This window comes from Gavia stellata, chromosome 25, assembly GCF_030936135.1.
Source record: "Gavia stellata isolate bGavSte3 chromosome 25, bGavSte3.hap2, whole genome shotgun sequence".
Taxonomy (NCBI): domain Eukaryota; kingdom Metazoa; phylum Chordata; class Aves; order Gaviiformes; family Gaviidae; genus Gavia; species Gavia stellata.
Genome location: NC_082618.1, coordinates 12,984,591 through 13,056,679, shown reverse-complemented (window position 1 = coordinate 13,056,679; position 72,089 = coordinate 12,984,591).

The window sequence follows — 72,089 nt, the reverse complement described above, 5'->3', positions numbered from 1 at the left end:
ACCTCAGGCATACTGCTGCTTGTAAAAGTGTGTTTAATGCCAGGTGTTATCCAAAAGCTGCTGAGGAGGGGTCCATGCCTGGGAGTGTTTGAGTTCCTCTGCTTTGAGCATAGCCAGGGCAAAGCCTCAGTGCTGTGGGGACCTGGTGACAGTGCAGGGCCATCAGCACTCACTGCTCAGTGCTGTGTGCCTCACTTGCTTCTGATCTTGTCCTTTTAGCTACGAAAGGACCCTGTTGTGCCATCACTTGCTCAGGTGTTTCAGGAGTCAGCTCCCAGTAAAGGTCAGAGCTGGCAACAGTTACAGTGACTAAAGTACAGGCTAAAGCTATTAAACTCAACCCTTTAAGCTTAGAAGGAGCTTTACCATCCTTATCAGTGCTAGAGCGGAGGTGTTGTGTGTGCAGGTGTCCCTGCTGCTTGTGCTGAGTGGTTTTTTATGTTAGAATGTCATAAAACTCTATCTGTAAATGGCTATTTTTTATTTATCTGATTTTAATTGCACTATGCTAATGTGAGGCTGGGAAAGACAAAGATGGCTATTTTTTATTTATCTGATTTTAATTGCACTATGCTAATGTGAGGCTGGGAAAAACAAAGATTGAGGAAAAATGGGATTCTAATTTATTAGAGGTGTGTGGGGGAGAAAATATAATTTGTTTCTCAGTGGAGAGGGAAATCTGGATTTTCCTGTGCCCCTTGAGTAGTGGGACACTTCTTGTGTACTCTGCAATCTAAATAGAAAACATTGTAATTTCAGTAAGGCCATGTGTCATCCTTGTTCTTTCTACTGGGCCTTTCCAAAGCTTGAAAACAGCTCTTTGGGAAGATGTGGTAAAAACATGAAAAACTACATCAGCTACTTTTAGGATGCCATCGTGTAAATAAAAACATGCCTCAGTACACCACTACTCAGATCAGGAGTGAAATTACAAGGGATAAATATTTGCAGGTTAGGTACCACCACATGTGCTTTGTTTAACAAGTCTCTTTCCTTCCTATCTTGCTAAATCTGTCTATTTTGGACTTGACTTGCTAGGAAGCAGTAGCAATTTAAATAAAAAATGGCACAGATTAGGGGTTGGTGCCTTGGAACTTTAACATGTGTTTGACAGAGCATCACTGAGAGAGTAAGAAAAATATAAAGCCAGAGGAGAATTGATCAGCTTCCCTGGGATGGTAGGAAATGCATAGCTGCATTTGAACAAGGGTCTTCAGTTTTGGTTCCCTTCTGACCTGCATTCTAAAAATACCAAGTGAAGTCTTGAAAGGCATCTTGAAGCTATAAAAAGTTGTTTGGCTGACTGCAAACGGTATAAGGTAAGGATTTATTTTCTTGATCAAGCATTATGTCTCAATACATGTCTTTCAGGAATAAAAAGTTATATTAGAAAACTTCTTAGTTATTTTCTAGTACCTTGGGGGAACAGGGAAGGTGTATGACAGAAGGTCTCTGAAAAATAAAATGCAAGGACTCTTGACATAGAAGACTAAAGGGCTTTTGCCTTGCACTACATAAAAGGCATCACGTCTGATTGTACCTCCTTGAAAGCATCCTCTTGGGAGAAGCTGTAGCTCCATAAATATATCTATATACATATAACACTGCTTCAGACACAGACCTCATCATGATGGGATTGGACTCCTCTGGCAACATGAACTTTTAAAACTTTTGAATGGAAATGGAATTGAAAAGCTTTGCTGAGAAAATGGAATGCAATGTATTTGCTGCGTAATGGAGGAAAATGTCTGGTTTTATGCTGAATGGCTGCCATGCAACTCTTGTGCTAGATGTCTTAAAATACTGCATCAGAGGGGGAGCTGTTAGATGGCAGGATTTACAGGAAATCTGTGATCCAAGGAGAGCTGCAGCCGAGCGTTGCTGTGTGTGTTGTCTGCACGATGGCTGGCAGAGCTGCATGAGTTTGATCCCAAACCCATGGGAGCAAGCCTTCCCTGTGGGATCTCGGGCTGTCGAGCAGAAGCACATGCCCAACCCAAGGCGGGCGCAGGACCTGGCACTGGCTCTGCAGCCATCTGCCAGCTTGGGCTGGTGTGACGAGGGGCTCAGCCTTACCCCTTACTTTGTCTTCTCTGAGTTTGTAACTCATTAACTTGCTTGTCCAAGGTGACCATGGAAGTGAGATGGAACCCTGAGTGTGAGCTGCCGCCATGAGCCTGACCCCACTGTGGGCAAGGAGCCCCTGGGGAAATGAAACCAAACCCCAAATCAGCCTCGAAGTAATGTCTGTTCACCACCAAAGGCGCTCCCATGTGAATACAGCTCTAAAATGTTTTCTGTTGTAAAGGCTCATGACTAAGAGCTGGTAGCGCCACCTGAAGTATTATAGGGAGTTATGGGCTGCTCAGGAGTGATAGTATGGACCACAAAACATGGAAGTGACTTGAGAAAACTGTATTATAAACTTGAACCAGGAATATGATGATCAAATTTTCAAATGCTTGTAATTCACCTCAGTGTAATTTGGGGAAGGATTTATTGTAAGTTTTGTGTATGTACAACTTTCTCCTTGAATTTCAGTGTGTTCAGGCTTGTGTTCATTTTTACTAGTAGAGAATATTTCACCTTCTGGCTCCAGTTTAGAGCCAAGAGGGTAAAATAAAAACTTCACTTTGTACATTAGAGTAGAAATTTGACAGTACTTTTTTTCTGGCTGCTACAATGATGTTTACTTCTGGTGCGCCCTCCCCCCTCCCCAGGCCATTTCAGTGCATTTCATTTCCTATTTCCTATTTTTTAACCCAAATATGACAATAGAAATAACAAGATGCCCTGTGTGAATATTTTCCTGAATTCAGCCAGACACATACCTGATTTCATAGCCTATTAAACTCAGTGGGATTAATCACATTACATTTAAATATATGGTTAGCATATCTTGGTAAGACATCATCCTTAATGAAAGTAGGTGATGCAAAAAACCACCATTTGCTAAATTCATGGACAGATGTAGTACAAATCATTCAAAATAGGACTTAATATTGGGTAAGTGCATTATATACAGGATGAACTTGAATTTGATGAAAGAAATTTTCCTGTGTTGTCACTGATTACATAGGAGTCAGACCACCGCTGTCAGTGCAGATGAGATGTAAACCCAGCCTCCTTGGAGGCTGCACATGTGTTTCTGACTGTCCAGTATCAGGAAAAATATTATGAGCAAAAGAGCAAGCATTCCAAGTAAGCTTACTATATGAAGATGTTTGCCAGATTGTGATATCTGAAGTTATATATGTTATATGTTTGAAAATATTCTGTAGCCCATATTTTGATAGCCCATTGCAAGCTTTAAAATACTGTGCAGAAGGCATACTATCTTATTTTTTTAGTGCCTGGTAATGAGAATTAAGTCTTATTAAGAAATGATTTTTGGTGCTATGGAAGGGCACTGTAAATGTTATTTTGCAATGTAATTGGTTTTAATTTCCGTGTTGATTCTCATGTGAATTTCAGGCACTTAATTATAGCCTAAAGCTTTTTAAACTCATTGACCTACAAATTCTTGATTAACACAAATATCATCCTGAATAATATATGTAAAGAATTTTCTGTGGAGGTGTTGCCTTTGCTGACCATCTTGTGGTAAAACGTAAACTCTTTTGCAAATGAAGCCGGGGTAAAGTTTGGCTCAGAGTCCTACCTGGAGGCAGCAGGGTGGTTTGTTCTAGGCAGCAGTTATCTGCCTGGCTGTATGTCTGTCTTCAAGGGCCTCCCAGCAGGCCAGTTTATGACAGGTGAAATATCCTGGAACACCTAAATATCTTTCTCCTGCTGCCTCTCCTACTCTTCTGAGTCTGTGTGCATTTGCACCAACCTTTTATACACCTCTTGCTGCTTTTGGGCAGTGGCCAGCTTCTGTATGGTAGGGGAGCAAGGAAAGGGGCAAAGCCTTTCTGCTCTGCGGGGCGAGGTGGCCGAGCGTGGGATGGCACCTGGGGTTGCTCTGCTGCGGTAGGGTAACCCACAGCACCCAGGGGGGCCGTGCGTGGGCTCCCCCTGCGTCTGCGTTGATCTGCCGGGCGGGAGAGCGGTGGGGTGGTGTGCTCCCTCGGTGGGAGTGGGGTTCGGACCCACTGGTGACGGTGCTTGCTGTGCAAGGGCGGCTCTTTCCCCGTTGAGCAAGGCTGTGAAAATCCACTGGAGATGGGGGAATCTGAGCTCAGCAAAATAAGTACAGGTCTGAGCGATTATCCAGATGTTTAAAGCATTCAGTGTCGATATTAGCATTTATCTAGAACATAATTATCTGACTTCTCTTTGACTACAGGCCACTGAAAGTCCAATAATACAATGGATAAAACATAAGTCAGAAAACAATTTAAAAAGGAGTCAAATCCAAATAACAAGTGAAATTGTAATAAAAACCAGTGTGATAATGGTAAGATGTGTCCCACTATGCTCCCCACAAGCAAACTGTGTAACAATATTACACAGTTACTTTTAATTCCATTTTGTTGAAGAGCTGTGGCATAATGATTCATCAATGAGGTGCTAAATGAATTTCCATTCTGATTAAGTCTGCCACAGGGAAGCATTGCTGACTGCATGTGTTTTAGAGGAAGTATTGTTCAGCAGGGCTTAATTCACTTTTGTGTAAAGGTCCAACAGTTATTAAAATACATGCTAATTAGCTGTGGTTAAAAATTTCAGTCAAAATTGTGTATTCACTGATTCTTCTCAGCTCCTACGAAGTCTTTGAATTTTATGGAAACATCCCCCCCTCCCCCTTGCCTTTTTCTTCTGGTAAAGCTTAGCTCTGTTGAAGGTGTTTCGCTTCAGGATGGACACACTTCCCACTGCAGAGCCTTACCAGCACTGGTTCCCAATGCTGGAGAGACCCTGGGAGGGAGGTGCTCTGTGTTTCGCTGGTGCTGGTAACAACCTGCTCCAGCCGGGCTGGCACCAGTGCTGCTGACGCAAGGGGGACTTGAGCACATGCTGACTCTTGATTCCCCTCTGGGACATGATAGGTTTGGCCCGGAGAGGCATTTCACATCTCCTTTCACCAGCTCTGGTGAACCTGGACCAAAGTCTTGAAGTGTTATGTAACATGTGTGTTCTGCTAAATTTTTAAAGAGAAGGTTTTAATTCAAAGTGCCCGTGTAGGCAAACTGGGAAATAATATTTAGCTGTAACAATAATATAAAATATTAACAAGAGCAATCCTCCTATTTGCTGCATCAAAGCCTTCTGCCTCTTTATAAATTAAGTAATTTGTTTTTTCACTTGGCCAAATAACACAGTAACTGGTGTGACTGTCTTCCAGGAGTAGCAGGCAGAGAAGCACCGCAGCTGGGTCCAGAACAGCTGTGACTGTGCTCCGTCTGCTTTGGGTGGTGGCTTTCTGCTGGGACGGGGGAGAAAACTGGGTTTTAGTGGTTTTTGTGGCTGATGTGCAGCCTCGGGATGATGCCACCCATGCGGTGCTTTTTGTGCTTGGCGCAGGGCTTGCCCAGGGCAGGTGGCAGGGGATGGGACAGCGGCGCGAGGCAGCAGCTGCTCATTCCTCCTTTGCTCACCTAGCTGAGGCTGGATGGAACTGCTGCAGATGTGTGCTGCCTTCTGACCCTGAGCTCAGGGGGCAGAGGATGGCTTGGGGAAACAGCATCGAAACAAACTCTTCAGTTGTGTTCTGCTAGGCTGGTTTCAGCTCGGCTAGATAACCATGTACACAGTGCTGCAGTGGGGCTCTGAGTCCTTCCAGCAGCCGCCTCGCCCAGAGGGACATGGAGGCAGTGCAGTGCTGCACTTTTGACTGTGTTGGGTCTCACTTAGCTAGGTGCATTTACTATCTTATCTTAAAACCAACCAAACAACAAAAACCCACAAAACTAAAAACCTAAGCCAGCTGGATTGGCGATGCCATACTTGAGTTTTGCTTCAGAGGCAGAATGATCTCTGTGGAAAGAACAGTTTTGGAAGAGTTAAATGAATGGCTGGATCATAGCGATAGCAAATTACAGCCTTACTTACGGTTTTGAAGAATTGTTGGATGAATGCTTTATGACAGGATCATGTGTTTTCCTTCCAGTGGAGTTAATGTACCTTGAGGCTGTTTATTTACATTGCTTACCTCGCCATGAAGACTGTAGGGAGAAAACAAAGTTCAGCATAAAAGCCTGTGAAATCAATCAATCATTATCTCACCGTAGTGGAAGTAAGGTCATCCTATGGCCATGCAAGGCTCTTTTGATGTTAGTAGCCAACAGCTCTGTTCTCTATTGAGTTGTTGAAAATTGTCATTCTCACTAATCCTTTATATAACTTTTCTCTTTTCTCACTGAAGTGAGCAAGACCTCTGTTACAGGGAGAGCGAGCTGAATGGGCAGACTCTTGGCTTAGGGGGAAACTGGTTCAGATGTCTCTCAGAGCTGGTGCAGATCTTGCTTCTGTCAGACATCATTGTATATGAAGACAGCACACTTACCTGCAGCCTGACATTTGCCTTGGGCAGAAAGCACAGCAAACGTAACCTGTTTGTGTTTGTTAAATTGCTGTTGGTCTCCTCAACAGTGATCTGTGTTTAATTGCCCCTTTGGAGTACAGCGTGCTCCTGCAATGACTCCAGGACACTGCAGAGCTGAGAGCATGTGTCCCTGTGGTGCTTGGCACAGTGGCACCTCCTGATGAAGACGGTGATCCTGTCTCAGAGGAAGAGGGGGGTGTTTGCTCTGTGCTGCACAGCGTGGTGGGCAGCACGGAGCAGCAGGACCAGTGGCGACAAGAGAATGTAGCGTAGAGGAATGGTTCTGGGACAGTCCAGCTCCCCTCTGTTCACAGCCTGGAGGTGGGGGCTGTGGACATGGTGGCTGTAGGACTGCCTTAGTGAGGCTGGGAGGGTGTGAACTTGGTACCTTGTGGCAGCCCTGCGTTTGTACATGGAAATGCACTTTGTTTTCCATGCTTTTCTTGGAAATGATATGACAATAGACGTGCTGAGAATTGGATTTTACATGCTAATGAGGATTTTGAGCTGAGGTGTGAGAGAAGCATATCTGTGGCTGGTGTAGGCAAGGGTGGCTGCACTGGCCAGCTGCAGAGGTTTGGTCAGAAGTGTGGTTTTAGGGTCTGTCGAGTTCTGATGTTGATCAGCAGAGATAGCTGGGATCAAAATGTGTCCTTTCTGAGTGGTTATGGCATGGGACATCCTGTACTCCTAGAAACATGTTTTCCTGGTTTTGTGCAGTAATGGCCTGTTGTGAAGGGGCACCGCTGTTTAACTCTGCACAGGCTTCACTGGAGTGAGCAGATGCGCAGGGAGCACCTCCTGCTGCTTCTACACATGCATAGCTTAGCTCACCAAAGTTGATGAAAAGGCTGGAGCAGCTACCCAGTTCACCTCTTCCCCTAAACTAATGGTTTTTATAGGACCTGATGATAATGTGTTGTGTGTTCTTGCCACACCAAAATGAACATATAAAATGCTTGTTTCCCTCTGAAAGCACTTTGGTAGTCCTCAGATGAGACATGGCCAAGGACTAGCAGTTGGCTGCAGTGTGGAAGAGATTTGTTTTAAACTTCATTATAACCAGAATGTGCTTAAGCAAACCAGTACCACAGTTCCTCTTGTACCTGCAGGGATCAAGAGACTCTGCTGCTCACTGCAGGCTGTGTCTCCACCTCTCTCATCTCTCTTAGGCGTTCCCTTGCATTTTCAGTTTGATCTTGATGCCTTGGTGACCACCTGGGTAAAGTACTCTGATTTCACATTAAATTGATTTTGAATCTCTCTTTAGGTTCCTTTTGTTGCTCTTTGTCTTTAATACCTAGTGCTGTTTTACTCAGGAGCAGGCTTGTACCTGGGTGAAGGGTTTTAATAATCCATGAGGGATGCACTTTTCATACACAAGACATTCATGGTGACTAAAAGAAAGTCAAGCCGCATTGGTGCTGGCTGACAATTTCTCCTTTTCCCTTCCTCTTTTTCTTGTTCCTAAGTGGTAATCTCAAAGCTTTAAAAGTGCCTAGTGTTTTATTAAAACAGCTTTGCTAAAAGCCAGTCATTGTCAAGTGCAAATGCATCTTCCTTGAAAGTCAGATGAAATATAAATATGGGTGATTCATAAACCTTCCAGGATGCAAAGGCTGGAGAGTTTTGGAGCAAAAGGCTCTGGTCTCTCCAGGGATGCAGAGTGGGTGCAGCTGGGGTCCTTTGCCCAGTTTTCCCAGCTCTGAGGCTGCTCCCACAGGGTCTGGGTGGGAGGAAAAAGGTTCTCAGTGTTGGCTTTCTCCATCCATTCAGGGTTGCCAGAAAGCTCTTGTCACAGGAATTGCCACCTTGGTTGTCAGCCTTCTGATCTGTGATTTCTTCCCCTTACAGTCCCACAGAAGATGCTGACACAGATATTTGCTATTAGTGGTGATGCATTTTACTTGGATTTTTAACTGATGGCTCAGCTGTTGTGCATAAGCAGTGCTAATAGGGCTGGCTAATTTTGCTGCTCGGTTGCATTATCTCCTCTGTCAGTTACTCCCTCCTTTTGTTCTGAAGTTTTATTTTATCTGATTTCTTTCTCCTCTTCCCTGATAGTGTGTTTTATCCTGACTGTTTTCAACAGCTTGTTCTGAGCATTTAGTGATCCTTCATGGAAGGATCCTTGACAAGTGGAAATTTCTGGTTTTGTATTATTTGCATGGATCAACTAATTAAAATCAATGTAAATTGAATGTAAAATTAATGGCTTTCTGTGAATCTTACTTTTGAGCTTGGAGACCTGTGGAAAGTAGTGGATTGCAGCAATGCTAATTTTGAACACAAAGATAGAAATCCAAGTCAAGACACTCCGTGATGTGAGTAGGCAGCAGGACTGTCTCTTTTTGTGTGCTCGCACTGTGTGCATGCTGTCATTGCTTTAGTGAGGGGGGATTGTGCTGCCCTGGGGCAATTGCCACTGTTGGGTTTATTCGCAGTTGTGAACCAGCACATGATGGATGTCTGTCACACTGCTTGATAAAGTACCTGAAGGGTGCAGACAATAGGATAATGATTCTCTAGCAATAAAGGTCTCCTTTGAGACCTGATATAATAAAGAAACAGTGTTGTTAAACTTTAAACTTGGTGCATTTTTGAACAGAATCTGTTTGGTAAATAGCATGAACACTAATTTGCTGTAGATTACAACGTATTACAACAATGGCAGTTCAGATGTAGACTTATCTTCAACTTTCTAGTGCTTTTCCACCATAGAGGTGATTATGTTTTGTGGGTTTCTGAATTGGTTGTGAAGTCCTCTGACACCCCTCCTAGCTGGGAAGGAGCTGTCATGTACAGGGACTTAGACTCCTGGGTGTCATAAATCAGCGGGGTGCTATAGGCTTTACAGCAGCTGGCGATGTGGCTTATTTACTACAAATCAGCATCTAGATGTGTGAAAATACCAACTAACTTGTGGAGGACATGTGGGGTCCAGTGCTTCCCATTTTCTGTTTGTTGGGTGATCTGATGCTGTGCTCGCTTGGTAACGCTGCCTTGTAGCCTCACTTCACGTTAATCCCCAACCCAGAGTACTGCCAAAGCTTTCTGCAAGTGTGACAGCAGCGTGTCTATGCTCTTGCCTGCTCCGTCAGCAGCAGTTCCATGAGCCAGTGTGTGGCAGGGATGCGCTCAGCAGCGGTGACAGGCGGTCTCAGCACTGACGTGCTCTCCCGTTGTCCTGCCAGCAGCCATGGTGCTGATGGGAGTCTTTTTGCCCGTCAGTCAGGATGGGGCAGAGAGGTCTCTGGCCTGTCCAGACTTGCCCTGTGCCGGGGGTGGCAGGCCTGCACCTCCACGCTGCCAGAAGTGTCTCCCTGGCCAGGGAGCTAGGCAGGGGGGCTCTGGGATGGCAACCGGGCCGAGGAGCAGCCGACAGGGCTGGTGCGGAGCAAACCGTGACAAGCCAACCTGGCTCCCTTGTGCGGCCAGAAGCAGCTGTTAGCAGGCAGCGCCGTGCCCCCGGCTGCCTGGGCCCAGGCTTTCGCAGCACCTTGCTGTGCACTTGTGGGGAGGGAAAGGAGCAGCCCAGCTGAAGATTACTCTTGAGGGTTTTTCTGGGTCAGAAGGATGCAGAAACGGATGGAGAGTTGGAAGGAAATCTCCCTGGGTACCAGAGATTCCCCTTTCAGTTATGCAAGCTCAGCACATGGGCCTAGCACGCCATTTCTGCTCTTCAATGTGTATCAGAAACATCTAAAATGCTTTCACTGCTGTTAGTGAATCAAGTAAGGCAGATAAAACACCTTGTAAGGTAGCGAGTATGGGCGAGCTCAAATTTAACTCCTCCATATGCGGGTAGTGTGAGACAGGGAGGACTGTAGTGTGGCTGTATGAGAACAAACAGACCAGACGTCATCTTTGAGAGCTTCAGAGTCAGCACATGGCAACTAACCTGTCATGTGTGAAGATTTTCAGTTAGTTGCTGAGCTGGGGAATCATCAGGATGGTACCAAAACAGGTTGTACCCTCAGCTACTGGAAGCCAAGGGAAGTTTACTGCACATTTGTGGCTGAGAATGTCGTCTGATGTTAACACATCATCTCACATGCCCCTGGCCAGGATGCTGCTGGGCAGCTGCAAATCCCACTGCAATTAGTGGATGCTGAGGATCAGCACCCTTTAAACTCAGACTGTCATCCTTTCAAGGTCAGAGGCATCTAAGGGTTTGGGGACATGCTTTCAGCATATTAGTCCAAAATGCTTTGCAGGCAGAGATATGATAGAGCATCACTGACTTCAGGAAGTAGCTTAAAAAGTTTGTCCAAGGAAACAGGATTCTTCTGTCACTACGCAGCCTGTGAATGGGAGATATCAGGGCTTCATGCATCCTTTACCACTGAAAGACTACCTTGCCCCATTTATCATCAGGCCCTGCATTCATGACAGCTCAGCCCCACAGGAACAGGATGCTGAGACCTGGCTGTGGGTATAAACTGTCCTGTCTCTGCACTGGAGGAGGGGAGCTGTTGCCAGCTCTTGCAGGCATGCAGTGGCTGCCGAGGAAAAATACTTGAAGCCTGTGCATGGAGCTGCCTCCCCTGCCCTTGAGCTGGCAGAACTGGGTTACTAATATTTCACCATGCTTTCAAACAGCCCTTCCACAGCCTCCAAGGGGTCTTAACCCGTGATCTGATAAATGCCGTGTTTATCTTCAGGGCCTGATAAAATGCACAATTAAGTTTGGAGTTGATGAGCATCTTCCTTTGTGTGCTGCATTGTGCCCTTGTGCGATTTGCTGGGGTGGGATTTGTTCTGTTTTTCTTTTCCTACTGCCTCTCCAGTCACCTTCTGCTCCAGGTTAACAGGCACATATTGGACACCAGGGATGTGTATGTCTATGGGAAGAACATTGTGTTGCCGGACTTGTACAGATCACTACTTCGGGAAAGGTCACTGTTTGATATCCGTAAATCTCTTCTTGAAGATCATCATCAATATTAATCAACCTACAAGTCACAGGCACTATCTCACAGTTGGCAGGCTGCTGGCAAGGGAACCTGCAGAGAGCCCTTCAGGACAATAGACCCTGTAGACTAACACAGCAGGAAACCCAGTGAGAAAGTAGATTTGGCCAGTATGTTTACTTCTACTGACTTGCATTGAGAGTTTCCGGAAAATAGCTCAGTGCAAGGGGCTATGGCACTGATGTAAAGACCTTGGTTGCAGTTGTTCTTGAATAGCCCAGTGGAAAGGCATGGTTTGGAGTGGGCTGGCTGTAATAAGGGACTTATTTGTGTGTAATGTGTGTTAAAACTGAAGAATATTTTTACACTGGTGTGCAAGTTGTCATGGATTTAACTAAGAAATAAATCGGTGGGGGACGATCTGTTTTGGTGCATTGGGTAGGAGCTGTCACCATCCCTTTGACTCCCATGGCTGCTGTTTATCCCTGTTAAAGACATGTCAAACATAGTCCTGACTTTTCTGGCTTATGTTTTGGTGAATGTGCTCTCAGCTGTCATGTGTTTACTTCATTTTGGTTTTAACGATTTTCAAGGGTACTTCAAGCAAAACTGGAGAGAAAATAACTGACTCTACCTTTGTGTTCTGTTAAACTGTAGTAACATAGTGGTACAGGACCACCATTCTGCCTTGTTTCACCTCATCTTATTTTGATTAAATATAATAGTAATAATAAACAGTTGCTAAGAATGTTTTCTCCTCTGAATTATAATTTTAGATTTCCTTCTGCTTCCCTTAGCTTCATCAAGTCAGTGCATAACATTCAAGAAAAGTCACTGATAAAAGAATCGAATTCACTTGATCAATCTTTAGGATCAGGCTGAGTCATTTGCAGAATAAATTTTAGTTGTTGCCCTCTTCTGAAAGTGCAGTTTCTTTTTTTACGTTTATTTGTGGGCAAAGCAATGCCAGAGCTCAGCAACCATCATCTTTCAGACTGGATACCTGAGCCTGGAGGAATTTAGCTAGCTCCTTTTAATTCTCATGTGTATCCCTCTGCTAACAGAAGTGACATATGTGTACACATAAAAGCAAGCATTATCACATTATCTCTGAGCTGGCTGAAAGCTATTAAGAATGACAGCTTCACTTATCTGTGGGCTCAGACTTGGAAAAATACGACTTGGTGGGAAAACTTTCATAACGTGTGTTGCCCTTGAAGGCACCCTGCCAGGAGACTGGAGGTGCAAAAGAACACCACGATGACTGTCGTGCGTCCAGGTCCCAACCTGAAAGAAAAAAACAACCCTTCTGATACTCATAAAATTACAAAGATGGCTTTGGATCCACCCCATCTAATTTTACTTTTTCTTTAGTCAGCAGAGGTAGACAGATGCCTCTGGGGGGTGACTTGGCCCTCCCCTCTGATACCCCTCATGACCCATTCATTGCAGAGGGAGCCTGGGGCAGCTCGTTCAGCTTATTCAGGTAGCCTGAATTTAGATGCCTTGCGACTCTCATCAGCTTGCCGTGAACATCCCAGAACTTCTTGAAACTCTGCTCTGAAGCATGTGATTACAGAAGAATATCAAGTTTGGCTTTGTTGAAAGCATCCTTCTTTTTCACACATTGTAGAGAAACTTTGATTCAAGTTACAATCTCAGGCTTGGACCCCGGGACAAATAGAAAGAAACATAAATGTGTCTTTGTGATTTTTTTTTTTTTTTTGGCTCGCTGTCTCCAAGCCTTCCCCTGAGCTCTGACTTGCAGAATAGTGATGGCACATTCCAACTTCAACTCAGTGTATGGGGCTTGGGAGGGTTTTCCCTACAACTTCAGTGGGAGCAAGCCTGGCAATAGTGTTTCTCCTGCTTAGATCTAGGAGATACTAGAAGATTGGTTTTGTACATCAGGCAAAGAAAGAGACAGCCTAAATATTTTGCCTTGCCTTGTTTGGCATAAATGATCATCTTTCTCACTGTCCTTTTCCAGAAGTCATCCACGGAGCAAGGGCAGCTGAGCAATTTGCATTTTCTTCTATCTTATTTTCTCTTTTTCTAATTTCCCCCGTTTTTTTTTTGTGTAAAAAGTCTGCAAGTACTTCTCCTGGCATATTTATCAAGTCTGTCTTACTAAGATTTGTCTGTCAGCTTGCCAGACAGCCCAGTTAGAGATACAGAAGCAATTTAAGGATGAATATTTCAGTTTAAGAATAGCACCAAGGAAAGAGCATGCCTGGTTTCTACTGTCCTGACAAGTACTATTAACTGGACATGCTCCTTTCACATCAGGGCTCACAGCAAGGCATAACTGAAGCCCAGGACCTGTGTTCAGAGATCTGGACAGGTAACCTCACAATCAATAGCTGAATTTAAGGTATTCCAGAAAGATAGTTGATTTGAAGCACTTCACTTACCGAAATATTTGCTGCGCCTTTTGGCAGTCCGACCTTCTAGTTGAAGATTAAAGCTGTAGAGTTTTCTGATGGGATATTTTTTCTTTGGGAATTGTTACTGTCATTAACACTGAAAATGAGAGTATATTGATATCAAGGAAATAGTCAGGAACAACAAAACACATGGTCAAAATATACCTTTTCAAGAGTGAATTAATGTATCTTCATATTTCATACCAAAGTTTGCTTGCAGTTTGTACTGTAATGAACTCAAATGATATAAAATGTCTTGGCATTGCAAGAAGGAAATTTCAGAGTTGTAATATGCTTTTTTCCCATTCTGACTTGGAATTAGCTGTAGTTTGAAACTGCACAACATTCTGAGAAATGGGAATTCTGATCCCTGCACAGCTTTATTTTTACAGCTTAGGTTCTGTTTCCAGGGTTTTTAATCATAATTGTTTCACCTACTGAATCCTGTTGTATTGCTCTGTGAACTACTCAGATGTCCTTTTTTGTCAAATATGTGCTGCCTTAGGCAGGTTGAGCTCATGAATAAATTACACACACCAACCCCCCCCCCACTTAACAGTTGAAGTTGGGAACAAAAATCCCACTTGCTTTTCTTTGAGTGTTAACACCACTGACATGATTAAAACCATTTCTCGTGTAAGTTGCTTGTAGCTCTAGAGTGCACAAAGTAAGGAGAATCTGTTGCTGTTTAAATCACGGGTGGGAATGGCATGACTATGTGGTAATGTGGGTGTTAGATGGCTGTGGAGCTGGGATGGACCCAGCTATGCAATCTGGATAACTTAGATTGGTTTAGAAAGAGGGGAAGAAAACATATCTATCTCAGCTCTAACTCCACTCCCTTCTCTGCAATTTTGGATGTAGGAAGGGCCATAGGAAGCAATGAAGGAATGTAAATACATTCAGACTGTTATTTAAAAAAGCCCACCTCTTAAATCTTTCTTCTCCTTTCCCTTACTATAAGGGCAGCCTCTACATAATGCACTCATTCAGGCATTCCCAACATAAAGAGTAAATGCATGCTAAGATCATGATGATACTTTTGGAAGCCTCACAGGAAAGAAATAAGACTTGCAGAAGGGAATGATTTTTAGGTAAGACCTTGCTCCATGTTTTGCCAGCACTTGCTTCTCTTCTATTCATTTTGGTTCTGTTCATAGTCATCAGGCTTTCCTCTTGAATTCGGTTGCCGCAATCCAAGGGCTTAGTCCTGCATTTAATTCTCTGCCTGTAATACTAGCCAGACTACATAGGGCATAGAAATAGGAGTATGCTTAAACATCAGGCTGAACTACAGCAAGAGAAAAGTAGGAACGAGATGTGATCTAGAGATACTGTGAGAGATCCAAGGTATTTAGTTATCAAAGGGGAGCAGGCTGCCAAATGTGATTTATGTTGGACTGAATGTTTTTTTTCAAAGCTTTTCAAATATTTAGATTTAGGGAGCAGGTGCTTCCTTAATCAAAACAAAGATATGACAAATATTAGTGGAATGATATTTGGGAAATGGTGAAGTGAGAGATACCAGCCAGATAATGATTTCAATTTTGAGTGAGTTCATGTGGTACCTGTAATTAGCCCTTTGTTTCTTGCATGCTGAGCACTGCTCTCCCTCAGCATATCTGGGTGATTGGTTCTGCATCCCAAATTCATGCCTATGGCACAAGATATAAAAATGGCTCCACTTGTAATTCTGTCTGCAGTTCTTTAGATGATCAGTGTACTAAGATCCTATTTAAACACAGTTAAGAGAATATTTGTGTAGCATTCATTGTGTCAAAGGAATAATTTTCCAAGGCATCAAACTGTTTTAACCTGCTAAAAGAGTCCTTTCTCCTTCCCCCTTATTTACAGTAAAAAAACACCAGAAAAGGTCAGGAGAATGGAGCTGGATGAGAGATCAGAAAATGGAAAGAAATACATTTCTTTGAAGAAGCAAGGCACATCTCTTGGTATATGAAGGACATGCACACCAGACCCCATATGCTCATACACGCACTTGCGTGAATGTGTTCAGAACGAAATAATGAGAACAAGGACTGTTTCTCTTGATTTTTGTTTTTAAAACATTACAGAGAATGAATCACTTGCGTTGAGAGGATGGGCAATGTCCCACACAGGCAGGGTGGGAGCAGCCAGCGAGCCAGGTTCACTGGGGAAGGGATGCCTCACTTGGCTGACTCCCCAGCACTGTGCTGTCCTGGGTGGGAAGAAACAAAGTGTTTGAGCAGAAAGTTCCTGAGTATATATTAAAAACAGGACAGAACTGAGGGAAGCTGGGATCCATCTGGCACAGAGGATAGATCGACTTCCAAGCTGAAGACGGGCATCCATCTTCTGATGTGATCAGTCTTCTCAGAGACATCTGTTTGTTCTCTGCCCTGCAAGCAGGTGTGCTAGGTTCAATGTCCACCATTTTGGCCAAACCTCAGGACATCTTCCTTACGGAATAGCTGTAGGATGATTCAGTAGGTTGGTGACAAGATAGACTAGAAAATTATTACTGCTACTGTAAAATACCAATTATTAGACTACAGGCTCTATTCTTTCTCTCAAGAATAGCTATTCAGAAAAGCATGTGACTCATGGATAAGGCTTCCACTGGACAAGAACCAGAAATTCTCATGTTCTCTCAATTACCTGTAACTATTGCTATGAATTTCCCTGTCCTTTAAACAGTTACTGACACTAGTTATCCTTTATGTTGATGTTTATTTGCAACTGTAAAGGAAAAGCAGTTTACAGCAACTTTTCTGTATTTCTGTTTTTATAGATTGTGTTTGAGGATAGATGATTGGAATTTGTGTCAAAGAGGACTTCCGTAAACTATGCTGTTGCACCTCTTGTAGACTTTCAGTACGATGCAATCCGTTTGCTTTCTATTACTACTAGACTTAATATCAAACAGTATTTAATTCCTACCTTATTAGGGGTATGAATTTGACAGTTAGTTGAAATGGGTCCATTGTTTTTGCCATGAATCTACAGTGGAGGTGCACCACTGCTAATGCTAATTTCAGTTTTTTTCGGTCTTGCTGAAGGAAACTGAAGTCCTAGAAGCAAACTGCAAGTATGACGAGATAAGACACAATTTTGTATTCTAGTCATAACCCTGCAGAAGTTACAGCTGTCAGAATTCATCACTGCAATTCTAACATAATTATTATAAATGTAATCTATTTAGTGCCCCAGGACGTTTGTCCTGATAGGTGGTGAAATGGCCCCATGGACATGCTAGAGACTTTTTTGTGCCACTCTTCTTCAGATATTTTTCTACAAAATCAAGATGCCTGTCATTCAAAGCTGTGCTTCTGGGAAGGTGCTAAGGGTGTAACTTCTCTAAATTAAACTGCAGCATTTGTAACCATTAACGGGAAAAAACAATATCTCTTTGTGTATCATCTCAAATGGATGTGTGCCACCATGTTGGCTACATGGAGAAGTTTCTGTGTAAAGCTGTGATCATGATGATACATTTCCTAGCAGGTTTTTATGAACAGACTGTGATCAGTTTTCAGACAGCACATGATAGTGTTTTTAATTATAGCCAAACAATGAAGTGCTTGAGATTATATTGGAGAAAGCATCACACAGGCGATAACAAGAAAACTTTGAGCTATAGTCCATATTTAGTTGAAGTATTATTGGTACCATTGATTTTCAATTAATATTCAGTATTGACCATTACTATAAAGAAGACAGCAACATACTGTAGCAGATTTATGGATTTTTTTTTTTACAAACCATTGATTTTTTTTCTTACTATGCAGCTGTTTCCATTAATAAGGCACACATGGAAATATTCTTTAAGAATTTGTTTCTCCCCAGTTCAAGGAGACAGCATGTGAGAATCTGTTTTCTCTGGAGATGTCCTCTGCAATGCAAGGCTATTTGTCATAATACATATTTTTCATAATGGTGAAACAGTTGGGCTTTCCAGTCTGAGGTGCTTTCAGGCTGCTGGGGATGTCTGTGTATAGTGAGAACTTGGGCTTCCTTTTGGCCACTGCCTTTCTCTTCATAGTCCTGAGAAGTTTCTCTGCCTGGAGTAAATCCTCATTACTAATGTGGGAAATTAACAAAAGGCATATTGTCAGAGGTCAATCTACAGCTGGCAGATTTAGATAATTTGAAGTAAGGAAACTTCATGTGCTGCTGGAATAAGAAATGGCTCCTGAGTAAGTCATGTAAGGTTCTGTTTTGTAGAAGAAAACAGAACATTTGAGATATATGAATATTCCCAAATGCTTTTAATTCAGTAACAGGAAAAAAACCCCAACCTAAACAATTGCAATATCAAAGGTTTAACATGGAGTCAGGAGGGAAGGCATCTTTGATTCCTTGCTCAGACTGAACTATCTGTTCTAAAAAGTATGGTGAAGTGAAGTTGTACAGCTGACATTTTTGGATGTCTTTGTTCCATAGCAGGTAGAGCTGCTTTCCACAGGACCAAGTAACCCATCACAGGGGGGAACTAGAACTGTTATGCTGGGAAAAAAGGCTAGGTCATGACCTGGTACAGTCAGGTCGAGTTCTTAAATCCATAATTAACCACCAGGACCATCCTGTTTCACCATGTCCTGAGGTGCTGCACATTCTGTAGGAAACTTCCTAAGATTCAAATTGTGAAGGAAGAACATTTTCTGGAGAACCCATAAAATTGCAGTCTACCTATTTTTCTCCCAAGACTGTGATTTCTTCTACTGGTTTAGGTTATTAGTAGGTATTTGTCATTCCATTTTCAGCAGCTGACAAGCTAGATAAAATTGGAGTAACCCTATATACATGTATCTGCCGATAGTCACTTTTAAATATGGGTAAAGCTGTCAGGGAACATCAGATGTTCCTCCTGAATAGAAGAACAAAGCTAACCATGCAAGCTAATGACAAGCATTGATTTGAAAAATGAATACATCTCAAAGAGGCTTAGTCAGGATACCCTGCAATAGGCAGAAATCAGGCCCTATGTCTTAATTGCATTTCAAGGTATTGGGTTATTCCATCCTTTTATTACAGAAAAGACTGGTGAAAGTAATATGAAGTATCAGCTTCAGCTATCCCTGGTATGCCAGTGTTGTGGTGGGTGTAAGCTTTTCCCTCCCTCGCCAGCCCATGCTGCTGCCTGGCGCTGCCCACCCCGGTACTGGCATGTGTTTGAGCCAAAGCCCATGACTTACGGAGATGGTGGAAGAGGCTCCCTGACCCTCTCGGTCAGCTCTTCCACCTTCCCAGAGCAGCAATGCCAGCCACGGGTGCCTTGGATGCTGATGCTTGTCTTTGCTAACGCCCTGGTGAGGGTCTCTCCTGGGCAGCCGCGCTCTAGGGAGTTTGTCTTACCCAGCACTGCTAAAGAGAAAGATCTTGCTTTTCCCTCTCCAGAGGTGGAAGTTACGAAGAATTGGTAGGCAACCGAGGACATCTTGTAGTGTCGTTCTCTGAACACTTGGAAGACACCTGCAAGGTGACTAGAAGTGAGAATGAGCAAATGTTCAGGTTGTCCTCAATGTTATGCTGCTGACACATGAAGAAGCCAGCTAGGTTTCTTCTAAGATCATACAAATCTTACATACAAATCAATGTATAGTGAAGAAAAGTCTTTACTGAATTATGGTAATTTAAATGTTATTACGGGAAGAGCTCTGGCACTGGCAAATCAGCACTTATGGTTTATTGCTAAATGCTGTAGGTCTCAGTGCTATGTTATAAAAATTATGTTATATTAAATGTATTGCAGTGTGTGCAATACATTTGGTTTTTACAAAGCCCAAGAGTAATTCTTGGAAAAGCAGGTTTGTTCTGTCCCTATAGAGATCACAATTTATGACACTAGAACTGCAATTTTGTAGTGAGGGGGAACAAGCTCACTGTTTATCTTCATCATTTTTGGTTGTTCTATAGCATTCAGGCTGAGAAAGCAACAGAGTAAGAAATCAGCAATGTAAAATCATAGCCACTCCTGTACTTCTCATTATAGATCTGCTCTAATTATTGCAACTCAGTTACCCAGGCTGCGGCAGCAAGAAGCTCAGAAGGCTTTTGTTTTCATGTACAGCCTTTCTGAAGGGCTGAAATATCTATCCTCCTGCAAGCTTGTGCTTTCTGTTTGCTCACAAGTGACTGGTTCTTTATTTCTGTGCTTCCCCACTCTTGAAAATGGTCTGCAGGAATTAATCATCAATGGTGGACTTTGCATGACATTGCTCCACTGATGTCAGTAGATTCGCTTTGATTTACTCTAGCTTAGGATCTGGTTTTGTTTTGGGTTTTTTCTATCCTGAAGGCATTGTTCTTTTCATTCACCACTGTCCTCGCTGTCGAATTCTACAACTAAATTTTAAAAAGGCTGTAACTTGCTACTGTATTATATAGGTATTTACAGTAATTTCTATGTCCATTGATTTCAAGTTCTCACAGCTAGAACTTCAAAAATATTTTTGATCTGGAAAATATCTTGCTCAAAACTCTAGCTGGTTCTGTGCAGATGACTAACAGAAGCCATGCAAATGGTTGTGGATATAAAGAACAAGTTCTGTCTGGTTTTGTGTTTTTTCACCATACGATTGCCTTGTTTCATCCCTGTCACACCATGGACTCATTTTCTGTGTTGACACCTGGATTAGTTGTTTAATTACACAAATGAACCTTTTGGAATTTTTTTTGGCTTGTCCATCTTACTGAGTGTTTCTGTAACAGGCAGGTATAATCTGCTTGGTGGGGGGACTCAGCATGACATTTTCATCCAGCCAAATCATTGCATTACTTTTGCCTCAATGCAAAAGTTCCAGACTAAACCTATCTTCTGTTTTCTAGCTGTCTGGCATTAAAGACTACGGGTTTGCTTTCCATTACCCAGAGTGGTGTAAGACTTGCACAGCACCCAGATGACATAATACCAGATATTAAGTACTCATCCTTAATTTCATGCTAGGGCTGCATACCCAGGTGGCTGCTTCTTATGTCTAACGTATAGTAGAGAGCAGTTCAGCAGCCAGCCCTTTCAGATATCCACCAAATACAGCTAAATAACCATTTGAGCCGAAGCCCACTGGTGTTAATAGGGAACTGTTTTCAGGACCATGCTGTAATTCACTGAAAGGGATTAGTATCCAGAGTCTGCTTCATACTGCTACTTGCTCTGCTGTGAAGGGAATTCACAAGGTGACACAATATTGGCAGAAAAGTTCATTTATTTTCCCTGATAAAACTACATGGGAAGGTTTAGACCGTATTTGCTTCCTTTAATGGATGCCCAGCATGGAATAGTGCATCGAAATGTTTTTGTGCACTACCTTTTAAAAAGCAGATCAAACATTTAAGCTGACAACAGTAATGGGCTAGGAATGATCTATGTGGCCTGTGCAGTGAGATGACAAGCTAATGGCTACATTCCCAGTCTTCCTCTCCGGTGTTACTGTCTTAAGTGCGTGTACTTCTTACGTTAAAAGAAGCAGTGATATTACAGGAGAAATGAATTTACCACCGTTTCATTTCCTTTTGGAAACACAGTACTTCATCTGGCTCTGAAGCCTTTGGCCCTATTCTGCTGGCCTTTGGAAACATTTTGCAAAAATTTCCTTTTCTGTAATCTTAAGTGTATGCTTAAGCAGTTTAGCAGTTGTACTCAGTGTTAATACTGATAGGGGCTAGCCTTTACTGGGGTCAGTAAAGCCTAGCACTTGATCATACTCACCCAAAGCCAATCACCCCAGGAAAGGAGTGCTTGCTAAGGGCAGAACTGTATCTTCAAAATTAAGCAGGTGCGTATTACTGAGACTGCACCTCAGGTTCTTCTCCATGATATGAGGCTGTTAATATATTTTAAGAGATTTCCTATTAATGTTGCAATAAATCATATATCTTACCACATTACCGTAGCATTAACTGTTCCTAAAATGCTGGTAGTAATTTTCTTATTTTTATTAACTAAAGAAATAGAGAAATTCCTTCAACAGACTATGTGAGTGTTGCTGCTGTGCATTGTATTCATTGGATAAACTGTTTACTGAGATGAAAACATGCTAAATTAAATGCAGAAGAGTAATTTCTCTTCTTGTAAATGGCAGAAATAATGCAATTCTAAAGTTCTCCACATAATCTGCACATGGGATTCTGGTGCCCTTATAGTTTTGGCGATTTACTGAACTGAGACCAACAAAGAAACCAAGGTGAAAAAACCTCACAGCATATTATACTACAGTAGCTTTATTTTAGCCCTTCAGCCGTGGAAGCCTGCATGCCCTGCATAAGCAATTCAGTGTCACAATCATAAAACACTGGTGACAAATGGAAATGTTTGGCATTGGTAAACAGACAAGCTCGTGATCAGGGGAAGTCTGAGACTGTAGAAACGGAGTCCTGCCATTTGCAGCCTCACTTTTGCATGGGGAAAAAAAAATCTCAACAGCATCTTTCTATACATGTGGGACTGATCATTCTCTTCAGAGATGTATGTTTGAGTCTGGAGGACTTGCAGTGTGATGGCCATCACTGGGTAACAGACCCAGCTGGGAGAAGGGGAGATGTCTCAGGGGTCCCATCAAAAGCTGAGAGCTCAGCCTGAGGAGGCTGTATAAAGGATGCAGATGGTCATAGTGGGTTTTGGAACAGGAGATGCTAGGTTTTTGTAGGGTGTATACAACAGGAAAAAGAAGCAGATGCTTTCTAGGGATAACTTAATGCAAAAAAAGAATAATTGCTTCGATAGGGAAGTCAGAGAAAGACTGAGGGTTGCTCAAAGCTGTTTAAAATGTAGTGAGACTACAATTAACAACTGTAAGGGAAGTTCTTGTGTGCTGGTCACCAGATGGAGGATGGTCCTCTCCTGCTCTCAGGCTGGGCTCCCTTGGCATGCTCTCATCCTCCAAACAAAGCACATGGTGGGCTTGCATCATTTGCCCTTGCAACACCTCCATTAGTCAGACTGAAATAACCAATTCTGCTAGAAACTTAATAAAAAGTTTAGACTGTGTTTTGGGAAACATCCAAGCTTTTTTATTCCTAAGTGATAAAGTTGAGGCAGAAATATAATGTGCTTTGTCCTGTTTAAATTTAGCAGGCAATAATGACTGAGAAAAATGGTATATGGTCTCTAACTACATTGTCAGCCCTATTCGTTCTGATTCTTATTGTCTGTGTGCAGTAGGAACCTAGGCTCTGGTGAAAGGCACCTGCAGCTCGTCTGCTGTTTCCAAAGGCTGGGAGCCAGCAGGCAGTGCCTGTTGTCCCAGGGCAGGGATGTTCAGCCTTGCTGTAGCTAAGGCTGCTCTGTCTTCCCCTGGCTCTGCAAGCATCTGGGAGGCTCTGTAGGGTGCCGTAACCCCTCTGTGTTCCCTGTTCTCCGTCACTCTGTAGGAAGCACTGGCAAGCACAAGGCGTATGCTTAATGAGCTGGACACACACTGTGGGCCTTGGGAACAACTGCCAGGAGAGGACAAAACTTAAGGATGGTGGAAAAGGCAGCATGGGATTGTGCTCTTTGAGGGCACGTGTGTGAAGGCTTTTTATTTTTCCCTTTTTGTGGATGGAAAAAGACCCTTTATGAAAAGACATTTCTGCTTAATTTATAGCTAACAATAATTTGATAAATACCTTTGCCTGCTCATTGAGAACAGGAAGCTTTTTCAGGCACTGCCTGTCATTTACAATGTTTGCCCAGCACCAAGCACCAACTAAACCATCAGGATGCCTTAGCCCTTGCTCCCTCCCCACTAGATGTAATAGATGGGAGCACATTCCCTGTGTGCTCAGAGAAACCCATCCCAGACGTGGTGGGCCTGGACAAGAGCGAGGAAGGATGGGGCAGGCAGGGCAGTTTTAGTAGGAAGAATAAGAACATCTCGGCTCTGGCGTGTGGTTCCAGACTGGTGCAAGGCACTTGCCCAAGCAGCGCTGGAGGGGCTGGCAGCTCTCCAGTGCTCATACAAAATGGAAGCAGCAGCTTATAGGGGTGTCTTTTCTCACCTGAAATTCCCTGTGTTTCAAAGCGAGCCCTGTCATCAGCAGCCATGCTGCAATGTCAACAGGAAATATAATTATGATGTCTAAGGTGACCCTTCCCTTGCAGTCTTAACTCTGGATCACAGACAAATTGGCAGATTGGTGTGGTGAAAAAGCTTTGATTAACCCTCTGCACAGGTTGTCCTCAGGCATACTAACCCTGGGGTTGTGAAAAGCACTGCAGCTCATTGAAAAAAATCATCACAATGAAGGAAGCTTAAACCACTTAAAGTTGAAGATGACTGTTATTAGACTATTTTCCTACTAGAGTAGGTCGATTTTGAGGGTCAAAGTCTCCCACCATTGTTTCTGTGGAGCAGCCGTTCGATGCCAGCTTTTGCATTCAGTGAATCAGTTGTCAGTTACAGGTGCTAGGACCTCGCCTGTGCGTTACCAGTTTGTAGGCTGAAACATATCTCATCTTTGGAGGGAGCTTAGCAGTCCTGCAGCTCTTGGAAGTTTGGCACTTGATGTTATGAATTATATGATGTTTGTACCTCTCACAATTACATTTGATTTCTTTATGCTATTTGATAGCTCTGTGCTACGATGATAGTGTTCTTTCCCCTTCCTTGATGATTGTATCTCCTGTTCCCTCAGCTCTAACACATACAATGCCTGACCTCAAATTGAGCTGGAGTCTTCCAGGCGATGTGTATTTGTGTCAGTCAGGAGGGTACAGGAGCTCAGCTCACACATTTATGCTCCATTACTCACCCCTGCATTGTAGGAAGGAGAGTTGCTTCCTTCCGTGCTTTTCTCTGGGCAATTGTAATTCTACAGCTCGATAGCTCTGAATTTATTCAGCCTAGCTGGATATTATCAGTTTATTTTTGTGTGGAGAGACAGAGCCAAGGAGAGAAAGGGGGAGGAAAAAACCCTATTGCTTTTGTAGGGCTTACAGTAGGATTTACACTGAAGCATGAAATTCTTCATACAAATATTCTAGGACTCTTATCTCTGCAGAGATTAATCTTGGAAATACTCCCAGAGGAAACAAGGGCAGCTTGTTCTCAGCCTCTTCCTTGCCTCCCCTTTTTGCATCAAGGGATGCAGGGGGTTCCCATGGCTCTGGCTGCATCTCTGGAGGCTTTCACCCCCCCATGCAGAGGGGGGCTGAGCATGGACTGGGGCCAAATCCAGCTTACAGGAGCTGGCCAGGCTGGAGGTCTTGGCTAGGCAGGAAGAGATGGTGGGTTGCTGTGCAGAGGTTCCCAGTCCGTGGCTCGGCTCGAGTCAGTAGTGACCGTGGTGTCGGGCTTCTGCCAGCACACGCTTGGCCATGGGGTTTCCAGGTATGTGCTGAGCTTCAAGGTGCATCCACCCTGGCCAGCTAGGACAAAGCCCCTGCCCGTGGGCCTTGGAGATGCTCTGTGGTTCAAGGTCCTGCTAGTCTGGCTGGCACAGCTGTGGCAGAGCCTGCTCTTGATGGAGGGCACAGTGCTGCAGTCAGCTTGGCCCAACTTTCAGCAAGAGATCAAACGCAGTACGGAACAAATCTCAGTGGGTTCTGTTTGGCTAAACAGCACAGAACGCTTATTCATGGCTTAACCGAGCTCTCTGGCCAGCAGACTGCGGTGGTTCGGCCATCTCAGGAAAATGGTTTCCCTGAAGGATGCGCACGCTCTGCTTGGAGCATGGCTGTGCTGTGTGTCAGCACTGGCACCTTTTCCTTGACTGAGTCAGGCATGGGGCACTGCCCCTGTGTGATTTGGGACCTCAGGCAGGAGGCCAAGAGCAGATCTGCCATCGAGCACTGTGCTGTGTGAATGCAAGTGCCTTTCCATGCGGAGCTGTGCTTCAAAAAAGGCTTGAGGATTGATGCTTGCCATGCGACACCTGTCCTCCGGCCCATCTCTGTTGTGCCTTTCTGGAACAGGTCTGCAGCAGTGCTGTTGCTGATTTTCTGTCCCGCTCTGATGTGAGTTCCTGTATGCTTTCCTTGCTAGGAGAGGAGCTGGGTATTGCCAGTAAGCGTCCTCTCATCCTTTATGGCTCCTTGGGGTTGCAAAGGTGTGGGACAGCCAGGGTACGGGCCTGCTCAGGCATGGCTGATCTCAGGTAGTACACAGCTCTTGAGAGCAGAAGTTTTGAAATCACCACAAGCTAATTAATGTTTAAAATAGCCAGTGTCAGATCTGTGGTTTGCATAGCAGGTAGTGAAAGCTGCCTCAGTGAGCTGGAGCAACAGTGTTGGAGGGCTCATCAGAGGTGGTTAGCTGATTAACAGAGGAGCTATGAAGGTTTCTTCCAGGGCTTTGCCCTGTTCACCTCTTTCCTCTGATCTCGAGAGCAGCTTTCTGGGATGTGATATGTTTGATGCCTCTTCAACCCCCAGAGGGTTATTTGTGATGGGGCTATTGGGAAGGAAAAATCTGAGCAGCACTGGTGATTTGCCTGGGTGGTGGCTGGACTCTCCTCTGTTGTTGGTGGTGGATTAATTCCTGGAGACTCGGGATCAGCAAGGTCTTTCACAGCCATATGGGCTCCCTAGGCTTGACTGTGGCATCACTGCTATCTGAATTGATGTGTTACCTCCAGGGCTTGAAATATAGCACTGGAATGTGAAAGGAAGCTTTAGTACTTAAACATGCGAAAGCACCTTTGCATGGAAATTCCACCTCAGGGTTATTGATGGGTTCTGATTTATTCATGAGATTAATAATGTTGTCTAGGTTGTGCAATCCATGCAGTCACACCTCCAAGAATTCATGGTTCACGGTCGTCTTCCTTCATGCTTTGTAAGAGCAGAAAAATGAGCTGTGCGACAGTGAAATCAGAAATAATACTAGAAAATTTTCAAGGATTTAGTGAGCATTCAGAGCTTTAAGCCCTTCTCGTTCTATAATAAACTTTTGAGACAGAAATATAAAATGCATTTTTTGTACCCTCACTGTAGAATTAACAACTTGAAACAAAGAAACTTAGCAGCCAGGTGCTTCATTGTTTTGGTGCTTTCTGTAAGAATTCTATTTGCAAACAAAAGGAAAAAATTAAGACTGAAAGGATAAACAGAGTGACAATCAATTCAGCAAATAACTGGAACATGAGGATCTGATGTAGATGTGTTTATGCAGGATACAACTTAGCAAGTAGTTTGGTAAGAAATTATTCCACTCACAGGGGTGCACTGCAAGTACATTTAAATTTACAGGGGTCCGAACTGTGGCATCAGATGTGATTTAATGTACTGTTTTTCTCAGATTTCACACACCCTGCCCCCATGAATATGTTGGGGATGAACATAACGGTCAATGCAGAGATGTGCGGTGCAGGAATGATTTGAAAATGTCGTTCCATGGTATGGCTGGAAAAATGGTATAGCAGCTACAGGTGCCAAGAAAACGCAGAGATGTAAATCTGTTTGGGGTGTGAGCTCAGATCTATTGTACTGCTGTTCTACCTCAGGTCTTCAAAATCTTATCTATTATGTGTTATTTCCTGATCCAGCAAGTGATATTTGTCCTTGTTCTTGAAAGTTTCCTCTTTCTTTTCTCTGCTGAAAGACTGATTATCGTTAAGTCATCCAAAATAGTTAATTTGCATCCAAAGAGGCAGGCTTGCTACAAATTGCCATGATCACAACTCTACAGTGTCTGTTACAGACCGTGTAAGTGCATTTGCAGTGCCAAAGGAGCCATAAAAATACTTGACACAGCAGCTACCCTCAGAGGAGGTGACAGGAAAGAGAAAGAGGAATCCAGGCTTGGACAGATGCAAACACTTGCTGGCGGGTGCCCCTGAACCTCATCCCACAGGAAGTGTATGCAGCTGTGAGGCATCTTGTGTCCTCAGGTCTGGCTCCCAGACAGCCTAAGCAGCCAGAACAGATAGAGAACAACCACAAGGCACCCAGAAAATTAAATTGCAAGGTAAAAAAACACATCTTCTGGGTGACCACCCTGGAGCTGGCTCTGTTGCACATGTAACAGGCAGCATCCAGGCCAGTGCTGCTGCTCCACAAAAAAGTGTCAGTAAATAGTCTGCATTCATGCATCTTTAACTTGCCACAGGAGGGCAGGCTTCCTGTGTTTGCATTTATAATAATAGAAGAATGCAAAGTTTTTCAAAAGTAAAGGGGCGTTTAGATGTTGTTACTCCTAGGAGATGCTAATCTGTGCCTTGTGCAAGCTGGTCACCTCCTGGTGACTTGATTCTCAACTTTAGTAGAAGCGTCTTCAGACTGTGGAGCTGAGTTGTGTAATCATGTGCAAAGTATAAGGAAGTGGTGGAGATGCTAGAACAGTGTTGTTAATGAAATGCTAATGATCCATCATGGCATTTCCAATGGAGAAGCACTCCTCTTCGGCTACATTCGTGATTTTTTTGCTGGCTTCAGAGTAAGCTGGCCAAGCTGAGTCAGTTCACAGCACTCAATGTGCTAAACAGGAGGAAAATAAAAACCCAACTGAACAGCAAGACGCAAGTATTTAGTAAATACGATGCCATTTCTGCACACTAGTTGCTTGGACAGGTAAACATTGCAATGCAGGAGTTGAGGATTAGCAAGGTTTAAGGGCATGCTTAGAAAACAGTTTCAAATGTTTGGAGAAGCAAGAGGCTGTTTAAGGCAAAAGTTTACATGACCTGTTTTCCTTGTTCCTCAGAAAACCACACTCAATTTGTAAAACACCATCACTGGTCTAGTTTACTCCTCCAATTGCAATGGTGTATCTTCACTTAGCTCACAAATAGCAGAGTGAACTTCTTCTAAAGAGCCATTTTTGCAAAACATGAATATCGCATAAGAACAAAATTCATTGCTGAAATAAAGGGTGATAGCTGCAATATTTTATATTTACACACTACTTCCAGGAGAGCTGGAGAAGAAGTCACAAAACCTGAAAAGCCTGTGCAGTTTACTGAAAGATGGATAGTCTTTCAGTGTTTGCAGCACTATTAGTTATTTATAATGTTTTTCATCCATTACATTGAGAGTTTGCTCATTGAAAAGCAGCTTGCCTTCTGGAGAGCAGAGCCATTTGCAAGATGGAATGCAGCTAAGGCTACAGCAAAGAAATCTTCTTGCATAGCAAACAGAGAAGAAGGGAGAAATACTTGATTAGGAAAAAACAATCTTAACCATCCCGCCCTCAGTATAAAACTACTGGAAAAAGTACTTTCTGACTAGGAAGCTATGCTGTATGAAAGGAAATGTTAATGAATAGTGTTCCCTACAGCTGAGCAGCCAGGGTAGAAAAAGACATGATCCTGTGGTTTAAGCTAATCAGCTGTCAGATTTTTGATCATAGTGGGACTTGCTCTGATGTGTCTGCATCTAGACAGGCTAATGGGTTTGTTGTGCTGTGCTAGTGGGTGCTGTTTTTCTGGGGTAGATATCCATATCATATACATTTCTGAGCACCTTCTTGCCTTGCATCATAACACTTTCAGGGTCAAATATACTCATCTTCACGATACCCCTCTGTTGCATCCAGAACTGATCCTGCTGTTTTACTAATGTAAAATGGGAATCCAGGGTGTGTAGGCTGCAGGTGTTCTCTCCAATGTATTTGGGGCTCTGGTTGATTAAGATCTCTCAGCTGACTTCAGTGCCAGATGCCTCCCAGCCCCAGCGTGCTCCCTGTGTCCATGATGGTGGTGCTTGCACTCAGGCACTGTGCCAGCGCCTGACAGCACACTCAGACACACATCCCCATCCCCCTCCGCTCCAGTGCTGTCGGTCACGTCCGAACCTGTACTGGCCTGACGCGGAGCAGTCTAGGCTGCACTGCTGCTGTTCACTGTGAAGCCTGTTTGTCAGCAAGCATATCATCCCTTCGCTGTGCTATCAAAATAGCTGCCTCCCAGGAGCCTTAAATCATTCTGTTTAAAACACAGTATTATCATAATCCCAGCTTGCTCTCTTTTCCTCAATGTCATTTCATTAAAAAGAGCCTGAACAGACTTAAGAGTTGGCATAAATTTTCAGCTGACCTCCAGGTCTGTTGCCATTGAAAGATAGCAGACATGGAGGTGATGCCTGAGTTACACAAGGAAAATGCTTGTTTCAGCCATTTGCCAAAGCAAGTGAAATGCAGAGATCCTTGTAGGACTGTCTCAGCACCTATGCCCACCGCTGCAGGCTGGGTGCTTGTCCCGTGCCTGCCAGCAGTCACCCCCTTTCTGGGGCTGGAGGACAGGAGGGAACAGTCTGTCCACACAGACAGAGCAGGCTCTCCAAAGGCTAGAGACCCTGTAACTGTACTCCAGCCCTGCCTGGTGCCCATCTTGTCTGCTGGGGCTCCTGCAGCCATAAAGTGTGCGTTTCAGTTCACCTTTACTCAACAAATGTGCTTAATTTCTATCATGACTTCAAAGAGACTGAAGAACAATAGTAATAGTTTGCTCTAGAGCTGAAATGTGTGGAATATAAACCTTCTGCTACTACTCTTGCTTTCTTTCTTCTGTCTTTCATGCATAAACACAGCCTTTGATGCTTTTGAGCGTACACTGACCATGGTGCATTTATCTAGTTTTATCTATCACACATTTTTCTTTGGGTGACTAACCTGGCTTCCTCAAGTTAGTCATCCAGGTTTTTTTTCCCCCTTCGGAATAATATCTCTTTTCTTGTTACTATGCTGGGCATATGAATTTTAGGCTACTGGAAATATGGGCTCTATTTCTTGCCGTTTACAGGAAAGAGAATAGTTTCTATCTAAGCACTAGCTGTGCCATAGACTCTGTGCACTGTGTATTCCGGAGAAGGGAAAGGGCGTGCTGAGAAGACCAATGACTGCCAACCTGCATACGCCTTTGAAGCATTAAAAGAAATATCTTCCCAAGCAGTGTGTGGAAGGGATTTTGCTTGGTAGCCCACCTCAGGATCTGGCCTTGGCACTGTGGGGTGACCTCGGCTTGGCAGCAGTGGCCCTGGTCCCTGGGCAGCAGGAAGGGGCAGTGGGCTCCTGGTGTGGCTGGTTCCTGCCCCTGGGCTTGCTCAGCTGCCAGTGCCCTGCTTCTCTTCTGTGTCCTCTCTATGGGGAGAGCTGGCAGGCTGGATGGGAGCGTTGAGCAGCATGCCAGCTGGAGCACTGAGCCACCGATAGCCTGGAATTGCAGTCCATGCAGCCAGCCAAACATTTGAAGTCTCCAATTAAAAAAGAAAAAAATTTAAAAAATCAGTGGGATTTATTCTCAGTGGGCAGCATTTACTGGATATTGACAGCAGCAGTGGAAAAACAGCTGAAAGCTGCGAACAGTTTAGGAAGCTGTCTGTCCAGAAGAGGAGGGCAGCAGACCGCTGAAGGGGCAGGGTGCTCAGCCTGAAGCAACACGTTGTGCCGCAGGCTTTGCTGGAGCCACCAAGGTGACCGAAGGAGCCCAGAAGCGCTGCTGACTTTTAGATCTGAAATCCCTCTTCTCTTACCCCTGTGGGATTGAAAAGATGTGGTAAGGCTTCATCTAGCAGGGATTACTTCTCGTGTTCTCTGAAAGAGATTTTAAATAAAGCCATGTCTTTTTTTCGTCTTTTAAATCCAAATAACTTACTTTCTGAGAAACTCACATTTGAACTAAGATACTGGGTTTTTTACTTCGAACTTAAGTCCTGTTTATTCTAATATTTGGAAGCAGCAGAGCCCATATTCCTAGGGCTACAATAGCTGTCAGACCTGAAGAATTGCATAAAGCGCACAAGAGTTATAAAAATTCCCAGAAACCTGATGGCAATGTAAAGAGGGAAGAACCAAGTACAAACCACTAAGATATTTATTAACCTTCTGTGGTGAACATGCTGTGTGTGCTTTGAACATTTGCTATCTCTCAGCTGGATCATTGCTTGTTAATTTAACAAGGGAAGTTGTGTTAAGGAACAAATTAATTGTGAGCTTCTAAGAAGTACAACTGTCCTGATTTGGGATACTCAGGTTGAAGCCGGGGTGGAAAAATAGGCAAAAGCCTGGTGTTGAGGTTAGTAAGCTAATGTTGCAGAGCCTTGAAAATAACTGGTGCATTTGGTGCAGCCATTGTTGGACTGGCTTGGCAAGGTTGTAGGATTCCACCCCCCCCCCCCCCCACGTGTGCCGTGAAGAGAGGCAACAATTTTCAGGCGTGTGGAGCCAAGGTCACCTGGCTGTCCCCTGTGTCACCAAGTGTTGTGGGAGAAGTGCGGGTGCTCCTGTCTCCCAGCGCCTCGAGGCAGCCTCCTGCTTAGCAGTCAGCTCTGTAAACAGGGAGATTAAATGGAATTGCTGAAAGCTCATTTTGTATTTTAATTAAGTGTGTATTAATTTGACTTAGTTACTGAGCACTGACTACTTTATGCATTCCTAATTTAATGAGCTAATGGTGTGGCGATAAATAATACGTGATGGAGTATATCTTCATAGTGTTATTTTTCTGTTTTACAACAATTTTAATACATCTGTGTACAAGTCAATTAAATCCACAATTTATTGCTGATTACAGTGATTATTTGGCTTCTGCACATCATGAAACCTAACAGAAAAGTCACTATGGCAAACAGTAGGCTAGTGAAAGCCAGCTAACATGAAGGTACGCTCTAGCAGTATCTAGGATGGTTTGAAGCTCAGTGTTTTGTGTGAGCATTGGTTTGCTAAATGTAAGTTTCAAAATCAAGCTCTTATTTTTTGACTGCACTTAAGAAACCTAGAAAGCTTACGTACACCTCAGTCTGGAGACGATGGTTATGTCTGCTTGTATGTTAAAATGAAGAGAAATACTATGGTCTTTCTGTAATTTTGAACTGAAATTACCTGAAGTTGTTCATCAGTTTACTGAGGTGAAGGCACAATCCGGGAAGAATAAGGGACATAACACATCGGGAAAAACTTGTCTGGATAACCCTCGTAGTTTACCCAAACCTCTGACAGTTTGCTGTAATGCTACCGTCACAAGGAACTAATTTCCATTATACATCTTTCTCTCCTGAACAGTATATACTTCTTTCTCTCCAGGCAAAACCCTACGGATTTCAGTAGGTGTCCCAAGAGAGTTTGACACTGTAGTACCTGATGTGTCTTCTGGTAGTGTCTGGTCCTGCTGAGGTGGCTTTCATTGTAGAGATGATGTTTGCTGAGAAGGGACAACCATCTTGGACTGGACCTGTGCTTACAATCCAATGTGATGTGCAACCATTAGGGAAAGTCAGCACTTTACAATAATTAAAAAATGCTTTAAAAAAAAAAAGAATTTGCCTCGTTAACAGGAGACCAACCATTCCTGCACTTGTAGAATGAGGCAGCCAAGCCATGGCACTAATCTCTGAAGTCCAGAAACCTCCCATGCAAGCATCCAGAAAACCAGCTTTAAGTGCATGAATGGTCTTCATTACTTAATAGCTAAGTGTGGTGAAACAGCCTGGTACCAGAGGGTTTGATTGATGTTGGGAAGGAGCACTGTGCACAGTAGCTTGCCTCACAGCACAATAAGCCTGAGGCTTTTGGTCCCAGTGAGTTAAATTTGAGTCCTCTCAGGAAGCTCTGCATTTTACATTTGGGGGTTTTGTTGTTATTTGGACTCAAAGGAGTCTTTATGTAATAGAAGCTAAGTGACATATGGTACTCTCAAAGCCAGAGGCTTCTGGGATGGCTGCTGAGAGAGATGTTGCTGATAAAGTTGGAAATGACACACACTTCAAGTCCCCTAAGAGAAGAAGTCTGTTTCTTTCTCTGCTGCTGCTTAGCAGTCGTGGTGCCTGACCTGTAACTTGGGCTCCAAGCCTGTACGGACTAAAACCACGCAGTGCCTGTGAGGTGTAGCTGGGTTTAACTGCTGAAATAAGAGACTAATTCTTAGCTGGCTTGTTCAGGATGGGTGCCCGGATTTCAGTGAAGCGCTGCGGGCTTACACCAGCTGAGGATGTGAGGGTGGGTTTCCTTTGTGCTATTAACACTTTGTCTTTAGAACTGTACATTGCGTTCACGTATAAGCTCATTGCAAAGTACTGCAGTGCGTGACAAATAATCTTATACATCAACTTGTCAAGATGACTTCTTTTAAGTAGTATTAAGGCTTATTCATTCAGAAAGTCAGCCATTTCTTACCCTGGGCGTATCAGCACACAGCACAACTTGTTATTATTAACTGTGATAATATTGGTAATAGAGAGATAAACATACGAGTCAGGAAGACCGTGGAGCGGAGGACAGCCATCTCCTGGCAGCACGGTGGACAGGGAGAGCAACCTGCACACACGCACGGGACACACTGCCACATCTGTCTCATCGTGGACTGCTCGCCTTGCTGTCTGTCTTGATTTAATCACAGCCCCATCAACTGCAAGTAGTGAACAAAAGGAAAGAAGAAAGAATAAAAGGGCATAAATGAATATGCTGGAAAATAGAGACATGGGAGGGAGGAGTATTCAGTTCCACTCTGAACACATGCTGAGTTGTTCAGGTTTAAAGACTGCTACAAGATAGATACTCTATTGGCAAGTATCATTCAATCTTGTATTTTTGGGAAGAACTTCATGCATTTTCAAATTTGTACTGGTAATTTGAAGACATACATTAAAATTTCAAATGAAATGAAAAATGGATGTTTATTCTCCAGGTCTACTAACTGTGCTAAGGAAATTGCCTGGCCCTTGTTTTGTGGGAGGCTAGAAGGTGCTGCTTACAGCTCTCAGTTGCAGTGTACCAAGCAGTTCTGTGCAATGATCAAGCAACTTGTATTTGCTGACACAGGAATGCAGAAGAACATTTGAAATACTGAGACCTACTCTCACCCTGAGGTGGAAATCCTCTCTTTCCAGCTTGCCTCTGGAAAAGCTTTTTACCCTGGGTTTACAGCAGGTTGCAAGCTAGCTTCATGTGTCCTCTAGTGACACCGCTGCAACAGTGGCAGCATGAATGTTTGGCTGATGGCTTGTGAGATGATAATGACCATGTTTCAGTGCATAATTTCTCATGGCAGTAGTAATGTTGTTGGATTTGTTTCTATGCTTTGATAAGCAATTAGGCTTTGATAGCTGATGGAAAAATGTACTTACACTTTTTCCTGTTAAACTGGATGCTTCTTTTGTTCAGATTGTCAGTGCTGTAATAGCAAACTGAAAAACCTCCTGTGCTAGTTGGAATGGCCAAGGGAATGGACATGGTTCCTCAAAATTTAATGAGGTTCCTCACCCAGGAACTAGTCATTTCAGCTCTTGTGATGGTCCATGGGAATCGATAGGCTCCTTCAGTTTTAGATGGCCATTGTAGTTCTCTATGAATCACCTCAAAAGACACTAATACTGTATATTGTTTTTGTACACTCAGGCTGAGCAGACACCCTCTCTTAGGGAGAGCATGGCGCTGAGTTTAGAGTTAGCTGGAGAATACTGAACTTGGTGTTTCTTCAATATTTGCTGTTTCAGCAAGACCATTGGATTTTTTTTGTCTCTGTATGTGGGATCTTGTCATTTCAATATTTATGTGAAAACATGGGAACACTGGCACTTTTAAGAATGTTGTGGCATTCCATTTTGAGATTTTTATTACAAAAAGCTGCAGTCATTTTGCTTGGAAGTGATTTCTTGTTTTAATGCATATGTCATCAGTAGTAAAACCACTTTTATAAACAAAGGGCTGTAAACTAAGCAAATATTTTAAATATATGGAAAGTGTTCCAATTAACCCCCAAATGTATTTAAAGTGTCACTGAAATTTTCACTTCTTGAAAACTTGCAAAGTTTTTGCTTTCTGGTGTGATTGTGGATATTGTTAAAAAAATCTTATTGTCCAAATGAAATAGGAATCTATTTTCTAGATAGCTAGAGAAGGAAAACCAGGGAGATTGGAAGCTCTAAAGCTATTTGTGAAGGAAAAAGACACTGCTGTGCCAGGAATTACTCAACAAAAGATAAATGAACTGTAGTGTTTGTCCTACAAATGCTTATTTTTCATAAAATAGAAGAGTGTGAAGTGGTCAACCTCTTATATTTGTGTATTGGGTTTGCGTGGCAAGGTTTTGTGGGGGTCAGTTACAGGGGTGGCTTCTGTGAGATGCTGCTAGAAGCTTTTCCCATGTCTGATGGAGCCAATGCCAGCCGGCTCCAAGACGGACCTGCAGCTGGCCAAGGCTGAGCCCATCAGTGATGGTGGCAGCGCTTCTGGGATAACATACTTAAGAACAGGGAAAACAACTGTGCAACAGCAGCTGGAGAAGAGAGGAGTGAGAATATGTGAGAGAAACAACTCTGCAGACACCAAGGTCAGTGAAGAAGGAGGGGAGGAGGTGCTCCAGGCGCTGGGGCAGAGATTCCCCTGCAGCCCCTGGTGAAGACCATGGTGAAGCAGGCTGTCCCCCTGCAGCCCACAGAGGTCCACGGTGGAGCAGGTATACACCTGCAGCCCACAAAGGACCCCACGCCGGAGCAGGTGGATGCCTGAAGGAGTCTGACCCCATGGGAAGACTGTGCTGGAGCAGGCTTCTGGCAGGACCTGTGGACCCATGGAGAGAGGAGCCCATGCTGGAGCAGGTTTGCTGGCAGGACTTGTGACCCTGTGGGGACCCACGCTGGAGCAGTCTGTTCCTGAAGGACTGCACCCCGTGGAAAGGACCTATGCTGGAGCAGTTCTTGAGAAACTGCAGCCCGTGGGAAGGACCCACGGCGGACTGTCTCCTGTGCGACCCCACACTGGAGCCAGGGGAAGAGTGTGAGGAGTCCTCCCTCTGAGGAGGAAGGAGCAGCAGAAAAAGTGTGTGATGAACTGACCACAACCCCCATTCCCTGTCCCCCTGCACTGCTGGCAGGGAGGAGGTTGAGAATTCAGGAGTCAAGTCTGGGAAGAAGGGAGAGGTAGGGGGAAGGTGTTTTAAGATTTAGTTTTAATTTCTCATTATCCTACTCTGATTTGATTAGTAATAAATTAAATTAATTTTCCCCAAGTTGAGTCTGTTTTGCCTGTGATGGTAATTGCTGAGTGATCTCTCTGTCCTTATCTCAACCCATGAGCCTTTCATTATTATTTTCTCTCCCCTATCCAGCTTAGGAGGGGGAGTGACAGAGCATCTTTGGTGGGCACCTGGCATCCAGCCAGGATCAACCCACCACAATTTGCAATGGCATAAGGGTTAGCACTAGTTAGCAGAGAAGTGCTGAGTAAAATCTTAATCCAGTTTAATTCCCAGTTGATGCCCAGAGGATTGGGAGAACCAAATCTTATTGTCAGGTTCAACCTGAACATCAGGCAAAGCGACTTATCCTTTCTCCTTGTTCAAGGCATGTTATATCAGTCCAGCATATGCAGTCATTAGTTTCTGAGTATACTCTTTACTATGAAGAACATATATAATAAGTGGTAAATATTATTAAAGGTGTAGGAAAGCATGTGCTCAAGATGAAAGTTGAATAGTGCTCATTGGTTTACAACAGATCTTGGTCCATATGATGGAGAGTATTGTTTTAAATTTGAGTCATAATGCAGCAGCAGAGGATCAAGTGCTGGATAGTTTTTATGAAGTTAAGTCAACACTATAAATCAAACTACAGGAGGACCATGATTTAATTCATTTAACAGTTCGAAGATTAATTACAGCACTATTAAATATTCAATTAAAACTAAAGTATTTAAACATTGTTTTTCAAATAATGTTTGCTCATTAATTAGAATGGCTAAATGTTCAAATTAATTAGAAGTGTGGGTTGTTGGTAAGAAATAAACCCACATGCATTTCCCTTCCTGGGGTGCTCTCAGACTTTTTCCACCGCATTGCACAGTAGAGATGAATAATCATGGCTGTTACCTTCCACAGGCAGAGCTGTTATTTTTCTGGATCTGTGTGCACAGCTGGACTGACAGAATCCAGACCAAACGTGCCCTGGGTCTGTCTGCCACCCCAGTCCTTGGGCACCTGATTCCCAGGCACTTTTTCTTATTAGTGAGATTAACACCTTCCGGAGTTACAAGCCTGTGCTCATCACTTGAGGAATCCTGTAATGCACTTGTGAAGGGAGAAATTCTGACAGCTGGTGGCATGTTACTGTAGGCAGAGGGCAAGCAGCAGTACCGTGCTGCAAGAGCCTGGCACACACCTCTGTGCCGCCGGCTCTCCTCTCCAGGAGCCCTACAGCACATCTGCCATGAGGTGCTCTCTGAGGATCCTGAGAGCATCTTGGGCGCTTTGACTTCTGAAAATGTTTAAAATCAAGGAAGTTCATAATCTTCCAGTTGTCTTCATCTCAACAGATGGGCAGGCCTGAGTTGTCAGTAATGTAAAGACTTCACGGTGCTCTAAAGGAGCGCACAAAAAAGGGATTAAATGCCACTTACATCCATTCTTACCCACAGGATAAATGACAGTTCTGTGCATAAGGTCAAGTGCTTGTAAAGTTATGGTAGTAGACATTTTGCCCCATAATTTTTTTAGGAAAGGAGATATCCATCTTTCTCCAGAGATGTGGAATTCCCAGTCATCTGAAATGCCCTGTGGCACAGACTGCTCATAATGACCATGGTTGGTAAGCACTGCAGGTGACACAAATGTCAAGCAGAAAGCTTGAATTAAGACAAAAATTCTTAAACATCTCAGGTGTATTGTTGTATGAAGTAAATAGGATTACTTCAGACTCAGTGCCAGGCTCTTAAAATCTAATTTTCTATGTAAGAAGGTAAGTGTGAAAATCTTGGTGATGGATGCCTTCACAACAATCCAGAGGATGAGACATTTTCCCCTGCAGGAGTCAAACGCAGGAGGTGGAAAACATTTCTCCACTTTCATTGCACCATTTATCATTATTACAACACCCTGCATCAAAAGTTAATTATGACTTGTGTCCATTCTGTCTGAGCTGATGATCAAGAGCCAGGCATGCATTTGCACATTTTGGGCTGGAGTGGTTTTTGTTATCTGTAGCACTTCATGCCTGTTCCAGAGATGAAAGGGATAGATCCTCTTAAAAAATCCTTTCCCCTTTCCCGTTTATTGCATCCCTTTGCCTCCATCTCTTCCATAGCTTGCTGTCATTGCAATAACAGGATAGCAAAGGCAGTCCTCTCTGAGGAGTCGGGGTGATGCAGGTCCCTGCACAGCCTATCTGGAGGTCATCTCCCCGCTGCCCAAATGCTGTGCCACTGCCCGATGGACACACTGTGAGATCCCACACCTGTTAGGTAAATGCGTTACAGTTCTGCATCAACAGATGAATAACAAATGTGTGGAATGTCTTATATAAATGAGGTCCCTGGGAAAAACTCTTAGAGCTAGCGTAAATCTGAGTAAATGAAACCTGAAGTTTAGGCTGTATGGTATAAGCAGGAAAAATGGGTAACTAGGAGTTGGGGCTACGTAACAGTTCTGAAAACCAGACTATAAGCATCCCCTTTTTTTTTAATTTCATGTGTATGTTTCTAAAGAATAGGTTTTACTGCCCAAAACAGGTTACTGATGCCTATTACGGAAGCTGATTTTCATGTGGTATATGATCTGGCTTGCTGCCAGAAGTACACTAAAAAAAGTGAGGGGAAAAAAAGTTTGAAAAGCAAAAGGAAGGACGGCAAGAGCATGCTTTGCCATGAAATGTGTATCTCTTTCCTTTGACCCGTGTTCCTTCCCTGCTACTGTGAAGTGGTAACAGTGGCCATATTGAATTATGCTATGTGTCAACAGGCATTTGATTTTAACAGAATGAATTATTACCACATCATTTGGACTTTTCTGCTCTACTAATTTTGCTGCATCTTCTATTTTGGTAATTTGCCCTACATTTAAAAAAGCAAATTAGTGTCCCACATTTCGTCTCCATTGGGCCGAAAGGGTCATTACTGCTGTTCTCCAGTGCCTCCACTGCAGGCGTTTTATCTTGCTCTGCTCTATTAAGCAGCTAGACCGAGGGTCAAACAATAAACTATGTGAGGCTAAAATTTGGTTCTTTTTCACTTACATTTGTTAATTATTATTTACGTTTAGTAGTATTTCCAGGCATGTCTTGATTAGTTCTGCCAGCACCCAATGTACTTGAGGGACTTGTATTGCAGTTTGTAGCTTGGGTTCTCAGAGGCAATTATAACGTCAGTCCCAACCACATCAGTATCTGTTCAGTAACTACTTCTCTTAAGCACCTCTGGAAATGCCAGCTGGCAAAGTTTGTCTTGAAGAACAGGTCTTGCAGTGACAGTAAAGAGTCTAAATATTTTGAGCTTTGTCTGTACCAGGGATTACTGCACTGAAATAGCGTAGCTAGCAAACTAGAGCAAGGACAACTACTGCTTTCGCTCTCTTTCCATGTTCCCAAATTCAGCAGAAATCAAAAGCATGCCTAAGAAACTTAGCCAGTAGAAGTTTGTGCAGGAAAGGGGTTAATACAGTATTAACTGTAATTCTGTTGTGAGATAGTTACCCTGGGGGAAGTCTTTATTTTATTTGTATACCCTAAACCTAGGATCTTTTTGCGTGCCATGTTACACATCCTGAAGTCTAGACTCTCACTCGGTCATTTCTGTGTCTAGTGCTAGAATGTCTGTTTAAACTAAAATGTATCTTTTCAGAAGATATCTGATCTTTAAAGAGTCAAATGATGAAGAATTTACCACATCCCCTGCTTATCTGTTGCTATATTTAATTATTTCACTGCTTAAAATTGGGCTTATGTCTATACTTTTATATATTAATGATGATGTTCTACATAAATTCTCTGTGAAGAAAACAGGAGTGTTGTATATTTATTTCTTTCAGTGATCCTCAATGAAGATCACAAGAATGAGGGGTTTTAAGTGTAGAAAGATGGGAGACTGCTGTGAGCAGCTGGAACATGTCTGATGAGGTGTATGGGCATGCTCATCCATAAATGTCTGTCTCTGACAGCATATTAAAATGGTATCTATTTTTAGCATACAAAGAAAGGTCCCATGTAGTTTCTTCTGATAACTGTTAGGACACTGTATGTCTTATTTGCCTTTTTCTTTTCAATTAAAAAAAAGAAAGACTGTGTCTTTTTGCTAGAAAGGTCAGTTCATCCTGTATCACTGAGCTTTCAGAGAATATGCAACACCAGGATGGCAATGTTTTGGCCATGAGATGTCTCAGGCACTTTTTATCGTGTTCTTTTTTAGTGATTACATTTTATTTGTCTTTGGTGTACTTGTACCTAAATCTGAAGTCTTACAAGGGACTCAGCTTTGTCAGATATCTAAAAGCTTTGCAGGTTCTTCTGTGACTTCTCTGATATGCCCAGAGAGCTCCCGCAGATTTGAGAGGTGCTACTATCCTTTCCAAAAGCAGTGTTTGTTTACCAGTATCTGCTCACGCTCAGCTAAATCTCTGTAATTTAGTTCTAATGATCACTACAGTCCTAGGTGTCTATTCTGCAGGTACTGTTGCTGGTAGCCCGGGTTTGCCTAGCACTAGAATGGGTGCTCAAATTCAGATTCTTTGTAACGCAATGATCAATAATGTAAACCCGCTAACATTTTAGTGCTATCCAAGAGACGCTCCTGGGTGACAATGGCTTTGGTGGAGCCACCTTTGTGCTCACATGCATGTGAGCGCTGTGGATGGTGAGTGCCCGGTGCCTGCGGAGCTGGCTCTCGCTGGTGGCTGCGGCATTGCAGCGACTGGCAGAGGGGCTCTTGTCTCTCCTGCTCTCGTTTATAAAATGAGTTAATGAAGAGTGGTTTGGGGGGAGTGGTTGGACTTCAGCTAATAAACATGTACTTGGCCGAATTCCCTGTTATGATCTACAGTAAATATAGGCTGATTGGCCACTTGAACCATTTTAACAACGGTTTACATGGATAAACGTGTAAAAAGCTGTGGATGGTACCAATGGATTTGGCTTCACTTTCTCACCCTTACAACTCAAATTCAAAGACGGCTGGAGTCCACAGCAACATGAAGGTGCAATACAGCAATTTTAATTGTTTCTCACATTCGACTAAGCCTCAGAAGCAATCCTCACAGCTTTAACTGGTTATGTCCTGGCTGACTCCCAGTGCTTTCAGGAAAGGCAGAAGTGGAAGCAGCAGAGGAGCAGAGCTGAACACCCTCCATTGTGCAGCACACCTTGGGATAGAGATGAAGCACAACAGCTGGGATCTTCTTGATTAGCACTGCCTTTTGCCGTACTTGCGGAACATTTTGCAGGATCCAGGGCTTTCTCCTGGTCTACCATGTGTGCTCCCGCTCTCACGGGTGAGGAACTGTAGCACAGATACAGTAAAGTCATCTCTTGAGGGAGTTTATGGGATCGCTGGAAATGGCTTAACCAAGCCAAGTCCTGGCTTTCATGCTCACGAGTGGCAAATTAAGTTTTGTATCAGGTCTGAGAATTATTTTTCCATCGCCTTTCCACGACTGCATGCCCATGCTGATTTGATGCAGTGAGTCAGTCCTAAAGAACCAAACCAAATCCCAGGGCGATAGGCACCTGGGAAAGGAGGGATTTTTCACAGGCTGGATGAAGGACGGGCATTGCTGAGAGGTGCCGAATCCTCCGGGGATGGCGGTGCTTGCTGCAGCCAGAGCTGCTCTGTGCGCAGTGACTCCCACCAATGAAATTCACTAGGTCAGCATCTGAGATCAGATATTGCTCTCTGGAGAAATCTGATGGAAAGTTTCAATAAAAAGCCCTGGAGACTTCCAATGTTTATTTTACTACAATTCTTTCAGTGGTCATGAAGGACAGGACGGGACAAGATCCCATGATTATGACTGAACGTAGCCCGGTAGCTAAAAACCATCTGAATCCTACTGGGAATTTGCTTTTTCCTCAAGTGATAATATTGATTCATGATTTTTTTTTCCTTTTAATTCAGTAATTTCTCCTCAAAAATCATACTCGGATTGACTGAAATTATTCAAACCTGTGCTGAGAACATTACATTAAGCCTCTACATTTTTTGTAAAAGTTGAAACGTTTTTGTTTCCACACTTTGTTTAAGAAAAAAAATCATAGTCTCAAGGGGGAACATGATTTTGGTTTCACTTAAAGAAAAACAAAGCCTCAAACCTTAGCCAGTAAACAAGATGTTTCATTCAACTTCAACTATGCATTTTCCAACTTTTTGTATTACCTGGAAAAAAATGTTTATTGTTTCTGTTTGGTCAGTGAGCCAAAAAATCAATTATTTGTACAGCTCCACTCTATCGCTCTCTGGGGGAAATTCCAATCTCACAGAAATAACGAGATCAATGAAAAACTATGGCTTTTTGTGGCATTCTTGTTTATTTTTTGCCATCTTCACTGGTCTGGATTTCTGCTGATCCGATTTCACTATCAGCTTTTCCTCAGCAGAGCCTGAACTGGTGTCCGGGGGTGGTGGTGGTGTGGACATCCTGGGGATGGGCGTCCCGAAGGGTCCAACAGCCAGAGCACGATGGTCCTGCTGTGTCTTGTGGTGCCTCTGTGGGAGTCCTGCTCCCTCTTAACAAATTGGGCTCTTGTCCGTGTTCATCAGTTTCTCATGCTCGTTATCTCTCTATCAGGGTTTTAAAAAGTGTTACATACTATTTTAATGGTATGTCTCTAAGAAATAATTACTTCACTGTGCCCATAATCCAGTTTGTATTTGACATGTCACTTCTACTAACCTGCTGAATTTTTCTTTTTCGTACAAGAGACCTTATTTGTCACATTTCTAACAAAGAGCTCGTCTCTTTTCATTAAAAACAGGCTTTTCAGCTCAGTGATTTAAAAATAGGAAATAAGATGAGGAAAAGAACAAATAGAGTCTGTGCTGCATGGCTCTGTTCAATACGGGCAAACTGTACACAAAGGAGAGGAAAAGCAGCACCTGATTTCTCCCCAGACAAATGAGCTGCAACGGAGAAGTTCCAGGTACCCGGGAATGTACATGGGCACTGGTGGGACAGAGGGGATGCCGGAGTTGCAGATCCCCCACAGAGGGGGGAGAGTCTCCTCATCCGCACAGCTCACCTGCCTCCACCATCTTCATCTTGAAAAATGGGGTGAGAGGACAAAGGGGGAGCCTTCCTGGGCTCGGCAGCTCAATCCCACCAGCAGAGCCCTGCACTGCCTGTTCAGAATCCAGCTCAGCCCCTCTCTGCAGAGCTCGTGGGGTGCCTGCAGGCTCACAGCTGCCCAGGGGTGGTCAGGGCATGGCCACCCCGGCCGGCCGACCGAACCGGGACCCGCCTGGGGCTCAGGGGCTGCCCTGGCTCCTCCTGGGGACAGTGCGGGGAAGGGTCCTGCTCATCGCCCTGCTCCTGCCAGGCATGGAGGATGCGGGGCTGGCGGCAGGCGTGGGGGCCTCCCAGGGACAGCAGCCACAGAGCACTTGGGTGGTAAGCTCTCCACCTGCCTCACAAGGCCCAGAGGCAGACTGACAAAGTCAGGTAGATCACCAGATTTGCTCACTCTAAATACAGGTTTCCTGAATGCAAGCCAAAAATGCAAGGGGCTGGCTTTAGGCTGTGTTCACCTTTGTTTAAAAATGTCATGCTCAAATGAGTCAGAAGGCTGTTTATGCGAGGGGGAGTACGGAAAAGCACATCTGACTAAGCCATTTTTCTTCTTTACTAGTGGATAATATACTTATATGCAAAGGCAAGTTTCAGGAAATAACATCCAGATCATTTTGTGCAGTCACGGCTTTCAGATTTGTTATTCCTTCTGGGGATGGGAAAGACTTGTCGATCCATTATGTAAAAATCAAGGGTGAATATTATGAACAAAAGATCATTAACACAAGAATTACAAGAGGGGGGAGTAGGTTTGGTTTTTTGTGCTTACTGTTTTGTGGGGTTTTTTTTTTAATTAGTGTCACTGAATATATGGCTTTTGAAGGACCTAATACACAGATTCCAGAGTCCTTAGTAGCAGTCCTCTCCTGTGATGGCAGGCATACTGGGGGCCGGTGGTATTGTCCCAGTGCGTGTGAACTCTCTTGCCAATAAGAAGGGTGAGACATTGGAAAAAAAACCTTATGCGTGATGGCGTGCAGAACCGTGATGCATGTGTTACAGGTAAGGGAACTGTGGAAGAGAGGGCAGGATCTGTCCTCAGCTGGTGTAAATGCAGCATTACTGTGTCCAGTTCTGCTTGCTTCTGCACCCACAAACACTGGCCAGTATTTGGTCCTTATTGTTTATGTGTTACTCGCTTATGCTAAAGGCTTTTGCACAGAAACAGGAACGCTGTGTAATCACCTCTCATTGCATATATTCCTAGTGGAATAGCTAATCCTTTTGTTTTGACATCATAACTAGCAAGGTAGAAATTATCATGTCCCCAAACCAAAGACATTTTCAGAAGAGGGTGAAAAAAACCTGCTCCAAAAACTCAGCTAGAACTGATAAACTTTGGATGCAGAAATCTATTTTTTATGCAAATGCCCTAATTAAAGAAAGAACAAGACACAGCATCTGCAGAGAATAAATGCTACACAAGCAGGATTGTTTTCAGACGAAACAGTTTTTTTCTGAGCTCTCCCCGTGGTACCAGCGGCTCTGGGAGTCCCTCAGGACACGCAGCCTCTCGGAGCTCAGCAAGCAGGCAGTATTGTATTCGTGGTGGTAGTGGAACCGGCAGCAACGCTGCAGCGAGTTGGAAATGTGTCTATATCAAAGCTGTAAGGGCTTAAATGGAAATGATGAGAAATCTGTGTGTGGGAAGCTGGCCCAGCTTCTGTCTGTATTGGGTCTGTCTCTAATAAATATGCCAGTCCTTAGCTTTCATCAGCATCAAGCACATACAAGGGACAAGTGCATATTCTGTGTCTAATTTCTACCAGTTATCCCGGTGATTTATTGTGCCTTTACTGGAGTCCTGGGGACACTAATTGCTATGTACGATTGCTGTGATGGTGACGATAGAGTTTAGACGTGATGGTTGGGTATCGGGGTCTCGTGACATAGAGCCTGAATAAAGTCAGAGCCTGCCCAGGGGGCTCGCAGACGAAACTCCTGCCATGCAGAGACCCAAAGGCATCAACTCAACTCTGGGCTGCAGCAGCTCCTGAAAAACTGTGGGGCTGCATTTAGGGTGAGATCTAGCTCATTAAACCTTAGGTATCTGAATGTGAAGCACTTACTCTAAACTAGTTGTCGAGGGCTATCTCCATCGTTAATGGATGGAAATCCCATTCAGAAGGAGATAGATCTGTTTTGGGATGGGGTGAATATGTAACACTTTCTCAGGAGAGGGATCATGAGCTCCAAAATAAGATTGGGCACAGGGGAGTGCAAAGGGCTTTGAAAGCCCTTAAGGCTGTCATGCCTAAGATTTATTCTTGCACTTTTAAATCACTATTCAATGCTCATCCCTTTCCTCTCCCATTTCCAATGAAACTAAAGGTCTGATTTAAAGTGGAAGAGGAATTGCTTTAAAACCTGCTATGTTGAAAAAGACCAAAGGTGCTGCTACTCAATTTTTGTCATTCTGACACCTCAGTAAGTGTTGTAATGCAGAACAGTGAGTGACTGGTACCCTGTGGCTTGCCAGAGGCTGCCAGTGGAGTAATGGTACAGGAGGCTGCAGGGGGGAATAGAGCTCCAACATCTCTGTTTCTGTCCTATGTTTTGCAGTAAATTCTGCCCCCTCCCCCCCCCCGTTAAATGGAATTAGTAAAACCAAAAAAGCTCAGAACAGCCCTATTTATGTTCTTTTTTCCCCCCCACTTAGTGAATAATCCCTTGTTTCTTTCAGTCGTATGTCTCAAGTTTACAAACTCTACGCCCACCTACAAGCGGGACCTTATTTTGCTCTTCCTGCTGTTTGCGAGCTCTGAGGGGTGATCAGCCCTTGGGACTGCCCCCCCCCCGCATCCAGATCTCATCTGACCCATTCCCTGGTGGCGCTGAGGCCATGGATGTCTGCAGCATCCCTTGGCCTCCCCTAACCTTGACCCACTGGCTTTTGTGGTCTTTGTCCAAGTGGTTTAGGGTAGCAGGAGAGGGGCAGCAAATTCGCACGCTCAAGGTGGTAGGAGCAGGGGATGCAGCATCTTTTTGCACCAAACCCTCTGCCTTACCGCTGTCCGTGGAGGTACCTGAGGCTCAGGTCCAGCTCTGCCGCTTTGGGCCCGGGAAGACCATTTTAGCACTCATCCACCTGCCAGCCATGGCATTTCTGCTGGTTTTGGGGAGCAGTGGCAGACTGGCTTGCTGCTGTCCTGGACAGGAGCAGGTGGAGGTGCTGCCAGCCCTGCCAGGAAGGAACTGCTTCTGTCCCTGCTAGCATCATTCTGCATCAGTGGGAGACACTGATAGCTGTGCAGCGCTCCGGGCCTGGATTTGCAACCGAGCTAAAACAGGACAGCTCTCAAGGTGTCTCTCTGTGCCCGTGTCCCTGGGGTGATAACAGACACCTTGTTCCAAGACACTTCTTCAGTGCCTGTAAGATCTGTGGGGGGCTGGCGATGCTTTAGTTTTGTATCATCTGTTGGGATGAACTTTAAATAATATGTAACCGGCTGTCGTCTGTGTGTAATTTCTCTGTATTTGGCATTTAGGGCAAGCTTCTTCCTATGCAAATCAGCCTAACATCAATTTCTCTCTTGAGAGTGACAGTAACTGGCAGCATTTCAGAATATGACCTGCATTTACAGGGCCCTGCTGACCCTCTTTTGAGTGTGTATATATTTGTTTAAATGGTTTGTCTACTGATATATGGCAGCTTGGTGAAATGACTTGTTACCACATTAACCTTTCAAGCACTTAAGTCCAGTTTAAGTGATTATTAGATCAACTTTGACAGAATATTGGCTATTATCACAGCTTATCTCACATCTACTGTAATACAGCATTTCAGGTTTTTCTTGGAGTACCACCAACATCCTAGCATTTCAATCAAAACCTCAGTTTTCTCGCTCTGGTTTTAGAAATTTCAGTTCTCAAAACAGTGCTATTTCTAGACGGCCACCTAAACGTGTGTTTAAAAGCTTCCTAGCTCTAGAAAACCACAGGTGCTGCCTGCAAAAAAGCAAACACAAATCTCTTCATTTAAGCTGCTAAACCCACAGTCGGTGTGTGACTGCCAGTGCTCTCCCCACCTGCTGCTTGCCCGTGCTGTTTTCTGGATGTGCTCGCACTCACTGTCTGCAAAGTCCCCCGTAAGCGTGCACAAGCTGATGGATGTCCAGAGTGCACAGGGGACTCTCGTCTGACACAGGGACTTGCAGAAAGCAGGATTTATCACTGACAGTGGTGTAAATCTGCAAGGGAGGGTCACCCAGCGTTGGCTCCTGGCAGAGCCAGGGGGCTCATCCCAAGAGCAACTCGCCCTCCTGCTCAAAAAGTGTGCCTGGCAGGATGCGTGCTTCTGATCACTGTTGCTATTTTCTCTGTTAGATTGAAAGCCATTTAGTCCCTTCTATTTTTCTCCCTATGAACGTAGTAATACCCTGTAATTAAGTCACCTTTAGCCTTTGTTTTAATAAACTAAACGGATTGAGCTCTTTAATCACTCACTGTAGAGCATTTCCTACAGACCTCAGTAATTTTTTCAGGTCCTTTCTGAGCTCCCTCCAGTGTTTCAACCATTAGCAAGACTGAGCCTTTAAAAATATCTGGGTATCATCTGTAAGCCTCAGTCATATTTCATGAACTATGCCTGGTGTTTAAGGGATGAAAAAATAAGAGAGAAAAAGAAATGAAACTCCACACTTGCGCATAGATAAAATTAGCTAAGACATTTGGATTAATATCATCGCTTGGAGTGATTTTCGTACTATTGCTTCTGCTATCTGAGGAGCAAATAGCCTCTCATTTAATTTATACCGTAATAAAATCTCCTATTGATTTTAATAAAATTGAAGATGATCATTTTGAATGAAATCCCTAAGGCAGTTTCTCCATAAAAACTGACTCTTCTGATTTTTTTTGCACATGTACATTGCAATTCAAGCCTCATAACAGTAAACTGGGACTTTGTTTCTGAAAAGCAGGGGAATAGTTTTGAGTAAAGAGTGTGAAGAAACCTTTCATTAGAAAATAGGTGCTTGTAGAGTTCAGCGTGATGCCCAGGCCTGCGGTTATGTTCAAGTACTGTACAGCTGACAGTGATACACTGCTTTTTCTCCTGTCCCTGTCTCTCTTGAGGTGACAGCATGTGGGTGACAAAAGGTGATGAAGGCACAGGCTACCAGCCAGACCCTGACCCAGCATCGCTCGCCTCTAATGGTGCTACCTCCTCCTCCTCCCGCGCTCAGGCAGGGTGAGTGCCTCAAGAAGTCGGGCAGCCCAGGTCCTCTCCTCCTCCCTAGGAGGCACCGTCTGGCTGGAACCACGAACGGGCCCCAAAGGGAAGGGAGAGCCCAAACCGGCCACGGGATTGCAGCAGGCTTCCCTGGAGCAGAACATGAGCAGCAGGACAAGAACCACCCTTGAGAGACATCCCCTGTGCAGAGGCTGCATCCCGAGGTACTGCCCAGGCTTAAAACTGCTGTTGAAACTAGGATGCCCTGGAGAACGTCTGGCGGTTTAGTTGGGGGTGTTACTATTTATTAAAATGCTGTGGACTTTGCATTTTACAAATCTTTAGCATTTGCTACATGCCCCATACATATAAATCTCATCTATGTTCTTTTTCTGTCCAGCCTCATTAATAAGTTTAGTTGTGTGCAACAATTTGCAAAGAACTACAACTTAGAAATGAGATCTGCTGAGGAAAAAAATAATCAGCAGCATAATTAATATTCACCTTGATGTTCAAGTTTCACTTTGAAATGTACTTCCACAAGATGAACTGCTAAGCAGAATTAGGATTTCATTGTTAAATGAATATTCAATATGCTTTTAGTCCTGCATCCTTCTACTTCTCCAAACCAAAGTCTCTGGTGAGAAATCTCTATTTAGTTCTGTTCTAAAGTGCTAAATAGCAAGGAAAAAAACTGCAGTGCAACAAGAGGAAGATGCTGAAAAAGAAATGCAGCTAGAATTCTGGGACCAAACCTGTTCATCTGTTGCAGACCTTGTCTTAATCTGCCCACCTGGAAGCCACAGCCAGCGCTCCCTTTGCAAAACGTCAGGCAGGTGGGTGTGCTGGAGGCGGATGGAAGATCTCAAAGCGGGCACCTGGTGAGAGACCAGTGGCCTCGGTGCCTCATGCTGGCTTCGCTCTGCCAGCCCTTGGCAGAGGGTCCGGCCCTTTTCTAACCGCCGGGCTCTGTCCGCACCCTGGCCTCCGGGCAGGGCAGGGTTAGGGAGACCTTCCAGCCTCTGCTGACAGCGGGACACATGTGGATTTTGCACTTTTTCACATTTTGTTGTTGTCGTTGGAGCTGGGAGTGGGGGAGATAGAAATTGTGTTTCAGAAGGAAATGCCTCCGGCTGCCCAGGGGACCTGCCAGCTTTGGCCTCCTGCAGAGAGGAACCTCCAAAAGAACAAACCACAATAATCATTTTGATCACTAATCCTCATGCTTGAGCACTTTATAACCTGATCTTTCCACAGGAAGCCTGCAACACATTCACTAGGGAGCCTTTTATCTCTAAATAATGAGCTGCAGCATATAAGATACTGAGAATTAGTGTGATGCTTTATAACCTGGATCTGGAAAGTCCCTGCGTATGGGGTTGTAACCAAAGAGAGGGAAAAGCCAGTGCCGGGCGCGGTGCTGGGGCTGTGCTGGAAGCAGCCGGTGCGTTTAGGCGTGGGACTGAGGACGGGAATTGAGGGAATTGAAATGTCTGGACATGTTCAGTGAATTGTGTTAAGTACTGGGGAGCGTTCTCATCACCCCTCTCCATTTTCTGCCTTCTCCCTTCTGTGCATCCACTTTTTCTCCATGACTTACTGTACTTACGAAGCATATTTGAGCATGTAATAAGCAACAGTAAGAGTGAGCTGAAACTGGCAATTTTTTCTCCCCCTTCCTCCTCTGCTTTTCTGGTGGAGCTGTGCTGGTCTGCTCAGCTCGTCAGGGACGGCCCGTGGGGCAGATGCAGCACTCCTCCAGAACTACCTGGGCAGAGCCAAGGGCAGATGCCGTGGCCCGGGCAGTGAACCACAGCCCGAGGAGTGGGTTCTCCCCTGTACTCCTGCCCAGACGAGCTGGGGCTAGTCCAGCGGCGTGTGGCCACTTTGGAGAGCATCTGCATCAACATACTACGTTCCTTGAAAAGACACACGCACCAAAAATACTGCTTAAAACTTTAGCTAAGACTAGCTGTTGTACAGGGTGTGCTATTTTCTCATTATATTGCTTTCTTAAGGGAAATAAGGAATTATTTTCAGATTAGATTTATACAGTCAATAGGACACGAGTTGGATAGTGAATAAGCAGCCTGGAGGAAATTGCCTTGTCACAGTGTATAAGGATCCGGTGAGAGCGTTGCATTATCTTTGCTATGTGACTGCAATACAGGACAGAAAGAGCCATTCTTATTTTGTCCTGCTTCCTAGCTGGCTTTTTTCTTTCTCAATTTCTTTGTTAATTATGAAAAAATACATAATATACAAACTGAGGCTATGATCCAATAGGGTATTTAAACACATGCCTAACTTAGGGCATAGAATTAGGTCAGTTGGCTTCTATGGAACTGTATTTATTGGAGACCATATTTTTACTGTGCAAGATCTGATTGGGGAAAATCCTTAAGTATTATTTGTGTATACACAAATGAAGAATAACAAAAGATGAGGGAAGACTGATCAAAGTAGATGCTCTGTGTGTTTGCTTGCTCTGACCATAATAGAAAGCCAGGATTTCACCTTAAAATTCAGTTTGCCTCTCTTGAGAAATGTTAAGATCAATTTAAATCTTGTCCCTATTTTGAGGATTTTTGCTGGAGCCTTCTGCTGGCCTTTACCAAAGGAGGAGACTGACTCCTAAATAATATTTAAACTTTGGAGCAGGAGCTCTAGGAACAATGTTACCGGATCTGCTAAATATGAGCAAGCAGACTGAGCTCAAAATAAGCACCTTCTGCACTCCTCATGAAGGAGGGATGGGCTCGGGGTTCCGAAAGTGTCCTGCCTCTGCAGGGTCGCAGCAGGCACTCCATGCCCTTGCCATGCCAGCGGGGTCTCCGTTGCAGCAGGAGCCTGCTGGCCTGCATGTTCCAGCACCCATCGCTGCCCTGGCAGCTACGGCACCAGTGGGTGAGTGGCAGGTACCGTGCCGCGCTGCACCTTGCTGGCAGGGAAGCATCCCCACCCCAAAAATTATAATTATGGTTAGCATACTTGGGGAGTCAGAAATAGTCTATTCACATGGCTTTAACAACATGCTGGTGGGGGGGCAGGAGCTTTGGTGTTCTCTGATGCTATTTTTTAACAGGCAGCCATCAGATACAGTGCAGCCGTCGGATACAGTGCAGCCGTCGGACATGGTGCAGCTCTGAAAGCGTGCAGTGCAGGTCAGGGAGTTGTAATATGCACTCTCACAGTCCAGAGGTGAGCAGGGGGAGGGTAGCCCTGCCACGATAAAAGCAGATGAGTGCATTAAAAAATGTCATGCTTTGCCTAGTGCTGCTGGTCAGTGCTGTTTTCTGCTTCAGCAGAAGGAGGGAGGGGGGCTGCTCTCTCTCAGCTGCGCAGCTGCAGGCCAGGGCCCCCAAAGCGGCCCTTTGCGCCAGAGGGCAGAGAGCACCAGGAGGGTGACTCCACGCAGGGGGAGGTGTCATTCCCACCGCTGGCACGGCAGACCCCGTCGGGCAGCCCTGTGCCAGCTGCAAGGCTGCACGGGTCTCTTGACGGAAACGTGGTTCCAGAAGAGGCGCAGAGCGGGTATGCAGGGAGGAAGGCTGCAGGGCACAGGGAGGCAATGCCAGCTCCTTGTGTGTGCAGAGAAGGCGTACAGAAAATGCCAGGCCAAAAGAAAGGGTGCCAGTGCTCTTTATTGCAAAGAGCCCGTTCCCTCTCCTGGGAGAAACAAAGGTCTCCTGCCCTGCAATCAAAGGCTTGGTTTTTTCTGCCCGTTAGCTTCACTCACAGCATGTTTTTCGAAGCAGGACTTATTTTGGGTAGATGAAGAGTGGTTCTCTCTGCAGGTGACATGAAAACAAGCACTCCCCTTGATTGGATTGCTCCTTTACAGCAAGTCCCGTGGGTAGATCTGCTGTCTCTGCATTGCAATCTGAGCACATATCAAGCACTCCAAAATTTATCTTCCGGTTTTGCAACTGGAATGGGTACAAATGGAAATGCAGGAAATTATGTTTAACATCAGAAAAAACTTCTTTGCTGTGAGGGTGGTCAGACGCTGGAACAGGCTGTCCAGAGAGATTGTGTGATCTCCATCCTTGGAGATACTCAAAACCCGACTGGTGGTGGTCCTGGGCAGCCGACGCTGGGTGACCTGCTTGAGCAGGGCGGTGGAGGCTTTTTATTGGAAATAGTGTATTTGACAATCTTCTTCTCCCTCCCACCTCCAAAACTGCCTCAGTCACTTCTGAAAACAATATTTTGCATTTAGAGTTGCAGGTAATGGGGGAGGTGTTATGGAGGAAGGACTGAACCTCTGGCTTGTCAAGAAATGGTCTGAGAGGATTGTAGAGACAATATATTCAAATATTGACTTTGAGGAAAAAGCCACAAGACGTGTCCTCTGACTGTGATACCCCACCCAAATGCTGCAGAAGGAAAAGGGCTGTGCTCCTGAAAGGAGATACTAACACCTCTGAGAAGGTGGGATGAGATTCCTAGTGCTGCAAGAGATGGGTGACAGCATCCCACAGGGTTCAGACACTGTTCAGTCTTTGTCAGCTGGGCTTAAACCACTAAAAAGGCAAGAAACAAGATGTCTTTGAGCTGCCATAAGAGCAGCTTTATTTACTACTTTACTTTAAACAAGAAAGAAAATAAAAAGGAAATGAGCAGGGAACTGAATGGGACCCCTGTTCTGAATGTGACATATGCCAGGGCTGAAGTGCAACCTGCCCGTCCTGGTGCTCCCTCCCCACTCCAGGTCATCTCGGGGGGCCCTGCGTCATTCTGGAAATGCACCATCTTCTCAGGGTGCCTTAGACTGCTGCAGACTTCAAAGGAAAGGGATACAGGGAAGCCTTCTATTCAAATCTATTTCTGGCTTTGGAATATACAGCTTTCCAAGGAAATTATGAGATCAGCCATGCTGAGCCTGGGAGTGCTCAGATACTCTCTAATTAGGCTGCTCTGGCTTTACGCTTCCCAGCAGGGGTATTTTTATAATATAGATGGTAGGCAGTTACTGATGCAATCAAGCTGTTCTTACGGTGGGGTGCATCCTCATAATGGTTTTCAAGGACTGGTACATATCATGGTAATGTGAAGTCGGCTGGGACTCCCCAGGCACCCCGCTCAGCCCGGCTGGGGAGCCCACCTGTCCCATGCGTTTTGTTTCTCTCTCGCTTCTTCATGCACCTGCAACACCTCATCCTCTGTCTTTGGCTGGATGAGTGGTAGCAAATTTTCACAGTAGAGAATGGCTGTGGTTTCAGGTGTTATATTCTGTGTATGCATCTGTACTGCACGTGTGAACAGCCCACCCATGGGCTGCCCCCAGATTTACCCCTGCGCTGAGCTCAATGGAATCGCCCCTCTGCGCCCTGCAAAGTGAGCTCTGCCTGGAAGGAGGTCACAGAGGGCAAAACACTTCTTGGGAAGAGATCAGCACTGCCAGGGAAAGCACGTCTGTGAGCAGCAGCACCAGGGAGGAGGATTTCCTTTGACCCAGAACTGCTGGTCAGCCTGCTCTGCAACCAACAGGCTGATTTAGGGTGAAACTTGTCAGAACTTTAGCAACCCAGAGGCCCTGGAGTTCTTGCCAAATTCCCTGGAAAATGGACAACAGGATAAAACGTATTAAAAGGAAAAGGGTTTGTGATGGAGGATGAGGAGGCACGGGTATAAGATGACCCGCCGGCCAGCACAGTTTAAGAAGAATCATTTCCTCAGGATCTCAAGCCAAAAACTTGTAGCACTGAGAATTCGCACGTCCCTCTTGCACTCATCAAACCCAGCAAAGCCGTGCTGACGTGCGCCCGCACAGCACCTGAATCTGAGCACCCTCCCCAACCAAACCCGCTGCAGCTTACCAGCTGGACAGCCACCCTCATCTTGGCAGCAAGTAAACAGCTTCTGCTAATGAAGCCTTGGTTTTCTGAGTCAGGCTTTAATTCCTTGAAAATATAATATTGGGTTCTTTGTCAGCATGCTGAACGTCAAATGGGCATGGTGATCACGTCCATGTTCCCTGGCCTGTCATGTGAATCAGGGAGGTGACATGTTTTCAGTCTCTGGGGGGTAGTTTGCAGAACAGATGGGGGTTGTGGAGTGCAGGTGACATTGAAAGACTCATTTAAAAATCTCCCCCATATTAAGTTGGATATGGACCCAGAGACTGGCTGATTGTGCAACTGTGGGTGACCCAGTGACTGAAGATCTTAAATGACAAATTAGAAACGTGGGTATGGAGAATGCTACTTCACTGAAGCTCCTTAAAGACACATTTCCAGAGGTCTGGAATCACTGGATGTGATTGTCAGGTATTTTAAAAGCCTCATTCACTACCTGCCTCGTTGCACATTGATGGAGGCATGGCCACAGATTAGAACTATAGAAAGACTTAGACTGGAAAATAAAACCTAAGATCCATAGTTACTTAGGTGGTCCTGTCCATTTCAGAGTGAGTTTCAGCATGGTGAGATACCTGCACCTCTGTTTAGGTGCCTTTACCTCTGCTCACTGATGAATTGCTCCTCGGGCAGTGTGAAATGGGGCAGCCCTACAACTCCCGTGGGACTCACTGGCTTACCCTGGCCGAGAGGCTGGCTGTGAAATCAGAGCGTGTTCCCCCTCTATGGCTCACACTGTGCTGCTCAAGGCTTTGCTTGTCCCCTGGAGCAGATTGCATTCGGCAGCACTCGAGTGTTAACATGGGCTTGACATCCACGTCTGGTGAACAGCAAGCTTCATCGTGTTCCTGGAGCTGGAACTGTTTCATTTCACTGAGATGCTGTGCAAGCTGCCTCCTCGACCCCAGCAGCCCAGCCATCCCCTCAGCTTGCCTCTGTCACTTCTCTGCAGGTGTCTGAAGTCCCACCTGGGCATGACAGACCCCGCTTACCGCCAGCCAATGGGAGCAAGCACCTTGCTCGGAGCTGCAGAGGCACTCCTGCGGCAGACTGCAACAGCAGCAGACGACACTCGTGGCAATGAACAGCACGTGGCAGTGGGTTAGGAAGCACACCTCAGCAGAGCCGTTGAGGGAGCTGGAGAAGGCACAGGCATGCCTGACAGCTCCCAAACATACGCACGGCATTGCCTTCATCTCTGTAGGCAAAGGTGTAGCAGGAGCAGAAATGGGAATTGACTGCTTAAAAACCACGCACATAGTTGCAGGGAGTGTGAAATTCTGGACCAAAGAACATTTTTTTTAGCCAGCTAGCTCCAGCAGGCAGTTCTGCCCTGCATCCATGGTAACAGCCTGTATGAGATCTTGTCAGTGTTTGTTTTTCAGCAGGATTTGTATGTGCATGACCGTGTTGTCATCAAATGCTGTGTAATCAGAGCTAATATTCACTGCTCAAATTACATGCTCTTCCTTTGGGAGACCTCCACACCCTTTGCAAGAGGAGAGGTGACAGGCAGCCGACAGCAGCCCAGTGACCTGCTGTGGTGCAGACAGGCAGGGAAGGGCAGAGTCGTGCCCAGGGCAGTGGCGATGCTCGCCTACTCGCAGCGTGGGTCCTGCCACCCTCCTTTTGGGGACGTGGTGCAGAGGCTTTCAAAGAGCACAGGAGGCAGGCGGGAAGAGCAGCATCTTTCAGCAGGATCTTTCATCCCTATTGAATCAGTGAAGTTGTTTCAGTCAACCCCCCGAATAATGCCCCGAACATCAGAACGCTTTGTGGAGGCATTCTGAGAAGGAAGCACATGTCCTTTCTGGCTTTTCAATGACACTTAATTTCAAAATATCCTTGAATTTATATTTTTCAAAAACAAAGCTAAAGCTGTGAACAAGAAATGTTTCTTTGAAATGTGTTGGGGAGATATAACAGAGCTGAAGAAGCGCAGTGCCCCTCTGAGGTCACTGAGAAATGTTGGACCCCCAAGATTTCTTGCAGAAGTTACCTGAAAAATCCTTTGTAACAGAACTTGCTGTTGCTACAGCCGGTTTCCGTGAAATGTGTTATTTTATGTTTCTGTAGTTCTAATATGAGCGATTTCATTATGGAGGCAGTTGAAAAAAAATGTTGGCTTAGGACAGGTACTAATTAGGCTTGGTTTTTTCCTTTGGAAACCAGTTCCCTGTGGCTGGCAGGCATGGGGAATGCGACTGGAAAGGAGCAGCAGCACTGGGGGGATAGGTCTAGGCACCTTGCCCTTCCAGGTGCTGCTACCTACACCGGACACAGCAGGAAGGGGAGCTTCCATCTCAGGGGAAAGTGTATTTATGGGGGGGAAATAACATATATGTAGAGAAAGAGATAGAGAGGTGTGATTTGGAATGATGAACTGGAGTCACACACAGGGCAGATAATTAAAAAGAGACAATTCTGCCCGAGGAAAAAACAGGGTGTGATTGATAGTGCGATACTCTGGCCATGCTGTTTCAGGACACCAGGTGCCACGGCTGTCTGGAAAGGAAGGAGGCTTGCAGGGAAACCAGACAGAATTTAAGAAAATTGCTCGCAGAAAACGCTCTGCAGTCGAGAGGCTGACATTTGCCAATGGAGAAGCAGTCTGTTGGGAAATTTTCACCCCAGGCTGTGCACAGCAGCCAGGTCCTGCTCAGCGAGTGGTGGCAGTGCCATTGCTGGCTGCTCAGCAAGCGGCAGAAGTGATAACGTGGCTCTGCGCTGGGTGGCAGAGCAGGGGACAGGGAGAGCGCGTCTCCCCTGGGCTCTCTGCGGGTGGTTCCAGGTATCACCCCATTGTCTGGAGAAGAGATGGACAGAGAATGCCTATCTAAAAATGAGTATTTGTGAAGATTGTTTCTTTTAGTCAGTTCCAGCACGTGAATTCTCCAAGCACATGAAACGTGCCTGGGGAGGCGAAAGCAAAAAATTTCCTGGAAGGACCCTTCAGGCACCGTTTGCCTTCCTGCAGACCACTGGCACCAGAGCTGCAGGCGGACCTGCTGGGTTGCCCATCTGTGACACCCAGCTATGACACCCAGCTGTGCTCAGCCCCACTCACGAGCTTTTGAAGGTCCGGCTGCCTCTTCGTTTCCTTGCACGTGGACACTGCAGCAAAGATTTGTGCAAGGTTATACCTTGGCAACCTGCATGATTTCCACTTAATTTCTTACCAGGACGATCACAGCCTGCTGCAAGCATAGAGGCATGCTGGAGGTTAGGGAGTCAGCCTTGCGGCTGGGACAGCAGATGCAAGACCCTGTTGTAGCATGGCTTCTTCGTGCAACCTCGGACAAGACTCTTGCCTCCCCACCTGTGGGAAGGGGACAGCAGAACGTTTCCTTCCTTGTGGCTTTGGAGGATGAATACGCCAAAGCTGCTGAGATGGGGTGGTCCCTCAGAGGCTGGGGGTCGCGGCTGCTCGGTGTGTATCAGATGATCAGGTTCAGAAGCATTGTCCATGCCTTGTTCAATTTATGTATGTATGTATTTATTTATTTATTGGAGAGACTTAATTTTTCAGAAGAATGAGTTAGCTGTTTTGAACGTGCCTTTCTGGTGCAGTGACCCTGATGGGGATGCAGGTATCCTGTAAGAAAACCAGAGCCACCCAGACTCCTTTCCATTTGTCTTATTCATGAACACCAATTTTCTTCCCTTGCTTTATGTAATTGTCTTGTCCTCAATCTAATATTCCAGGTTTATGAGGAACAACAAATCAATACTCTCTTTTTTGAAAACTGCTGATTAATTAATTGCTGGTGTCTGCCTGCATGCTACAATTGTATTAGATGTCAGCAGTAATTAATTTTTAAAGGAAATTGTTCTTGCTGATTTTGGAACACCAGCTCAGATCCCATCTTTACTGCATGTTCCCCTGAAGGAACATTAGACTGCTCCCTGGTGGGGCATTTTCCTGACTGATGGGGTGATGAGCGGGCCCAGCTCGTGGAGAAAAGGGGAAGGTTACACATCTGCACTGCAGCTCCGGGGAGACTCTCACAGCATTTTCAAATTAAGTATGTTGCTTTGGCCTCTGAGAAAGTGAAAACACATGCAGAAAACTGAGACAAAGATATATGTCCTTTTGGAAAAGAATAACCATCTTCACCATTGTAGGAAAAAAAATCTGCAAGGACCCCTTCTGCTGCTTTACAGACACATTTGCTGTTGTATCATATATACTTTGAAGGAAAATCAAACCTCAGCTTTTCTCTCTGGCGTAGAAATTGCTTCTTGTTAAAAACCAAACTGAACCGAGCTCTCATGATAATAGAGAGGCTACAGGATAAACAGGAAGGAAACAACCTATCCTCTCCTGCTCTTTTCCTCACCGGTGATAAACATAACATGTATTTCTTAAACTTTTACTCAGATTGGTTCTCTCCCTTGAAGGTCAAGTGAGGAAGCTCAGTCGCTGCCTCCTACCTGCCAGGCCAGCTTGAAAAACATCTGTCCGTTCGTTCGACATCGAGGAGTATTCAAGACTTCCATTTATATGATGCTTTCATCTTGAAGCACGTACTTTAAAAAAAACCCTAGTGGGTACAGGAATGATATATGGCCTTCATTTCACCCACCACTGAAATGCAGCCACCCCCGGGACTGGATGCTGCAGCTGCTGCAGCTGCTACGTGGTGTAGAGCAAGACGAGGGTACCGTTACAGAGAGGCAAAGGGAGATCGTTGTGCCCAGCTAACAATGCAGGGGATTTGAGAATGCTGGGATATAATTAAACAAACTGGAATTAAGCCAGGACACCAGTGTTAACACAAAGTGTCAAAAACTCTAATAGTCCAGGGGGTCCCAATTCACTGCAATTCTGCCAACTTTACAGCTTAATAAATGACAGTAACAACCTGGGAGCATTGGTACAACACCAGCGTAAGCTACAAGCCAGCAAAACACTTGCGAGTTGGCCTCATTATAAGCTTGTGCTGAAGTCCCGTGGACTTTAAACAATGGGGGAAGAGAATAATACCTTTTGTCAATTCACTATTATGCTTTAAGAGTGCCCCTAAAAATTCTAGTGAAACCTCGGCTCTCTTAGTTGTTTCAGTGACTTACTAATTTAAATAGTTTCTTAATCTGATAGGCTTTTTCCTCTCCCTTTACCTGTTGCCTCAGGGTTATTTCTGTGAAATCACTTGAATTTCTTGTTGCATGAACATATTCCAATGCTAGCAGCATTGATTTACTATATTGTACTGAGAATTAAGGGGTCATTTTCCAATTATGTTGCCTGTAGTCGGTATCCTTTCCTATCCCAGTTTGGTCCTCTGAGGGTTGAGCTTTTGATTTGCAGCTCTGAGACAGTTGGGGGAGGCAGGGGCAGTGGATGGGGGGAGAGGCGATTTTAGCCTTGGCTTCCAGCTTATTTCACTGTCCTTGCTTTTTGGATACTTTTCCCCACCCTGACCTCTTTGTGCTTCCAGCAGCATCTCTGCCACCCCCAAGAGGTGAGGGGATGTCAGCTGAGCTGGCAGGTGCATTTCCTCAGGCTCTGGAAATGGGTACCACCTGCTGTAGGAGCCGGAGCCGGAGCTGGAGCCTTCAGGTGTTTGACAGATGGAGAGTGAGGTAAGCACAAGTAAATCTGCTCAGAGTTGTGGAAAATTTATAACGAAGGCAACTTGGGCCAAGTTTGGTTTTATACAAACTCTGCTTGCAGCTGCCCTTCTACTCAAAGCTTTGCAATGACAGAAATTTGAGTCCCACTACCACAGGGGAAAATGCAGGATATTGGTGTATGTGTATCCGATGATGTATGCTGGTGATGGGTCTGTGTTGGTAGACAGTCCCAGTTTGCTCTCATTCTGCTGGGGGCCATACAAACATCCCATAAGGGACTGACATGGGCAAGTTACCTCCTCTGTCTGTATCTCTGCTCCCCTCCACCCAGTAAATGTTGGGATGATGGTAGCCTAAGATTTGCCTGTCCTCTCTGCACTTAAAACCTCTTCAAGGCAGGGTCAAAGCTGGGATGTCTGATACTCCAAGTCCCGGTCCAGCCTCTAAGCTACAAGAACACCTTCTCTGAAAGCTGTAAGGTAGCTCAGACCTCAGGTACGCCCGGGGACCCTGCTCACCGCTACTGCCTCTGTGTCAGCCTGGGGTGCCAGGGGCGGCTGGCTCCATGGACCTGCCTCAACAGCAGCATAGATATGACCGTACCGAGCGCGGTGGCTTCTCCCCTGCACAATGTCCCAGCATGGTCCTAGAGTCACAGAATCACTGTTGGAAAAGACCTGTAAGATCAAGTCCAACCATCAACTAACACCACCATGCCCATTAAACTATGTCCCACAATGCCTCGTCCACATGTTCCTTGAACACCTCGAGTGATGGTGACTCCACCACTTCCCTGGGCAACTTATTCCAGCGTTTGACCACTCTCTCAGTAAAGAAATTTTTCCTAATATCCAGCCTGAACCTCCCCTGGTGCAACTTGAGGCCATTTCCTCTTGTCCTGTCGTTATGCCTTCGAATACCCCCACCCCTGATGCAGGTGAAGCCCTGTTGTCAGAGCAGTGCTTGGCAGGGATGCAGGAGGGCAAAGGAAATGGGCTTTTCCACCAAATGTATAGTGTAGTTGCAGCTGCATTAAGAGCTTTAGGCATAAAGGCGTGCAGAAGGTAACTACAGCTCAGGTCTGCACTGCACATGTGTGATAATGTCAGTTGGAGATGTGTCTTTCACCAAAACTGTTTTGGACAGAAGAGGAGGATAGAGCTGTGCTAACTCTTCTGACCTCTTGTTTAAAAACATTTGGAACCGCAACATTCAAACAGTCTGGCAGAATATTTTTCAATAAATCTTGAATGTGGCAGTTACATTTTCTATACCATGATGGAAAAAGGATTACAGTATTTACTGCAAAGACAGGAAGATTGATTCTCACTTGGAAAATCTGCCAGATTTCTTGATTTAGAGAGCTGATGATTGGTGGAGTGCTTAGACTTGATTTATGTCAAGTTTGCTTGCTTGCTTGCTTGCTTGTTTTCTCTCTTTTTTTCCCCTGCATGTTCTTTTTATGTTAACATGAGCTAGTCTTATTCTGAATAATTCACTGTTTTCTTTGGATGTTTTTGAAATCAAGCCAAAACTCTCTTCTCTAATACCTGCTTGCTTGGAGTAATGTGACTAAATTTCACTTGCATGAGGTCTAGATAAAGTCACTGTGCTTTACAGTGAGACCACCTGCACTTCTCTGTACTGGAGAGAGAGGTGTGCTATTTCAGACACATCAGTCCTTCTTGAGGACCTAATATGAAATCTTCGAAATTATGGAAGCGATCCAAGCTCCTCAATACATTTTTCTGAAACACTTTAGACCCCCTCTTACATTAGTCAATAATTTGACTGAAGGGGAGGCAAATAAGTCAGCCGGCACACGGAGACTTGGGGGTTTCCTACGGTGAGGCTGCCCTGTGCTGTCCTCGCCCTTGCGGCTCACAGCGCCTGGGGAGCAGCCATCCGCCTGCACCCTCTGGTTCGGACCCCCGGGGACACCCTGCTGAGGCGGGCAGGAGGAAGGCAGTGGGAAGGGCTCCAGGGTGTGTTTGTAAGTTGATGATGGCATCTGTTGGCTCTGCGGGGCTCTTAATCCCACTCAGGAACTCTGCATTCAGCTGAATAATTTAAAACAGAGGCAAGCAAGCAAGAAAACGAACCCATCAGAGGCAAAGAAACTTAAAAGGATAATTGATGCCCTGCCGTTATCACTACAGCAAGCATCTTATATCACAAAAGGAATACATGGCACTCCTATATTACAACTAGTTCTGCATCATTAATTATACTATGAGAAGCTTGTGTTCCTGTGCTTTACTTTCTGGCCTAGCCAGCCAGGCTTTTAGTGCCTGTAAATAGCTCGACCCAGTGCCCATCTTTTCCACCCAAAGTCTTCGCTAATTGAGCACACTGTGTCTTCTTTTGTCTTCTCTCCTTCCCTTATTTTCAAGCAATTTTATTATCGTTAATTAATAAGATGTGTTACTTTCAAAAATTGATTCACCAAATCAAATGATCATTAAAAAAATGCCAGGCAAGAAGTGATAGCTATTCTGTTGTGTAATATGAGCAATTAATAGTATTTATGAGGGGATGCTCACAGTGATTAGCACAGTTGCAGTTGTATCAATCCAAACTGAGACAAAGTGATACAATTAATTGTAAGAGAAAAGAGGAGGGAGAGAAGGATTAAAATCATAGAACATCTGCAGTAAGGAATCAATTTTTTTTTTTTTGTCTTTTCTTTTTTTTCTTCCTATCCTGCAGAGGAATGCTTTGTGAATGAAAAGATCAAATGCTTTGGGTAAACTACACCGTCATGAACTAGGCTGTGCAGCCCTGCACTGTTCCTTACGCTCTCTACCATTGCACTGAGGTACTTGTACAAGCTATCCCAGTCCAGCAAAACAATAGCTCCAGTCCCACAGACATTTAAATCCAAGCTTTTAATGGTTGGATGCTTATTCCCTTTGTGGAAAAGTCTTCTTGGCCCAGAGAGCTCTGCAACAGATTGTCTAGACCTTTGAAAGTCAAGTTAATAATATTTACTTGGCCTAGCCATGGGAAGAGAGATCATGGGTCCGTGATTCCTCCAGTTCCTGGTCTTGTTTTCAGGACCCTGAGCAAAGTCTGTCTCACACCTAGCAATGTCTGATAAGCGTGACTGCAAATGAACACATGCATGTAAAATGTTTTAAAATTGTCCTCCACAAAATACCCATTAGAATTTAACATTTACATTCATATTTTGAAGGGAAGTTTTGTTTCATTTTCTTCCGTTCAAATATCATGTAGCTGAGCAGCAGCAGTCAAAGTGAGTAATAGTTGAATGTGCATAATCTTGATCTAATTACATTGGTATTGAATTGCAGGTGAAGCATTAAATTGATTTGAAAAAAATCTCTCTGCAAGTATCTAGTATTGATGAAAAGGTCATTATGCATTTGCAGTGAAGTCTGCTTCTGTGCAATGAGGTCAGATCAAGACCAGCGTAGTACTTGTGCCTCCAGGGTTTGAGTGGAAGTCAAATTCTGCATTGGACTAACACAGACCAGCGCCGGCACGAATTTCACCTTTCATACTTCATGCAGCTTTCAGCTAATTAGAAGACATCTGGATTTATCTCTTATTAAATCTTTAGCGCTCTTTTAACAATAAATGGATATATAATTAACATAGGCAATCTTATTAAATCCATATTAGGGCGCTTATTTGAGACAATTGAAATTTTTAATTGGAGGTGTTGCTAAGTGCCTCTCCTTCTTACAATAGCAATTGTGATTCCTTGCTAAATGTGTCAGACCTGAGGCAGATAATACCCATCAGGATGTTCCTCGGCTGGTGCGTGAGTTCTGAAACTGAACAAATACTTCAGGCTGGGCCAAATAATTTCATTTTCAACAACCGTGCATGGTTTGTCTGTCGATGCACTGAGTGTTTGCAGACAGTTTCCTCTTTTTCTGCATGAATGGCCCAGGGTGGGCAGTGGGCTCTGCACCACGGGCACCTCCTGGCAGGTGAAATCCTACTGAGGTCCTTGTGGCTGTATCAATCTTGTCTCTGCTGCTAATGAGGAAAGACTCATTCCTCTTGCCAGCTTTAGTGGCTCCTCTCGCTTGTCCAGATTTAGACCTTCACCAGAGTCCTGAGACCAGAAACCTTGGCGTCATCTTTGCTCTGAGCAGTTTGCTTTTGCCGTTCTCTCTTGTATCTAAATCTGCCTCACTCCATCTTCATTACATTGACAGGAACCCTGACTTGGTTGACCTTGTGCTGGCTGAAATCCTCTTTTCTTTTTTTTAAACCAGATTTTTTTATATCTCATTAAGCTTTGGGGCAACTCCTTCTGAGAGCAGCATGGATCCCAGCCAGTCCTATTAAACATCCCCCTCCCAGCGCTGCGTTGTTGTGCAGTGGGCTGCATGCTTAGATGCAGCAAAGGGGAGGCAACGCAACCCAAGGTGTTTCGGGTGGCAGGGGCATGGGCAACAGCAGCAGCTGATCCTGAGATGGGGTCACCTGTGCAGATGGATGTCTAGTAGTACTGAAAGACAGATGCTAGTAAATCAACATGTTAATTAATACTTTCAGAAGTGACGTGTGGTTTGTGTTACCCCTTCTTTGTGCGGAAGGAGCGTGCCTGGGATACCTTATGGGAATGGTTTCAAAATGGTGGGCACAAACCTTCCTCAGAAGTAATTTATCTCTCACTGTGGCCCAAGATGTGTTGGCAGGGAAGGGGCAGGCGATGACCTTGCAGTGTGGCCACTGCTGCGCTCTTCGTTCAGCCCAGTGGTGGCTTGGGAGGCGGAACAGCATGGCAGTGGGGATGGGGCGGCTGCTGGGCCTGGGCGGGGCTCCTCTGCATCCCCCGCCATGGAGTCTGTTGGTCACGACTCAGAGGCCCCCCAGTGACTTACTAATCTTGGAAATCATCCCCCCGACAGATCCATGGTGGGATCAGGACTAGGTCCCAAGCTGGTGGCTCACATCCCAGGCTCCCCAAGCAGTGCCTGTGGCTCAGTGCCTGCGCCAGCTGGAGCAGCCCTCTGCGCTGCAGTCGTGGCGGCAGTGCTTAGTGGAGTGTCCTGGGATGCTCTGAACACGCAGAGGAAGTGGGAAGTCAGGAGAAAACAGGAAATACTGAAATAAAGCAAATAAATGCAAAAGCAGGTGGAAGGAACTCAAGGTCATTTCTTATTTTCCTCTGTGTTCATTACTCAGACAAGCAAAAAGAAACTTTTTTTTTGGGTACAGCTGCTGTCACTGCTGCTGTCCTTTTTTTCCATCATCTTCTCCTTGATGAATACGTTCAGATTATGTGCCAGAAATAAAAATCAGCCATCATGCTCCTGAAAGTAGAGGTCAAGATAACATCTGCCTTCCCTACTCTGTTCTGTGCTTACCAGTGTAATAATCATGCACAGGAAACATCTGCTTTGGAAATAACTTAAGCAGCAAAGAAGCCCAGCTCCACTGAGTCAGAGCATCCTGCAGTAACTTGTCATTATGGCCATTTGCTTTTTTTCCTTTGCTGCAGGGAGCCACACTGCCCTATAAATTTCCCTGTTCATACTGTTTGCTTTTCTGCAAGACAGCGAAAAGCTCCCAGCCCGCAGCCCAGCCTGCCAAACCAGCGTTCAGAGACAGAGGGTAGGTGACAGGGCTGTGGTGGTCCCTGGCAGGAGAGGTGAAAATGGCAGGAGCCCTTGTCCTTGCACCTCTCCAGCCTGTGGAGGTGATGATTTGCAGCTGGTGACCAACACCCTGGAATGGGGAACGGCACAAGTGGTGTGAGTCACAGGATGTACACACAGGCATATATACGTGTGTGTGTATATATATATGAAATCACGTCTCTGGGATTTATACTTCAGTAACACTTGTTTATGGTTACACTGAAAGGCATCTTCTAGACCCACAATACTAAAAGCCAGCTATACTATTTTTAAGAATACGCTTTGTGTGAAGTGGCCACAAACCCCCACTCGATGCACAAGAGACCCCTTGGCTGGAGGACTAAGTCCTTGTGTAGTCATGCAACTCTAACTGCAAGAAAAAGCAGTGTGGGTTCCACAGGCAGACTGTGCCCGTGGACTGTGGGAGCTGATCTTCCACTTGGACTGCTGTAAGGAGAAGTCTAACAGTATGTGTGGAAGTGTTTGGTTAAAACAAGAAAAAGCTGAATGCTTGCCTGTCACTCAGGTGGAATTGCAGGTCACCTCCGCTGTACGCGGCACTAAAGAACAAAGGGGCTTTTTAATTCTTTTCCATGTGCTTCTGTAGTCCCTGACTCCTGGGTGCAGCACTGAGAGCAGTGAGAAGTTGCTCTTGCCAGAGTGTTTTGACCTGTGTTAGAGTTGGAAATTTCAGCTGGGGGCTAGTTCTCGAGGGACACAAAGGCCAGCCTGTATGCCAAGGAGGACTGCGCGGTACAGGCAAGCAAATGACTCTGCACGCTTTTGCAGAATGAAATACCGAGCTAAACAACAGTGGTGTCGGGGTCTGGTGTTACTTTACGACGCGGTGTTTCGGTTCTTGTCAGGACCTCCAGAACCACTGTGGTACTGTGCTCCCTGAAGCCCCTTTGGATGCCAGTGTGACGGTCTCAGGTGGTGGGATTGTGAGTCTGAGGACAGGAGTAAAGCAGGTGGAGGGACGGGAGGGGATGGAGCCTGCCTGGAGCAGAGTGATGCCGTGCCAGGAGGGTCGTGTCCTCCCGTGCCCTTGGCACTGTGCCGTGTGGTCTCGTGGGGCTGCGCCATGAGCCTGCCCGGGTGGCCCTGACCCAGCGCCCGCGCGAGTGGAGCTGGGACCGCAGCGGGGGCGGCTCCTGCCGGCTCCTGGGGCGAGGGGCCGGGGTGATGCCCCCGCGCTCTGCAGAGGCACCAGAGCCACGCACCAGCATTATGTGGCGAATAACTGTGGGAAACTGCCAAAAGGAAAGTCAGAACCCTGTTGATGGGCAGCCTGTAGGGCGGATTAGAAGACAAGATGTTTCCTAATGAAGTATTAGCTATGAATTATTCATCCCACAGCAGGCTTGCTTAGTGCTGCTTCTCCCACAATCAAGGGGCTGAGAGGGACAGGAGGCCCTGAGTCCTGTGCAGCAGACCCACAGCGAGACTTTTCCTTACTTTTCTTTTTTTGTGTCACTTCAGCTTGTGGAGAGGAACGTGGGATTTGTTCTCCTCCCACCCAACTTGTCTCATGAGGCCCAGTCATGTCCAGTCAGACCAGAAGCATTGTCCCAACTCAAGCAGCTGTTGTCGGGGGCAGACGTAACCTGACGGGGTGGACGTGGAGCGTGGCTGCAGCTCCTTCCCTGTTGGTTATCAAAGCGGCTCTGAGGAGCTGCTCAGCAGTGCGGGGAGCCTCTGCAGGCATCCAGCATGCAGTATCTCCAAGGGGAAGATCCAGGGGTCAGGGGAGGAGGAGACACACCCCCACCCCCCCAGCCCCTGCAGCGAGAATTGGAGGGAGCCGGTGTGTGCCTGGCTTGCAACTGGCGGAAATTACTTTGTAAATCTTGAAGCAGATAATTTAAATAATGCTCATGCTTTTCACAGCCTTTTATTCCTTGTTTCTTAGTGGGCGAGTGTGCTGAATCACTCGGTAGTGATGCTGTGCTGTAATGGGGGCCAGGACCCCACTTTCCTGGGTGCTCTCTAACACAGCTGGGTTGTCTCTGCCCTTGGGGGCAGCCAGACTTAGACCTCCAGCCAGCAAACGCTACGTGTCTCCTTTGGTGTGAGAGTATTCCCTTATTTATGTACTCAAAGTTAAGTGCACATGTAAATCTCTTTGTTACTGTTTTTTTTTTTTTTTACTGAGTTAGTAAAAAATTTTGGATTTTCTTGTTTCCCTCCCAAGCAGAAACAATTTTTTTTCTTTCCTTTTTGAAGAAGGACTAATTTTCTGGCAACTTGGAAGCCTGCAATTTGTGGAGCTTTTTGTTTTCCCTTTGGGTACGTCGATCAGCAGGGGAAGAATTATGTAATCACAGGAGAAGCCCAAAGACCAAATTCTTCTATATACAAATCGCATCAATGAACCTTGTGTCCATAGCACTGAGATCAGAAAAAAAGACTCCCCTCCTTGTCTGAAAAAAGGATTAAAAAATCCTTTATTAGCATGCCATTCTTCCTACCATATTCACATGATTAAAATCAGAGATGGGTCAAACAAGAATCAAATCTAATCAGAAAAAAGGTGCCTAAAATAGGCAGAATGAACAATTCCATGAATGGTGTCTCACTCTCTCTTTCTGATGCGTATGAAGGGAGCCCAGGCAATTAAAATGGGGAAACCACATTAATTTATGGGTAGCTTGGGCAGATAGGTTCCTTCCTAAGGACTAGCAACTAGATTCAGATAACTTGTAAGAGTTTACCCAGTCTTCTACACATATGAATGTTCCCATCATGTCTGTGATGATGCAGTAGACTTGAAAAACAGGTGATGTTGCCCTAAAATGAGTTTCTTTGATCTTTCTTCTGGATTCTGCTCATGTTTAAGGATGATGAGGAGAAATGAATCCCACTCATGTGCCTGACATTAAGGTGAGATTTCTTCTTAGGGATGACTCTTCCCCCTTGTTTGATGTTCTGGCTCTGTCACCACCACAGTCAGGACGGTGGCTGAAGCCAGCAGCTGGTGAGAGCCACTAAAATCCTCGTGCACTTGGTGGGGGAGAATTTTACTCTGCTCCCTCTTTAACACTTGCATTTGTCAGCTCAGGGGATCGGCTGATCTCACCCCGCTGGGATGAACGTGACCCACTGAAGAACTGCCCCCCCACTTCCCAAGCAAGGGTCTGGTAAAGGCAAGGGTTAACTTTTCCAGACAGGCATGCTTTCAGCTACATTTTTCTGTTCCGATAGTGTAGATCTTGCTGCATGATTATTGATTTTTTTTAAGCTACTAAATGGCTACATTTACTGACTCATTCAGTCTTTTATCATATCCCATAGCATGATGCACATTTTAGAAATAACGTCTTTCCCATTCCTTCACAGCTTGTGCAAATCAAATTTATTTTTGTCACTGAAAATGTCAGAAGGACCCAGCCAAAACAAAGGTTTCTCCTTATCCTATGGCAAGAGCAAGCACAGGCCATGGTTTTCAAAAAGAGTTAAAAGTCAGGCTTCCAAGCTCATCACTAGAAACTAAGCATCTCAATGCCAGGAAACATCTGGAGAGCCCAGCGTCTCCCTCTGATTCAAGCCTGAAGTTGTCCGAGGCATATGCAGCAGTCTCTGCTGTAAACTCACTACTGGACAGGAGGAGCAAACCCAGATATTCTCAGCCATAGGTCTAAGTGCCTTATATAGCAGTCAGAGACTGGTACCCACAGAAAAACAGATGCACAGAGAGGGAGAATGACTTTGCTCAAAGTCAACCACTAGATCAATGACAGAAGAAGGAACAGACCTTGTAAATTGCTGCTCCGTCATGAAAACTGTCTCCCTTACCATCAAACAAGCACATTCTCTCCTGGCCTAAACTTAACGTGCTGAGTGGAGCTGTGCCCGGCAATGGCATGGCCCGAGGACAGTGCTGCTCCCTCACCAGGGACATGCAGTGCCATTTGCTTCTGGCCGCTCGTGCCTGTGAAGCCCGGGGAGAGAAGATCTGCAAGAGAACAGAAGGATCCTGTTCTCAGCGATGCTTGTGGGCCAGGGTGGGTTTCCCTCCGGTTTCGCCTGTGCCCACAGAAGTTCCTCTGCTCCCTGGGTGGAGCCTGGCTTGGGGCAGCCAGGACCTCTCTCTGCCGAAAGTGGAACTGTAAGCCACAGGGCGACGGTGGGACAGAGGACTGAGGAAAGTGCTCGGCTGGGGCTGCCACAGCTGTCTGCAAAACGCCGCTCATCGCCTCTGCCGGCAGCGCAGCCCAGCCGGCAGCACGCGGTCGCGGCTGCGTGGCAGCCCTCGTGCACCTCCTGCCCTGTCTCCTACCTGGCTGTGTGGGGCAGCAGCACTGCCCAGCCCTGCGTGGGGCTTGACCACTTCCCTGCCTCAAATGGTCCCTTGCTGGGGTACAGACAGGTGGGGCACCCTGCCTTCTTCCTTGCTCTGCTTTATTTGCTGGTCTGTCTCTTTTCTTTCACGAACTCTGAAATGACAAAAGCCTGTCTGGGACTTCGAGTGTTTATTCCAAAAGAAGGTTCCACGTTGATTTTTCTTTTCTTTATGATGGCCATGACTGAAACATTTCACCACCTATTTTTGTTGCTGTTGTAGATGTAATTAATGTAATTTATTCTGTAAAATATCAGAGTTATTTAGTAAACATGTCTGTAGAGATTTGTCCTGAATAACAGTGCTTTATTAGAGATAATCCTTAGCTACTTGGCTCAAACAACTTTTCAGAGCTGGAAATCTCTCACAGAGAAGCCAATTGTGACTATTAAAAGGGATTTGGAGGAGGAGGCAAAAATTACATTTTCAAATATTCCACTGAGTTGAAGATTTAACCTAGCAACATCACTGAATCCCTGCACGGGCTCACAACCTCATTTTGTTTTGTATTAAAAGACCCTTGGCTGCATTTTAATTGTGTACATAATATTACTGATATTTAGCAATTGTTTCTGTCACCTTCCACCTCAATCAGCATTGCAAAACACAGCTTGAACTAACTGGAAAGTAATTTCCTGGCTAATATTCCTTCTCATCTCCTGAGAGGAGCTGAAATAACAGCTAGCAAAGCATGGATCAAACAGCCCCCGTTTCACAGATCTGCTCTTTCTCTAGGCTCCATGTCAGCTCCCGTTGAAGTGAGAGTTATTTTATCTTGCATAATGAGCGGATGGATTCTGAATTTTCCAAGCTAAGCAGCTCCTCTCAGCAGTTCAAGCAGGATGTGCAATGTGACTCATAATTAAGCACGAGACACACATAGGAAGTGTCAGCGTGCTGATCCCGCTCGAGGAGGACTCACTTTTGGCCATGTGTTTGTGCTGGGGTTTGGCTGCTCTGCAGTGCTGAGTGTCCTGCAGTCAGACCGGCTGCTGAGCTGCAGCGCTGTGAAATCCTGCTCTCTGTCGAGGACATAAAACGATGGGAGAGTTTCATCTCAGCCCCTCATTTGACGGAATTGTGGAGAAAAGACCAGAAGTGCCAGCCCAGACAGACTCCATTGTGCTGAATCCCATTTTCCTCCCATTAGAACATACTAACCCTTAATAAAAAATTCCTGAGATTAATACAGCCTTTACCCATGTTGCTGCCCTACATCTCAGAAGCTAATTGTCCTTAAGTAAAGCACCTACTGCTTGGTCCCTTCCACTACTGCCTTATGCTCTTCCTGAAGCACCCAAACAGTGTGTGAGCTCCTTCAAACACAGATGATGGTACTGCTGTTGAAAAACATTATTCCCTCTTGTCAATAAATTTTTGTAATAGTAAGTGGTGTCTTTACTTTGAATCAAACTCCCACTGAAGGATCCTGTTCCACTGCAAGGCAAGTGTTGAAGCAAACAGCCCCAGCTTTTTCTTAGTTGGTGTTTCTTCCTTGCAGTAGTTACATCTAGCAATTTTTGTAGTTAATACAGTAATTGCATTGTCTGCTGGAATTCCCCACTTGCCATTGATTTAATTGCTTGGTTGGGAGCGTGTTAATTGTTTATTGACACTGTTCAGCTCCAAGGCTGGGGTTACACAAATCTTCAGACTGAGCTGTGCCGTGGGCTGAAATCTCAGGCAAGTTGGTGCTCTGCAGACTATAGGAAGGTTGTCCCCGTTGCTACCTACCATTGAGGCTCAGCTGTGCTCGCTTGTGGTGCTGGGTTCACCCAGCCAGCTTGATGTCGATATAGAATAGCATGTAGAAAATGC